General features: G+C 37.6%; 5 protein-coding genes and 1 long non-coding RNA gene across 8 annotated transcripts in view; 1 reads left to right on the forward strand and 5 right to left on the reverse strand.

Moving 5' to 3' along the window:
- LOC130737227 (FBD-associated F-box protein At5g60610-like) overlaps window positions 1-1022 on the reverse strand; it is a 1799-nt gene extending 777 nt beyond the window's left edge. The window contains exons 1-2 of the mRNA XM_057588983.1: window positions 384-1022; window positions 26-181 (exon numbers count right to left, since the gene is read on the reverse strand). Of these exons, the coding sequence (XP_057444966.1) occupies window positions 26-181; window positions 384-1022 (795 nt within the window). The remainder of the gene's footprint in view (window positions 1-25; window positions 182-383) is intronic.
- Window positions 1023-23983: 22961 nt separating this feature from the next.
- On the forward strand, window positions 23984-24541 carry LOC130737228 (uncharacterized). The gene has a single exon (XM_057588984.1). The coding sequence runs from the start codon at window positions 23984-23986 to the stop codon at window positions 24539-24541; it is 558 nt and encodes a 185-aa protein (XP_057444967.1).
- Window positions 24542-30919: 6378 nt separating this feature from the next.
- Window positions 30920-44909, reverse strand: LOC130740742 (uncharacterized). Of its 3 annotated transcripts, none has more exons than XR_009020260.1 (23): window positions 44555-44909; window positions 44052-44170; window positions 43870-43961; window positions 43702-43789; window positions 40690-41437; window positions 40519-40573; window positions 40320-40401; window positions 40098-40178; window positions 38872-38976; window positions 38741-38790; window positions 38316-38430; window positions 37826-37930; window positions 37665-37733; window positions 37524-37589; window positions 37207-37275; window positions 35952-36050; window positions 35711-35820; window positions 35568-35624; window positions 35245-35296; window positions 34143-34729; window positions 32452-32646; window positions 31248-32319; window positions 30920-31141 (listed from the first exon to the last, which is right to left on the reverse strand). XR_009020260.1 is itself a non-coding variant. In XM_057593423.1 (23 exons), exons 1-23 carry the CDS (start codon window positions 44709-44711, stop codon window positions 31067-31069), a joined length of 3225 nt encoding a protein of 1074 aa, XP_057449406.1. In that variant the 5' UTR covers window positions 44712-44909; the 3' UTR covers window positions 30920-31066. The 3 variants fall into 3 exon arrangements, 2 of the variants coding, with proteins under 2 accessions (XP_057449406.1, XP_057449405.1); XM_057593423.1 differs by having other exon boundaries at window positions 32214-32319; window positions 38929-38976; XM_057593422.1 differs by having other exon boundaries at window positions 32214-32319.
- Window positions 44910-55125: 10216 nt separating this feature from the next.
- On the reverse strand, window positions 55126-55662 carry LOC130737229 (uncharacterized). The gene has a single exon (XM_057588985.1). It carries the CDS (start codon window positions 55660-55662, stop codon window positions 55126-55128), a length of 537 nt encoding a protein of 178 aa, XP_057444968.1.
- A 1281-nt stretch (window positions 55663-56943) lies between these two features.
- Window positions 56944-61759, reverse strand: LOC130735835 (uncharacterized). Its single transcript, XR_009018575.1, has 7 exons — window positions 61597-61759; window positions 60649-61482; window positions 60435-60553; window positions 59595-59925; window positions 59391-59464; window positions 58588-58652; window positions 56944-57063 (listed from the first exon to the last, which is right to left on the reverse strand). It is a non-coding gene; the product is annotated as an uncharacterized LOC130735835 (long non-coding RNA).
- Window positions 61760-67692: 5933 nt separating this feature from the next.
- On the reverse strand, window positions 67693-70112 carry LOC130737230 (uncharacterized). The gene is made up of 6 exons (XM_057588986.1): window positions 70101-70112; window positions 69899-69976; window positions 69323-69446; window positions 68487-68602; window positions 68166-68375; window positions 67693-68088 (listed from the first exon to the last, which is right to left on the reverse strand). The coding sequence occupies exons 1-6, from the start codon at window positions 70110-70112 to the stop codon at window positions 67951-67953; spliced, it is 678 nt and encodes a 225-aa protein (XP_057444969.1). The 3' UTR covers window positions 67693-67950.
- Window positions 70113-72089: the final 1977 nt, after the last annotated feature.

The following is a 72089-nucleotide window of genomic DNA, read 5'->3' on the forward strand; positions in this document are numbered from 1 at the left end:
AAATGATCCTAAAGACTCAACAAACCTTCTTGATGACAAGATTTTGAAGCCTTGGACAATGATAAAGCATTCCTAGTACGGTAGGCCATCCAGAAAAGGGAATACAATTAAATACAAATTCAAGGTGGATTAAGTTCGGAAACTTGTGAGAGGAGAAATATTCCTTGAAGCGCCTGAAGTACTGAATGACACAATAACAATCTATAAAAATATAATACAGATTTCTAATATATAGATAGGACTAGAAAATTCTAGATAATAGACTAATTAAAATTTGGTTTACAATTCTACACATTAAAATTTTAGCACATAAAAAAGTTATAATAAACTGTTGTAAAAACATGTTCTTGCTCATAGTGTCATATTCATGATCATCTATATACCTGAGGATTAGGTATGCATGGACGTAAATGTGCTTTCACCAAGTTGGAGGTTTTGGTCCCTACAACATGGACAGATCTTGAACTGGATGTCTCTGCAACATATAAATCCTCAAGAATGGGTGCACCATTGAGAAACTTCCTGTAATCCTCTTTTTCATTATGGAAAGAAACCTCGAACAAGTGAAGACTTTTGAGCGAAGGAAGATCAACCGAGGAAATTTTACCCACCTTACTTATTCTACTCAGTTTTAAACACACAAGGGTTTGGCAGCGGAAGATGTTGGGCGACAAGGTGGCACAACTAGTTGTGTAGATTTCGAGACCCTCAACACCATGCTGCCATTTGGCGGCTTCGATGTCAACCCTAATGAGAGGTTCAAGTAAATTACATACCACTAAATTTTTTGTGGATTGATGTTGCTCGGGTGCAATGAGTGAAATTGTGTCACGAACAAAGCCACACACCTCGTGTTCGTCGTGAGGGCTGCCTTCATAGAAAACGTTGAGAGAGGCGAGTGAACGACAAAGTGAGGTCCAACGCTTTGAAAGAATGGTGGTGGTGAATGCGAGTTTAGTTGGGAGAAAAGAGAGGATGTGACATAAAAGTTCATCCGGTAGAGCACTAATCCTATCGGCCATCTTCTTTCTCACAAGTGCATTGAGTTCAGAACCTAATTTCTTATATAGGAACTAGTGACGTTTTATAAAAAAATAATGTTATATGAATTTATGATTGATTTGTTTTAAAATAAGATCAAACAAAATAAAATTTGATTTGAATTTGGATAAACTTGTCATGCGAAATCCTGTGGTTAGCTAGCGTTAGATTATCGTGTTCAAGAGAGATAGAATTTTTATATAGGAAAAAATTATATATAAGTATAAATTATATATTTTTATAACCAATATAAATATAAATATAGATTATATATTCTATAAAAATATAAATATAGATTATATATTTTTATAACCAATATAAATATAGATTTATATATAAATATAGATTATATATTATATTCCAACAGTTCACTAAATGCGAAATCCTGTGGCAAACCATTCACTGTTAGAATATAAATATAGATTATATATGTATGAATATGTCTTTTAATCTCTGTATAACATATTTTCATCATCAAATTATCATACTTATTTATAATTATTAAATTATTTATTAAAATTATGAAAAAGTATCAAAAGTATATTAGAATTTATTTTTAAATTAGTTTCGATATGAATAATTGTGAATATACTAGTTTTTAAATTAATATATTTTTAAATTTATTCTTACCGTGTCATTTAAACATAAATAATTGTGAATATACTAGTTTTTTTTCCCGTGCAACGCACGATAAATATGTCTATTATATTTTATACATAAATTAATCATGAACGTGATTATGCTAGTTCGTTTTCAGTTTTTTTTTTTTTTAATTCTAAGTTATTTATGTTTTGATTTTTTTTAAAGTTGTTCCCAACATGTGTTCAGGGAATACGTGTCAACAGAATGATGCAGTATCTTAGATAATTAGGAAAAACCTTTTAAAATTTTAAACGATTATAATCTCAGTATTACATAGATGAGAATTACTGAGAGTTTGACACGTAGGATTGATAAGCGCATAACTGATGCACTTTACGTGTGTCTTTCTAAGTTTCATTATATATATTTTGGTGCTTAATTGTTATCACTTAGCCATGTTCTAACCATTAGTGCTTAATTGGATTATTCACAGAAAAGTGTTTAATTCTACACTTTTAGTTTCTGTGACTGTTTTGCTAGAACAGGTTGAATCTGAAGATACAAAAATTCAAATAAGACGAATAATATGTCGTTGGAAAGATAACTCAATGACCTACAACTTTCATGTTAAGCTCAATTCGAGAATCAGCCTCTAACATGGTCATAATTGCGTTGCAAAGTTGATCGCTAATCCTGCGAGTCTGGAACAGTCTGCACTAAAATAATCATATCTTGGGCCACAGAACTCCGAATTAAGATCCGATTGAAGGCCCGCGAAGCTGACTTAAAGAGCTACAACTCTTATGCTTACAACAATTGAAGATTAAGACTTCTTGTGGGACCGCGGATACCTGATTGTTCATCTGCTTATTCCTTTATGTGGGCCCGATTTTATGAAGATTTAGAAAAGATTTAGATAACAAGGATTGTTACTTGGAAAAGAAGTTTATTTATTAGTATAAATAGGCTTTTGTTAGACCTCACCACCATCACACTACCTCACCTTCTCCTCCTCCTATCTCTCCCTCTTTTCTAGTATGAGTTGCTAAACTCCATAGTTAGTCTTAGGATTTTTAATATTCTTGTGTTTGCAAACTTGAGGTTCTGTTCTTAATGCAAATTTATTCTTTATTAATTCTCTTCATCTCTATTTCTGATCTAGGGTTTGTTTAATTCCGTAGTTTTAGAAATAAGAGTTGATGCATGTTCGCTTAGTTCATGTAAGTTCGTAACTGTTTCTTAATCGCTTAGTTTAGGAAATTGTGAATTGATTTCCGCTTAGTTAATTAGTTCTCACGAATTAGGGAATTGATAAGGAAGAATTAATCTTTTGTAACCAATGAAGGTTTGTTGCACTTAAATGTTATAATCCGATGACTAACACTTTCTCTTATTTGAATTAAATCTCTTTTAATTTCTGTTTGCTTACTTTACAATCAAAGCAACCAAACCCCCTTCTAATTGCTTTGTTTTACTCTATTATCAATTAATACTTCACAGAGTCCTCGTGAGATCGATCCTGGTGTTCAACACCTTGTACTGCATTCAAAGCAGAATACTTTGACACGCACCCACGGCAGTGCGTTCGTCAAATTGGCGCCCACTAACCTTTTACCTTCTGCTTATTATTCAATATAATTTCGTTTTTCAGTAATTATTAGAACTCTGCTAGGGTTTATGCTTTTATTCCCTACTTCCTCCAATTTAATTGCAGAATTCGCCCCATCCATGGAAGGCTAATTCCCTTCGAACGAATTCCTTTGCAAAGTATATCGCGCTCTTGAGGTATAGTGCTTAATAGAATTCGCCTGATTAATTTTATTCATCTCTATTTCTGACTTAGGTTTGCTTAATTCCTTATGATTAGAAATAGAAGATGATGCATGCTCACTTAGTTCATGTTAGGTCGTAACCGGTTCTTAATCGCTTAGTTTAGGAATCTGTGAATTAGTTATCGCTTATTTAATTAATTCTCACGAACTAGGAAACTAATGACAAGAACTGATCTTTAGATACCCATGATTGAACAGCGATATACTGAACAAAGGGACTCGTCCGTCTTTACTTGATTATATTAATCTGTTTTTACTTTCTGCTAGTCTTTTGAAACTGAATCACAAAACCCCCCTTGAGTGTGTGTGTGTTTGTGCTTTTTAATACTAAATCTTTGTTGAAACGATAATCCTTGGGAAACGACCTAGGAGTCACTTCCTAGTTACTACAGTTTTATTAATTAATTATTTGTATCGGGTACGGCCTCGATCAATGATTTTTTGAGTGGGAGAGTGATTCGGAGAGTAGATTAAACTTGGTAATAACACATAGCAATCTCTCTTTGATAGTCTTGTTATTTTCTAGTATATATTGTTGATATTGATTTCTTATTCTAAAGAATATTTATGTACTTTGAGAATATTTATGTTATCGACTGATCATATTTCTCATTGACAATAAAAGAAATTGAATGACTTCTGTCATTAATCTCATATGGTTATGACAATGATAATGGTATGAAAACAAAGATTTGAGAAGGAGGTAAGAAGCAAAGAACCTAACCTCTATGGATATGTTTTATAGTCAATGACGGCTTTTATCATTTTCTGTTTTAATTGAATCACGTTTTAGGAACTAAAACTGAAATAGATTCAATTTAAAAAATAGTTTATGAACCGTAGTTGACTTAATTCAAGCAGAAATGTTTTTTTTACTGCAAAATGTGTTTACAAAAGACAACATATTGATTATTTTATGTTTTTTCTTCTATTGTAAGAATTTTGATCTGTGTTTAACTGTCTTAGCTTCCATTTTGATTTGTGATAATTGCGTCTTTTTCAGAGGAGGAGGTCAAGGAAGCTGTGTGGTCGTGCGGGGGATAAAAGTCCGGGCCCAGACAGGTTTAATTTTAAATTTATTCAGAAATTTTGGAGTCTGCTGAAAAGATATTTTTGTAAAATGATGAAGGAATTTTGGAAGCGTGGAGTCTGGCCGAAGGGTAGTAACGCTTCTTTTATTGCCTTAATTCCAAAGGTAAACTCGCCTCAGAATTTGAATGATTTCAGGCCTATTTCACTTATTGGCTGTATGTACAAGGTCATCTCCAAACTACTGGCAATTAGACTTAAATCTGTTATGGGGAAATTGATTGATGAAAGATAATTTGCTTTTGTTGGGAATCGGAACATGTTGGATAGTGTTGTGATAGCAAATGAGGTTGTGCACGAGGCAAAGGTTAAGAAAAAGCCTACGTTGTTCTTCAAGGTTGATTATGAAAAGGCATACGACTCTGTGTTTTGGGATTTCCTTGAGTATATGATGACCAGGATGAAGTTTCATGCAAAATGGATCGGGTGGATTTTGGGGTGCCTGAAATCAGCTTCCATTTCAGTTCTTGTAAATGGGAGTCCAAGCGCAGAATTTGCTATGGAGAAAGGACTAAGGCAAGGCGATCCATTAGCGCCGTTCCTGTTCCTAATTGTGGCAGAAGGGTTGAATTGTTTCTTTCTTAATGCGGTAAAGTTGGGGAAATTTAACGGGTTCAGGGTTGGTGGTGAATGTGGTCTTGAAGTTTCACTTCTACAGTTTGCTGATGATACCATTTTCATTGGAGAAGCTTCAGTTCAGAATCTGATAACTAGTAAATGTGTTCTTCGATGCTTTGAACTGAAATATGGGCTCAAGGTTAATTTTAATAAAAGCATATTAGCGGCTGTTGGCATTGAGAGTGGTGTGGTCAATCACTTTGCTTCCTTCCTGCACTGCAAAGTGATGAGTATTCCATTTGTTTTTCTGGGCATCCCTGTTGGGGGCCGACCTAGCTGTCTTAAACTGTGGGAGCCAGTGATTAACAAGTTCAGGAAGAGGTTGGCTACCTGGAAACAAAAATTGGTGTCTTTTGGTGGTCGGGTTTGCTTGATTCAAAGTGTACTTTCTGCTTTACCTCTTTTTTTCCTGTCTTTTTTCCGGATGCATGTGGGGTGGTGACAATTTGCACTAGTTTGATGAGGAATTTTCTGTGGGGTGGTTCTGAGGAGTCAAGGAAAATTCTCTGGGTAAAATGGGAGGATGTCTGCAAATCAAAACCAGCGGGAGGGTTGGGGATTAAAGATATCTCCTCTTTTAATAGAGCTTTGTTAGCCAAATGGATGTGGAGGTTTCGATTTGAACCTGATAGCTTATGGTGTCGGGTAATTAAGTTGAAATATGACGGGTCAAGCAGTATGCCAGAGTCAGTTTGGTGGAGGGCGGTTCAGGAGGCTTGTGTAATTGATGGTGAGAATTGGGTTGATGAAGGGTCTCATAAGGTAATCCTTACTGGTAATGCTACATCATTTTGGTGTGAATATTGGTTAGGTGGTGGGTGCCTGCGAAATAAGTTTCCTCGGTTGTATAAATTGTCTTGCCTTAAAAAAGCGACCATTGCTGAGTGCGGAGTGTGGCAGGAGCATGTGTGGGGATGGAAGTTTCGGTGGAGGTGAACTCTTAGAGGGAGGGAAGTGGGTTGGTTACAAACACTGGTACAGGAGGTTTCAGCAGTTAATTTCACTGAAGGGGAGCGTGATAAGTGGAGTTGGAATCCTTGCCCGGAGGGCAAGTTTTCTGTTAACAGTGCCTATTTTTCCTGCAGGTACCGGCGACTTTGGAGGTGGACTTTGCCCTGAAGTTAGCCTGGCGTTCTTTTTCTCCTTCAACGGCGAAGGCATTTGTTTGGAGAAGTTTTCTGGACAGGATTCCTAGTGCAGAGAATTTATGGAAGCGCCATGTTTTGGGGTCTATGGAGGATGCAGCGTGCAAGGTTTGTTCTGCAAGTTTTGAGTCATGCTCCCATATATTGTTTTCATGTCCTTTTGCTTTGGATGTGTGGAGAAGTGTTTTTAGTTTTGCTTGGCCTGGACATTTCTCTCCCAGCTGATATACGTGCTCATTTCTTGCAATTTCTGTTTGGATGGACTCAAAGTCAGAATCAGTTACTGTGCTTGTTGTTCCTTTGTTATGTTGTCTGCATTTTAGCTAAGTTAAGTTTTTGGCCAACATGTCGGACCCGATGTCCCTGCGAAACCTGCAATGAGTTGGCTAGGTTTTTTGTGAAGCTTCGTTTTGATTACTTGGTGATCAAGATAGGATATTTCTGGAAGCTTCTATGCGCCGTGCAAGGATTATATTCTATGTGATCAAATCGGTTTCAATGATTTGATTTGAAGATGTGTGGGAGTTTTATTTTTTGAATAGGAAACTTATTATTGAAGACTTTTCTGCAGATTTGTTTCCTAGTAACTCCCTGAGTGTTGTGTGGACCTTTGCTTGTCCAAGCCCATCGAAGACAAGGCTTGGATGACTGCTATATATGAAGACTGAAAGCTAGTGTTAGGTAGAGAGCTTCTGTTGAGTAAAACTAGGGTTGACTCTTGTCTGTGTTCACACTTGTTGTTCTCTCAGCTTATTCATGTATTGATTCTTTTGCTGAGAGTTGATTTTTGCTGTTTGATCATGAGATCTGTCTTTGCTCTTGTTGTGAGCTATTGAATCACTATGGCAGTGATTGAGAGAAAGTGAGAGGGGCTCTCATACTTAGGGGGAGGACTAAGTAATAAACACTTGTAGAGATAGGTAGAAAAGGCTGTGAACTGGGACAGTTCAATTAAGACCTTTTGTGTACAATTTCTCTGAATAGTGGATTATCTTTCTCTTGGGTGAAAACCCTCCAGACGTAGGTGATTTTGCACCGAACTGGGTTAACAATCTCGTGTGCCTTGTCTTTGTTTATGTTCTCTGTATTGCATATTTTCTGGTAAGGTTTTAATGAGGCATATTCTAGTAAGCTGTGCCTCCATTGGGCGGGGGGTCTTTAGGTTCTGAGTTAGCTTTTCTCGTTATTTAGTTCCTCCTTAGGCTCTTTATTGTTGCTTCTTCTTTTTCACTCTTCCTATTTGTATTGGGTTGAAGTACCCCTTGTACTTCATTTAATATAGTTCTTTGCTTATCAAAAAAAAAGTAACTGTTTTGTATCATGTTGTATAAGATGTCTTAGACATCTGGTAGAACATCTGTCCGCGTGTGCCAGAATTTCAGTGCTCAATTTGGGTGGCTGGGGTTTGGACTTTATGGCTGTTAAGGAATGAAGCAATCTTTAGGAATGGTGAGAGGAGTGTACCTGCTGCGTTGGATTTAATTAGACTAAGATCTTAGTGGTGGATCAGGGTGAAGAAGAAGGGGTTTAGTTATTCTTGGTTTGAATGGCTCTCAAATCCCTCTGTTTGCATTACATCAGCGTGAAGGTTGGCTAGTGTACGGTTGCTGGTGATAGTGGCCTCTTAATTTCGTGGTTATTGTGGCTGCAAAGAGTTGGTGGTGTGCTATGGAATTGGGTCTTTGTTGTTGCATCGTTGGTGTCTGTACTGTGTTTCCTTTTTTGCTTGTAATTTCTTCTTTTTTGTTTTTTTGTTTTCTTCTGGTTTTTGATTGCTTTGTTTGTTATGTATTATGGGTTGGAGTACCCCTTGTACTCCAAGTTTTAATACAAATTTGGCTTATCTAAAAAAAAAAACTCAATGAATGTATAAATCGTGCTTTAAATAGTGACTTTGAATAAGAATTTTTTGACACAACATGAAAGTGGTATTGATAAAGGGTCAAGAAAAATTTAATTAGCAAACTTCTCAAATCCTTGTATTGCTTAGGCAGATACCTAAATAATGATGGCATGAGAAATTTGATCAGATTTTGATTAGTGAATGATTCTCATCCTTGAATGTTGTGCACGAACTATAGTAACAAGGCTCTAGCCAACCTAGTGGAGTAAGTGGAGGACGTTGATAGACGATTTGGTCTACTACCTCGGCTTGATCTATTAGGAATAGAATTATTATTTCGTCTCTTTCACTGATGGGACTTTCGAGTCCCCTTTTTCAATCACCTCCTACCTTATGGAAAGTCCACTGCTGAAGACCCTAAATCTAAAGGTCAAGGATTGTTCGTGATGTTCCGTATATAGATAAATGTGTTTTATGCTAAACATTGGATGATGAATGTCTTTTATGCTCTTGTTGCACATGTGATAGAATTGTAGATGGAAAACCCCTTCGTCAAAATTTGATATAAAAAAGATATGGATGATGCAAGCATGATATTGAGTGTTAAAATCATAAGGAAGGGATATAATTTCAAACTATCTCACGAGCATTGTTTTGAAAAAGCCTTTTAGAAATGTTAATGTTAGACTTTTGGATACCCTTATGATTCTAACACTCAGTTGAAGCAAAACAACAAATATCTTGTTTCTCAATCTGAGTAAGCTCAAATTATTGGTAGCGTATTACATCTGATAATTTTTCATGGCAAGATAATAGCATACTTTGTGAACAGATTGAGTAGGTATTCTATAGCACCAATAAGGATTATTGGGAAGTGCTTGCGGGAATTATAAAATGTTTTGAAGGTACCATGAACTATGTTATCATATGTTGTGGATTTTCTGATGTACTTGAAGAATACATCGATGGTAGATGAATTTTGAATTCATATGAGACAAAATCCACAAGTGGTTATGCATTTACATTTGGTGGTAGTGCGGTAAATTGAAAAACTGTCAATTAACCTATTATTTCTAAATCTACTATGGAATCACAATCTGTGGTTTTGAAATTGAGTGATAATGGGCTGAGTGGTTAAGATACTACTTAACGCAAATTCCTTTGAAATGAAATCACACCATAGGTGTTAGTGCTTTGTGATAATCAATCTCATTTTTTTTTATATGCAAAGAAATGCATTAATGAAAGTACAAGGGGTACTCAACCTATAATACATCAAAAGAAGAAGAAGAAATAAATATTACAAAATAACAAACAAGAATACCCCAGCCAGACAGTAAAACACCAAACTGCCCAATATCAATAGGTCTTCTAGCCACCCAAAACGAAGAAGCTAAACTTTATAAAAAATGTCTCATTAAAACCTTACTAGAAAAACCTTATTGGAAAAACCTAGATAAGGAAAGAAAGTACATTCTATTATAAAGCCACAACTACATCTCCAACCGGACCAAACAAACAATGCATTAGTTTTGAGCCTAAGGTGGAGGTTCACCGGAGCTCCGCCCTCCGGTGAGGACTAAAACCAAAATGCTTGCAACTGCAAGGAGATATTGAAGGTGCGAAAAACACTAGAAAGGGGGGGTTTGAATAGAGTTTTTCTATCTTGGATAAACTTTTTAGCCTTTTCAAAATTTAAGGATAAAAACTAAGTGCTGAAAGATAGGAAGTAAAGCACACGAGTATTTTATCCTGGTTCACTTGAGATAAAAGCTCAAGCTAATCCAGTCCACCTGTGAAGGTGATTTCTTCCTTCTTCTGATGAAGGCAATCCACTAAAATCAATGAGTGTCACAACTGCACTTTGCAATCTGCTAAGTGACTAACAATACACTGATTTTCTCACTAGTATCCTCTTAAGAAGCTGATCTACCGATCCTCTTAAGACTAGCTAACTACTGAATCAACCTTGATTCTGTCCTCTCAAGATCCGACCAACCTTGGTCTCTTGATGAACTTTACAATGTGATGTAAAAGGTTTCGGGTTTACAAAGAGTGCTTCTTACAAGCAAATGGTAAACTCAGAGGTTTAAGAACAGTGAAGAAATAATGCTAAGAGAATGGTTCGTATGTGTTGAATATTTTCAGCAAAGTTTCTTAGCCTCTTTCTTCTAACTTCAGCCTTTATATACTCCAAGACTTGTGATGTAGCCGTTGCTAGGGTTTTATCCGTTGGAGTGGCAATTGTGAAATATCAGACTGCAAGGCTGTACACGGTAGGTGGCGGACAGACTGAGACTTGTACGACGTTGTACTGTGATAGCGACCTGTCCTTTCACCAGTTGACTTGAGATGAAGGGAGCTTCAGATGAACGTTGATGAAGCTTCTGATCATCGTCAGATTTGAAGCTTGGATCCTTCTGACCATGCAACTTCTGCTTCTGCACAAGTTCCTCAGAACTTCTGATCATCAGAGCTAGAATAGCTTAGGTCTTCAGAACCAACTTCTTGTAAGTCTTCAGAACTTGAGTCTTCTGCTTCTGGACCGTTCCACTGGAACATCTGATCTTCAGAACTTCTGACTTGAGTTCTTCAGAACTTCTTGAGAGCTTGGATCTTCAGAGCTTCTGAAGTATGTGTCACTGTTCAGAATGAACATGATAGATTAAATAGCTCTCTTTTTAGTAACCTTTGGTTCTTCTTCTTCTGAACGAATAGGCTTGGGTCAGATTCAGAACCTGTTTGTCACAACTTAAAAAAAACAAACGTTAGGGTACCACAATTGTTCATCATCACAGACCTTAATTGTAATCATCAAAACATAGAGATGCAACCACTGATCAAACCTTGATCTTACAATCTCCCCCTTTTTGATGATGACAAAACAAGTATTTTGATGAACAATTTTTACACAATAAACTGAATACACAAGAGAGAAAAGATCAGAGATTAAACTTATCCTTGTGTAACAGTTTGCTATGTTCTTTCTGAACCTAGGACAGCACCTGTTTCTGAGCTAGGGTCTCCCCCTGACTCCCCCTGAATCTATGACTTGATGAATTGGTGAATAGTCTAGATTCGGAGTCTGGTTATGTGATCAGATTTTACGCTTGAATAGATGTATACTCATCAGAAGTGATGGTTCAGAACTTAGCGTATATCACATAATAACATAGAGTGTTGTCTAGATGTAATTGGAATAAGGCGTCAGAAGCAAGATTAGTTCACGATAAGAGCAAAATGTATTCCTTATCTGAGATGCTTGACAATATCTATGTGCTATAAGTATTGGTACTTGTTCTCCTCTACTGGTTTTATATAATATAAAAAATTTAAAAATTTATCAAAACCAATATATGTACTCCCCCTTTTTGTCATAATCAAAAAGAGTGAAAAACAAAAGCAACAATAACAAGAACAGAGAAGTGATGCAAATAAGATTGGTTATTATTACTGAATGGAGAAGAAGTACAAGGGATCAAAAGAGAAGAAGAAGACTAAGCCTAGACAAACAGGAAGGCTCGAGAATTCTTCATAGAGAGAAGTTGAAGGTGGAGAGGACGAATGTCCTTAACAATCGAGGCTAGCTGAGTAGCCAGGTCCTCCTTGAGAGCAACATTCTCCTGCACAGCCGCTTGATCCGCTTCATGGTGATCTTCCTCATATTCCAGAAGCATGCAAATGCCCTGGAGCTGAGCTTCGATGTCCTCCTGGCGATTGGTCAGACGGAGAAGATCATTCAGAACATCTTGAAGGTTCTGAAGACAGAGGGTCTGATGAGAAGTGAGCCAACAGGTCAGAAGATGCTCAATCTTCTCAAGAGCTTGAGAGATCTGAGAGGAAGAAAGATTAACACTCCATGGAAAGACTTGGTCAAATACCAAAGTCTTGAGTTCAGAAATTAAGTCGACAGAAGTCATTCTTGAACAAGGAGGAATGAAACAGAGAGATGAGAAAGTGAATTGCGTTGTGATGGAGAAGAAGGATTGCGGAGATTATAAGGAGAAAAACGTAACAGAAAATCATGCATAAAACTTATCAAAACATAAAAGCATGTGAGTTACGAAATGGACGGTGCATGAATCAGATAAGAATTGAGTAAACATAGTCAGCATAAAACTAAATGCAGTCATAACAGGGAAATGTATGCATGAGATAGAAGAGGAATTCAAGGCTTGGAGGTGGAAGGAAGATTGTCCATGAGATACTTCATGATGGCTTCCATTTTGCTTGAGGACTCTGCAATCTGCTTGCTCTGCTCAATCTGAACTTGTCCTTGTTGCTCAACCATCTGAAACAATCGCTGCTGATCATTTTGAATCCTGTCAATCCGGGCAGCTAAAACGGCAACTTCTGGAGCTGAATCAGAAGTGGGAACTTCTGATTCTGGTGGATGAGTAGCAGCTTCAGCTTCTGAAGTCATGACATCATCAGCTTGAATCGGCCCTTGTTTCTGGACTTCACCAGTATCTGCATCTTCCAGAATAACTATACCATCTGAGCTTTCTTCCTCTGCCTCTGCTGAGTGCATCTCAACATCCTCTAGGGTACATGCAGAGACAACACATGGTCTTTCAGCCATAGCTCGTCTCAGAGGCTCACACACCTTGTGCAGCACTCTCTGCCTCTGCTCATAGGCCCTCTCGGATGCATCATGAACTCTGAGTCTTTTCTCTCTGCTCAGCTGATTCTGAAATTCATAACCTTTGCCTTCTGACCAGCTCTCAAATGCAGACCATAGACTATCAACAAGAGAGGCATCAAACTGATTATCAGTTACCTGATACAACCAGTTCAGCCTTCTGATGGCTTCTGCAGAAAACTCCTGAATGAGTTGAGGAAGACTCTGAGGGAGGAAGGAGGTGGCCAGGGTCAGAACAGGCTGAGGGGTTCTGGCAGCATTGGAGCTCGAAGCATTTGATTCTTCCATGTGCTCAGAAGAAGTGAAATTCATCTCATGGTTCTTCTCGAAGCCTGAGTGATCTGATTCAGCCATGAGCTCAGCTTCAGAGATAGTATCTGGCCTTCGCCTGGAGGTGACAGCCTTCTCAGGTGAAGTGAAACTCAGATCCTTTGAGTTGACTGCTGAGTAGTTAGACAAAGACACATAGGAGGTCTCTGCATCATCTGGAATCCGATCTTCAAAGTTGGAAGCAATTTGTTGAAGAGGCTTCACATTGAAAGGCGGTTCAAGGATCTGGACATCATCATTTTCCTTTTCTGTCTCAGCAGGAATCTCACCAGTCTGGGTTATGAGGAAGGTGTGTGGAGTGGATGCAGGCTTGGGAGAGAACTGTTGAACTAAGGTTCTCAGAGTGGCCTCATGTTGAACAATACCTTGAATGAAGGAATTGAAGAGAGGTGTTGGTTCGGTTGAAATGGATGTGGTTGAAGTGTAAATTGGAGTGAAAGGAATGGCTGTGGTAGCAGTTTGGATGGGTGAAGTAGGAGCTTGAGGTGCAGCTTGTGTTTGAGGTTGTGTTTCAGGTTGAGTGGGTGCTATTTGGATTAAGGTAGGCATGGAAGTAGATATAGGCAGGGGTTGTTCAGGTATAACTACTAAAGCAGAATCGGAGTTAATGCTTTCAGTAATTACCTTACTGGGGCTTCTGATTGGTGAGGTTTTGGTGAGACTGGCAGCCCTTGCTGGATCAGAAGTGCGTTTAGATCTTCTTTCTCTTTGTACTTCTGAAGTTGGTTCAGATGCTTGTTCTGCAACTGTCTTTTGCTGCTGAAGTGGACCTCTCAGGGGCAGCTTCCTTCTCCTTACCAAGTGTACCTCATCAGAATCTGTGGCTTCTTCAGCATCTGAAGCTTCCCTTATACCCTGAATTACATTCTGGATTATCTCATGGTCATCTTGCTCATTTTCCTCTTCTTCAAGAATAATTTTGCGTCTCTTAGCCAGAGGCCTGTCTTCATCTTCAGTTTCCTCACTTAAGGAATCTTCCCATGTGTCTTCTGAGCTTTCAGACTCAGACAGTTGTTGAGGTAGAGTGGGTTTTCTCTTTAGAGGCCTTTCAGGAGATGGTTCCCTGATGATCACAGTCTTGGAAGCAGCCTTCTGCTTTGCAGGTTCCTCGATCATAATCCCTTTGCCCTTAGGATCTGAGGGCTTGCTGCTTGTTGCTCTCCTGGATTTCCTGGTAGCCAGATTAGGAGGACTTTCAGGAAGAGAGTTAACAAATTCTGTAAGGGAGATAGGATCTCCTTGTCCGTTGAGCATCCTTACATATTCCAGAATGCATGCTGGATTGTCCTTCTTGGACCAAATGGGAAAGTCATCAATGGGGTAGTTCCTCTGACGAACTTCATCAGGAGTGTCTTCTTTGGGAGCAACTTTGATCTTCTCAATGATCTGCATTTTCTTCAACTTTGTGCTATTGAGAGTATCACCAACTGTCGTGGCCAGATCTTCATGAAGTTCAAGATCTGAAAGAGTCTTGACGAGCTTGTTCTGGACGAAGATATCTGACAACAACCTTCCATACGGAATGTAATAGATGAACCTCTTATTCTCAGAACCAGTTGTGGTCCTTGATTTCTCAATGCATTCCTTCAGATAATTGAAAAGCAGGAATGACAGACATATAGGTTCACCTTTAGAAATGTAGTACATGATTACCTTTTGGGTTGCATTAAGGTAATCAGTTCCTCCAGTTCTAGGGTTAATGCAGTGCATAAAGATCTTTTGCCAAATCTTCATCTCAGACTTCAAGTCCTTAAAGCTGTACTTGGTTTTCTCCAGAGCCCAGTTGTTATAGATTGCCTTGTTGACCACGTTCCTCATCCCAGGAACATTAGCATCAACATTCTTGATCCTTTTTCCCTCCTGGAACTTCATACCCAGCAGCTTTGCAATAGATTCTTCAGATATCACAATTTTCTTGCCCAGTACATGAGAGACGACGTAGTAGTCGTTGCAAACTGCATTCTTCCAGAACTCGACAACTAATTTGTAATAGATTGGACCAACGAGCCTTTTGAAGTACCCAGACCATCCTTGCAACTCGACTTGGTTCCTGATGTCAAACCCATGTTGAGCAAGATTATCAAAATCAACTCTTGCTTCGCAGCACACATTCAGTTCTTCCACTTTCTTTGCACAGGTTACTACATTTGGTGCATTCAGAATCTTCTGAGCTTCCTCGAATCTTTGCTTTTCCTGATCTTTGGCAGTTTGTGTGGTAGAATCAGAAACATTCGCCTTAGGTTTCCTTGATTTGCCCATGATTTTCAGAGGTTGAGGTTTTAGGGTTCAGAGAGAAAGGGGAAATGTTGGAGGGAGAAGTATGAATGAATGCGATGCACACGAATAGTTTCAAAACCGTAAGTGTAAGTGAGTGGGAGATCGTGTGTGACAGTGCATATAGTGGGTTTAATGGTAACCGTTGACAGTTTTTCTAAGAAATTAAAGGCAAAATCAACGGTTATAAAATATGTAGTCTGAAAATAGCATAGTAGAGGAGAGTAGACATCATCATTATAGCAGATATACCACGCGACTCAAGGAACTATGTCACAAATGAAGTGACACGAGTATTGTTGTCTACCACAGAAGTTTAACCAGTGGGTTAAGTGCTTCTGATTGAGTAACTTCTGAAGAAGGTAACATCTGATGACTTCAGAGGTACCATGGTCAGAGGTTCTGAGGAAAACCTTACTCTGGACAAAAATCCATGTTCAGGTTTTCAAGAATAAATAAAAACCTATCTTCTGCTAAGGGCTTAGTAAAGATATCTGCCCACTGATGGTCAGTATCAACATACTCTAATGATAGAGTGCCCTTCTGAACATGATCACGAATATAATGATACTTTACCTCTATATGCTTCGCTCTTGAGTGTAGAATAGGATTCTTGCTGAGTGAGATAGCAGCTGTGTTGTCACAGTAGATAGGAACCTTCTTCATAGACAATCCATAATCTTCTAGATGATTCTTCATCCATATGGTTTGTGTACAGCAAGTGGCAGCTGAGACATATTCTGCTTCAGCAGTTGATAGAGCAATTGTGTTCTGTCTTTTGCTTGACCAGGATACCAGATTTGATCCAAGGAAATGGCAGCTTCCAGAAGTGCTTTTCCTTTCCACTCTATCTCCAGCAAAATCAGCATCACAGAAACCTGAAAGTGTATACTCTGATGTTTTTCTATACATCAAGCCAAGGTTAGTAGTTCCTTTCAGATATTTGAGGATCCTCTTAACAGCCGTTAAGTGAGTCTCTCTAGGATCTGATTGGAATCTAGCACAGAGATGCACACTAAACAATATATCAGGTCTAGATGCAGTTAAGTAAAGAAGAGAGCCTATCATTCCACGATAGAGCTTCTGACAAACCTTAGAGGAAACTTCCTCTTTCTCAAGAATGCATGTTGGATGCATTGGAGTCTTTGAGATGTTGCAGTCACTCATGTTGAACTTCTTCAGAAGTTCCAGGGTGTACTTTTTCTGATGGATGTAGGTGACTCCTGGTCGTTGATCTGTTTGAATTCCCAAAAAGTATTTGAGTTCTCCCATCATGCTCATTTCAAATTCAGTCTGCATTAACTTAGAGAATTCCTTGCACAAGGAGGGATTAGCAGAACCAAAAATGATATCATCAACATAAATCTGAACTATAAGAATGTCATTCTTATAGGTTCTGCAGAAGAGAGTATTGTCACCTTTACCCCTTACAAACTCATTTTGTAGAAGAAAGGAACTGAGCCTTTCATACCACGCTCTGGGAGCTTGCTTCAATCCATAGAGTGACTTCTTGAGCTTGTAGACATGCTCTGGGTGTTTGTCATCTTCAAAGCCGGGAGGTTGCTTGACATACACTTCTTCTGAAATGTAGCCATTGAGGAAAGCACTCTTGACGTCCATTTGATGGAGAATAATGTTGTGATTTACTGAGAAGGAAATCAATAGCCTTATAGCTTCAAGCCTTGCTATCGGAGCAAAGGTCTCAGTGTAATCAATTCCCTCTTGTTGACTGTAGCCTTGAGCCACCAGTCTTGCCTTGTTTCTTGTTACTTCTCCTCTTTCATTTAGTTTGTTTCTGAACACCCACTTTGTTCCTATGACATGAAAATCTTTGGGTTTAGGCATCAAGGTCCACACATCATTTTTGGTGAACTGATCTAGCTCTTCTTGCATTGCTTGAATCCAGCCTTTGTCTTCAAGAGCTTCATCAACAGATTTCGGCTCAATGAGAGACACAAATCCCTTCAGACTCAGAAGAGTCTCTTCCGAAGGTTTGAGCATAGACCTGGTTCTGACGGGAGCATCTTTGTTGCCAATGATCAGTTCTTCTGGATGAGAAGCAACTATTCTTTTCTTCTTCTGAAGTTGATCAGAAGTTGTTGGAACATCTTCAGATGCTTCTGCCTCTGAAGCAGCATCCTCTGTGCTTTTCATTGGTTGATTTGCTTCTGAACAATCAATGCTTAAATCTGCAAATCTTTCAAACAGCTTTGACTTTTCTGAGCCAAGCTTATCATCAAATCTAATTTGAATAGATTCCTCAACAGTTTGATGAATAATATTATAAATTCTAAAACCTTTGGATCTTTCAGAATAGCCAAGAAAATAACATTTTAAAGCTTTAGAATCGAATTTACCCAAATGCTCCTTGGTGTTGAGCATGTAGCAGCAGGTTCCAAAAGGATGGAAGTAAGAAATATCTGGTTGCCTTCCTTTGCATAGCTCATAAGGAGTTTTCTCCAGAATTGGTCTAATGGAGATTCTGTTCTGGATGTAGCATGCAGTGTTGATTGCTTCTGCCCAGAAGTGCTTGGCCATACTTGATTCTTGCATCATGGTGCGAGCCATTTCCTGAAGAGTTCTATTCTTTCTTTCAACTACTCCATTTTGTTGGGGAGTGCGAGGACAGGAGAAGTTGTGAGAGATTCCTTGTGAGTTGAATAATTCTTCAAAAGCTTTGTTCTCAAATTCTCCACCATGGTCACTTCTGACAGTAATCACAGAAGACTGAAACTCCTTCTGAACTTGGGTAATGAAGTTAGTAAACACAGTATGTGTTTCATCCTTGTGCCTTAGGAACTTTACCCATGTCCACCTGCTGTAGTCATCTACAATAACTAACCCATACTTCTTTCCTCCAATGGATTCAGTTTTCACTGGTCCAAAAAGATCAATGTGAAGTAGCTCAAGGGGCCTTGTTGTAGATACCACATTCTTTGCTTTAAACGGCTTCTTGGTGAATTTTCCTTTTTGACAAGCTTCACATAGAGCCTCTGATGAGTACTTTAGATGAGGCAATCCTCTTACGAGATTTAGCTTGCTAAGTTGGGAAATTTTTCTGAGACTTGCATGTCCTAGACGTCTGTGCCAGATCCACTGCTCATCATTAACTGACATGAGACACTTGACCTTCTGAGATAGTAGTTCAGAGGATCTGATTTTGTAAATATCATTTTTTCTCTTTCCAGAAAATAAAACAGATCCATCTGTTTGACTAACAGCTTTGCATCCGGTTTGATTGAAGATCACATCGTAACCTTTGTCAGCAATTTGGCTTATGGAGAGCAAGTTGTGAAATAATCCTTCCACCAGAAGTACATCATTTATAACTGGAATTTTTCATCTCCTATGGAACCTTTTCCAATGATTTTTCCCTTCTGGTTTCCTCCAAAGCCAACGTCTCCTCCTGATTTAAGCGGTGTCAGTTCTTGGAATATAGACCTTGTGCCCGTCATGTGTCGCGAGCATCCACTGTCCAGGTACCATGACAGGTGTCTTAACTGAGCTGCATAAGATGTCTGCAACAGGAATAATTTTTGTTTTAGGTACCCAAATTTTGGGTCCTTTCTTGTTAGTTTTCCCATAAGTTCTTGGAACTTTGGGTGCAACAGGAGGATAATGCATAGGGACCTGAGTATAGTATTTAGACATGTCAAGTTTGAACTTTCCCTTTGGTTTCACCACCTTTGGTTTAACCTTTTCTGGAATGATCGTGCCAGCGGGAACGAAATGCTTATGCAATGGTTCGCGTTTGGGCTCAGATGACTTATCTTCCATGGATTGGAAGTAGCCAAGACCACTGTTCCCATTTCTGCTCATGCCATAGATCATTGAAGCCATAAGACTTCTGTCTATGCCCTTTGCAAGGAACTTTTGAAACGCTTTCTCATATTTTGTCTCATACTTAACATCAGATGATGCAAGTTGATCTTCTAACACATCATTTTTAGCACGAAGAACAGCATTGTCATTAACAAGAATATAGTTTTCATCCATGAGTTCAGAGACTGACTTCTCATGAACTTCTATAGAACTGGTTTTAGCAGCATATTTCTTTTTGAGCTCTTTATGCTTATTTAGTAGAATATCATGTTTCTTCATTATTTCAGATAAAGCAGTTCTTAGCTCAGATAGAGAGAAGTTAGAGAATACCTCATCATCATTCTCAGAGTCTGAATCATCTTCTGAAGCTTCAGCACCTCTGCCAGTGGTAGCCATTAGAGCCTCCACAACTTCATCTTCTTCTGACTCAGCTTCATCAGAATCAGTTGCATCAAAGGTTATGAGGGCTTTCTTCTTGAAGACTTTTCTTGGTCTCTTATCCTTCTTGAGCTTGGGACAGTCACTCTTGTAGTGCCCAGATTCCTTGCACTCGAAGCAAGTGACTTCCTTTCCAGATGATTTCTTCTGACCAGATGAAGATTCATATCTTCCTGAACTTTTCTTTGGTCCTTTGCCCTTAATATTTCTGTTCTTCCAGAGTTTGCTTAACCTCTTTGTGAAAAGAGACAGCTCTTCATCATCAGACGCATCTGATAGCTCTTCAGAAGAATTTTCCTCTTCTGCCTGATAGGCTTTTGCTTTGTCAGATTTTGACTTAAGAGCAATAGACTTGTCTTTCTTCTGAGGCTTGTCTCCTTTGAGTTCAATCTCATGGCTTCTGAGATGACTCACGAGCTCTTCTAACTTCAGAGAGTTCAAATTTCTGGAGAGTTTCAGTGCAGTGACAAAAGCTCTCCACTCCTTAGGCAAACTTCTGATAATCTTCTTGACATGATCACCAGTAGAGTAGCCCTTGTTTAGCACTCTGATTCCAGCAATCAGAGTTTGAAACCTTGAGTACATCTCCTCAATGGTTTCACCAGGTTCCATCTTAAACTGCTCATATTGTTGTATGAGAGCAAGAGCCTTGGTTTCCTTGACCTCTTCATTTCCTTCATGCGTCATGACCAAGGAATCAAAGATGGATTTAGCAGTTTCTTTGTCAGAGATCTTCTCATACTCAATATATGATATTGAGCTGAATAGCATGGACTTCGCCTTGTGATGATCCTTGAAACGCTTCTTCTGAGCGTCAGTCATTTCAGAACGAGGGATCTTCACACCTGAAGCATCTACTGGATCAGTATAGCCTTCAATGACCATATCCCAGAGATCTGGGTCAGTACCAAGGAAATAACATTCTATTCTATCTTTCCAGTACTCAAACTTTTCACCATCAAAGATTGGTGCTCTGAGTTGATTGTTGTTGTTGTTGTTGTCAGCGGAAGTATTGGATTGGGCCATTGTTTGTTTTTCACACAAGGTTCTGGATCACTGAACACTGTTAGGTGTTAAAATCAGAACCGGAGCTCTGATGCCAATTGAAGGTGCGAAAAACACTAGAAAGGGGGGGTTTGAATAGAGTTTTTCTATCTTGGATAAACTTTTTAGCCTTTTCAAAATTTAAGGATAAAAACTAAGTGCTGAAAGATAGGAAGTAAAGCACACGAGTATTTTATCCTGGTTCACTTGAGATAAAAGCTCAAGCTAATCCAGTCCACCTGTGAAGGTGATTTCTTCCTTCTTCTGATGAAGGCAATCCACTAAAATCAATGAGTGTCACAACTGCACTTTGCAATCTGCTAAGTGACTAACAATACACTGATTTTCTCACTAGTATCCTCTTAAGAAGCTGATCTACCGATCCTCTTAAGACTAGCTAACTACTGAATCAACCTTGATTCAGTCCTCTCAAGATCCGACCAACCTTGGTCTCTTGATGAACTTTACAATGTGATGTAAAAGGTTTCGGGTTTACAAAGAGTGCTTCTTACAAGCAAATGGTAAACTCAGAAGTTTAAGAACAATGAAGAAATAATGCTAAGAGAATGGTTCGTATGTGTTGAATATTTTCAGCAAAGTTTCTTAGCCTCTTTCTTCTAACTTCAGCCTTTATATACTCCAAGACTTGTGATGTAGCCGTTGCTAGGGTTTTATCCGTTGGAGTGGCAATTGTGAAATATCAGACTGCAAGGCTGTACACGGTAGGTGGCGGACAGACTGAGACTTGTACGACGTTGTACTGTGATAGCGACTTGTCCTTTCACCAGTTGACTTGAGATGAAGGGAGCTTCAGATGAACGTTGATGAAGCTTCTGATCATCGTCAGATTTGAAGCTTGGATCCTTCTGACCATGCAACTTCTGCTTCTGCACAAGTTCCTCAGAACTTCTGATCATCAGAGCTAGAATAGCTTAGGTCTTCAGAACCAACTTCTTGTAAGTCTTCAGAACTTGAGTCTTCTGCTTCTGGACCGTTCCACTGGAACATCTGATCTTCAGAACTTCTGACTTGAGTTCTTCAGAACTTCTTGAGAGCTTGGATCTTCAGAGCTTCTGAAGTATGTGTCACTGTTCAGAATGAACATGATAGATTAAATAGCTCTCTTTTTAGTAACCTTTGGTTCTTCTTCTTCTGAACGAATAGGCTTGGGTCAGATTCAGAACCTGTTTGTCACAACTTAAAAAAAACAAACGTTAGGGTACCACAATTGTTCATCATCACAGACCTTAATTGTAATCATCAAAACATAGAGATGCAACCACTGATCAAACCTTGATCTTACAGATATTGAGAAGATTTTTCCGCGGAGGGACTAAAATCAAAATTCACTACAAACACAAGAACCAATTTGACCATTAAGCCTATATATTAATTAGTACGGTTTCTACAAAATTCAATTATACCGTTAGTTTAGTTTTAAAATTGTGTACTTTTTTTGGTAACAGGAGGAAGAAAAAAAAACAAGCAGAAAATAGGACTACGCGCATGCGTCTAAATACAAGGCTTCATAGAGAAAAGATGGTGGTTGTCCCCATATACGGGTCACCGATCCTTCCTCGCCAGTAGATTCGCAGTATTATTCCGATCGCGATCGATGCGGACAAAGGTTAATCTCCAATCCTTGTTTAACCAAGCTAGCATATCTGTAATGGCTTCCCTGTCCCAAAAAGTGGCAGCTTCCCCTGAGTTTTGCATAAGGCGAACAACATCTGCACAATCCGACGCACACACCAAACTACGAATTCCTAAGCTACAGGCATGAGACAATCCTAAATCCATTGCACAGACCTCTGCTTCGAAGGCTGAACCATACTCATGGCTCTCTGAGGTGGCAGATTGCCAACTCCCACCCGGTAGTCGAATAACCGCCACATATCCCATCCTTCTCTGCGATCCCTCCCTTCTATAAAAATTGTGTTTAAAATTACAGAATTGCTACATGGTATGACTGGCCAATGCATCAAAAAATAAAAAAAATAAACTACGCATCAAAATGAGGAGAGATATATTAACTCAAGTAGTAAGTTTTGTAATTGACTCCAAATCTTAACCCTCAATTTTATTTAAAAACAACGGCTGTTATTAATACCCTAAAATTTCTCATGTGACCATTTCATTCTCATCTTTCCCAGGTTTGCGAACTCACACATGGAAACACCGAACAAGTTCTGAAGAATGAATATAATGGCTCAGAGTATTATGAGAATACTTTTTTCCGTGTCTATAAGCTGTGTGTTAGAGTTGGAATCGTATTTTGTGCTCTATTGGTCTATTAAAGGTGGGCTTTAAGCTTTGTGTCACTTTTGATTCCAAAAATCAAAATAGCATCACAAAAAATTAGAATCCGAATCTTTGCAAAGAAGAATGATGGATGAACAGGGAGAATTTAAGATCACTGGCGGCAAGGAAGAAGCAGGAATGAACATGGAAATGAGGGAATGGGAAAACCAAAAAAGGATCGGTGAAGCAAAAAAACAAGGAGAGATGTCACGTGATACTTTTTAAGTATTAATCTCATCCGTTGTTTTTAAATAAAATTGAAGGGTTAAGATTTGGAGTCAATTAAAAAACTTACTCCTAGAGTTAATATATCCCTCCTCTTTTGAGGTTTAGAATATATAATTAAAGATAGAAAAAACAGTTAACCCAAAACAGAAGCATTGTGCCACTCGTGTGTTCAAATGTGTTCTGCACTTCAGCACAAATAGTAAAGTGATAATTATTAATACTAGTATTTTACTAAAGGGAAAAATGCATAAAGCCACCATAAACTTTATGTCATTTGCAAATAGACATCATCATTAACTATAATTTCTTCCTAATTGAACCTTAAATTATAATTACCATTGCAATAGACTCTTTCATTAACCATAGTCAACTTGGCCGTAATTCCGCCTAATTCCTTCAAGCATTAGGGGTGTTGAGAAATTAAACACGTGCCTTGGCTGCTGCTTAGATAGTTTAGTTTAGATTGAATGAGTCAAATAAAATATCTTTTACTAGCTATTAGTGGAGAGATCAGTTTCTGTTTTGTTTTTAATTATAAGTAACAGCCCCTAGAATTTAGCTAGAATTAAGGAGGTTATCTCTTATCAGTTATTTTCAAGATGTATTTAAATTCAAGTTTGTGATTCAATAAAGCATTATGCTTTTGCTGCCTCATATCAGAAGTTTTATACCGTTCAATTTTCTCTTATGCTACTTTTCTACATATCAAAAACAACAATTGGTATCTAGAGCTACTTCTTACGGGACCTGTGCTATGGATGTCGAATCAAGTTTTTCACATGTAGCTCTTCCTATCTTTGATGGGGAGAACTATGACCTTTGGGCTGTGAGAATGGAATCCTACTTGGAGGCTTTAGACCTCTGGGAAGCCGTGGAAGAAGATTATGAAATTGATCCGTTGCCAAACAATCCCACCGTGGCCCAGATGAAAAATCACAAGGAAAGAAAAACCAAGAAGGCAAAGGCAAAGGCTTGCTTGTTTGCTGGTGTCTCAAAAACGATTTTCACCAGAATCATGACCCTCCAAACAGCAAGTGAAATCTGGAATTATCTAAAGGAAGAGTATGCAGGAGATGCCCGAATACGAAGCATGCAAGTGTTGAACTTAATACGTGAGTTCGAGCTACAAAGAATGAAGGAGTCCGAGACAGTCAAACAATATGCTGACAAATTGCTTGGCATTGCCAACAAGGTAAGATTACTTGGCACAGAATTTCCAGATTCAAGAATTGTGCAAAAAATTCTTGTAACAATGCTTGAAAAATATGAAGCCTCTATAGCATCTTTGGAGAACACAAAGGATCTGTCATAGATCACCTTGGCAGAAGTTTTACATGCCCTACAAGCACAAGAACAAAGAAGAATGATGAGACAAGAGGTGGCAGTAGAGGATGCTTTTCTAGCAAACAACTCGCAAGGAGGAAGGAATGAGAAGTATAACAAAAGGAAACAGTACAACAAACCTGGAAGTTCCAACATACAACAGAATGAGTCTTTTCCACCTTGCACATATTGCAAAAAGACTAACCATTCTCCAAGCAGATGTTGGTGGAGGCCTGACATCAAGTGCAGAAAGTGTGGCAATCTTGGACATGCAGAGCGTATATGTAAGTCTTCAACGGAGGCAAAAGTTTCCATGGAGCAACAAGAAGATGAGCAACTCTTTGCAGCAACATGCTTTGCAACAAGCAACAGTTCTAGCGATTTGTGGTTAATAGACGGTGCCTGCTCAAATCATATGACTCCTGATGAAACTCTTTTTAAAGAGCTTGACAAAACCTTCACTTCCAAAGTAAAAGTTGGAAATGGTGTTTTTATCCCAGCCAAAGGAAAAGGAACGGTTGCTATTGAAAGCATAGCAGGTTTAAAATATATTTCTGATGTCTTATATGTGCCTAACATTGACCAGAATTTACTTAGTGTTGCACAGATGGCTGACAATGGCTTCAAAGTTATATTTGAAGGCAAATGGTGTCTGATTCAGGATGCCAAAGGCAATGATCTATTTAAAGTGAAAATGAAGGCTAGAACTTATGCTCTAAATCTGATGGAGGAAGAGCAAATAGCTTTTTCAAGCACCTGCAGCAACATTGAATTATGGCACAAAAGGCTCGGACATTTCCATCTTGCTGGACTTCAATACATGCAGAAACATGCTTTGGTGAAAGGTGTACCACGACTTGAATACAAACTTGATGATTGTGTAGCTTGTCAATATGGCAAGCAAGTCAGAACACCGTTTCCGCAAACAGCATGGAGAGCAACGCAAAAATTGCAGCTTGTGCATACGGATGTTGGAGGACCTCAGAGAACACCATCTTTAAATGGTAATATCTATTATATTACATTTATTGATGATTATACCAGGTTTTGTTGGATTTATTTCTTCAAATCCAAGGCTGAGGTTGCTGATATATTTTGGAAATATAAAGCACTGGTGGAAAATCAAAGTAATTACAGGTTGCAGACACTAAGGTCAGACAATGGGACAGAATATAAAAATAATACTTTCGACAAGTTTTGTGAAGAAGCTGGTATTGTGCACCAACTTACAACACCTTATACTCTGCAACAAAACGGAGTTAGTGAAAGAAAGAATAGAAGCATTATGGAAATGACAAGGTGTCTTCTACATGAAAAAGAGCTGCCAAAGAAATTATGGGCAGAGGCTGCAAATACTGCTGTCTTCTTGCTGAATAGGCTGCCTACAAGAGTTCTTCAGAGGAAAACTCCATTTGAAGCTTGGTTTGGTTACAAACCAGATTTCCATAACTTTAAAGTTTTCGGTTGTCTTTGTTTCTCTTTCGTGCCACAGGTTAAAAGAGACAAGCTCGATAAGAAGGCAGATCCTGGAGTTTTCATTGGATATAGTAGCACATCCAAAGCGTACAGAATTTTTCAACCTCAAAATGGGAAAATTCTTGTAAGTCGAGATGTCAAATTCATGGAGAACAAACAATGGAGCTGGGAGGAGTCAATGGAGAAGCAAATTCCAGAAATTCCACAGATCATTGATGATGATATAGATGACTTTCCTGTCAGAGGTACAAGACCTTTACATGAAATTTATGAAAGGAGTAGCTGTCTTGGAACCTGCAGAATTCATTGAAGCTGAGAAGAACAAAAAATGGATAGATGCAATGAAGGAGGAGCTAAATATGATTGAAAAAATGACACTTGGGTGCTAGTGGACAGACCTCAACACAAGCAACCTATAGGAGTCAAATGGGTTTATAGAACTAAGCTAAATGCAGATGGTTCTATAAATAAATACAAGGCAAGATTGGTTGTGAAGGGTTATGCTCAAGTGTTCGGAGTGGATTTTTCAGAAACGTTTGCTCCGGTTGCTCGCCTCGATACAATTAGAATGCTCCTAGCTTTGGCTGCACAGAAAGGTTGGAAAGTTTACCATTTAGATGTGAAATCTGCTTTCTTAAATGGTTATTTGCAGGAGGAGATATTTGTGGAGCAGCCAGAAGGATTTCATGTCAAGGGACATGAGGAGAAGGTCTACAAACTAAAAAAGGCATTGTATGGTCTTAAACAAGCCCCAAGGGCTTGGTACAGCAGAATCGATGATTATCTTCAAAAACTCGGATTTGTCAAAAGTCCCAGTGAAGCCACTTTGTATGTGAAACTGATGGATGCTAATGTAATCATAGTTTCTGTCTATGTTGATGATCTGCTTGTAACAGGGAATGAAGAGAAGTTAATCTTGGAGTTTAAAGCTGAAATGCTCCAAGTATTTGAAATGACAGACCTTGGTTTGATGTCTTTCTTTTTGGGTCTGGAGGTAAAGCAAGATCAAGATGCTGTTTTCATATGCCAAAAAAAATATGCTAGAGAAATACTCAAAAAGTTTTGCATGGAGAATTGCAGTAGCACTACCACTCCAATGAATCAAAAGGAAAAATTCAGCAAAGATGATGGAGCTGATAAGGTAGATGAGCAGAAATTCAGAAGCCTAATTGGTTGTCTAATGTATCTGACTGCAACTAGACCAGACATCATGTTTTCAGTGAGTGTGTTGTCAAGATTTATGCACTGTGCTAGTGAATTACATCTCCAAGCTGCCAAACGAATTCTAAGATATGTTAAGGGGACTGCAGACTATGGCATTAAGTACACTCACTTTCAGAGTTTTCTATTTCATGGATTTTCTGACAGTGATTGGGGTGGTTCAGTTGATGACTTGAAAAGTACAACAGGGTATTGTTTCAGTCTTGGATCAGGTGTGTTTTCATGGTGTTCAAGGAAGCAAGATGTAGTGGCTCAAAGTACAGCTGAGGCGGAATATGTAGCAGCTACAGCTGCTGTGAATCAAGCCATTTGGCTAAGAAAAATATTTTCTGATTTACACATGGAGCAAAGCGAGCCAACACAAATTTTTATTGACAATCAAGCTGCAATATCAATTTCAAACAATCCTGTTTTCCATGGGAAGACTAAGCATTTCAAGATCAAGTTCTTCTTCTTAAGGGAGATGCAAAGAGAAGGAGAAATCAAGTTGTTGTATTGCAAGACTGAAAATCAGAATGCTGATATCTTGACAAAGGCCCTTCCGAAGGCTAGATTTGAAGCTTTGAGATTCAGTTTGGGCATCTGCAACCTCCAAGGCAAGGAGGAGTGTTGAGAAATTAAACACGTGCCTTGGCTGCTGCTTAGATAGTTTAGTTTAGCTTGAATGAGTCAAATAAAATATCTTCTACTAGCTATTAGTGGAGAGATCAGTTTCTGTTTTGTTTTTAATTATAAGTAACAGCCCCTAGAATTTAGCTAGAATTAAGGAGGTTATCTCTTATCAGTTATTTTCAAGATGTATTTAAATTCAAGTTTGTGATTCAATAAAGCATTATGCTTTTGCTGCCTCATATCAGAAGTTTTATACCGTTCAATTTTCTCTTCTACTACTTTTCTATATATCAAAAACAACAATAAGGGGCCAAGGGTTGCAGGCCGCATTAAGATTTTTTTTTAGGTAAGCAAAGTATATTGAATAAGAGTATTAGGGGTACTCTAAGTCTCTAACCCAAAGAATACAAAAAATTAGTCAGAGAGAAGAAAAGTAAGAAAACAGAGCACTGGTAACAAAACAAAAGGTGAAGCTATGATTGAATTGCATTAGAGAGGGAAGTGTTTGCTTAAATGGGAGGAAATATTGTTCAGACTTCAGAGTTCAGACCATGGGGATACATTGTTGTATGTAAAATTTATGTGAATAGACAAGCCAGAAGGGGATTGGATTGGTAGGAGTAACATATCGCTGTTGCTGTGCAATTGATCGAGAGTTAAAATTTCCATATTCCTTTCCCTTTGCAATGTCTGGTGAGGGAAAAAAGAAAAAAAGAGGAAGACCTGCAATTAACAAAGAAGCGTTGATATCTGGAAAAAGAGAATTTTTAGTGGTTTCTCTTTCTCCCACGGCCTCTGTTTGCAATTTGAAAGATAAAAATTAATTTCACAATCATAAAGATTTAAGAAGGACCAATGATAAGGATTTATTAACTAACCCAGGTTAACAATTGGATTCATTATCATGATATTTAAAGTTTAGGGATTAATTAAGATGAAATTTTAGGTGGTGGTGCTTATTTGCAAAATACAAAGTTTAGGGTGGCTCTATGCATTTTTCCCTTTACTAAAATATCCTTATTTTTTATTCTACTAACAAGAAATAACAAATACTCCCGCGAAAAGAGAAGAATGTAGTAGATAGAAAAAAGTTATAGTTGGTTAATATAAAAGACGATGGATGAAATAAAATTCATTAAATATAGGTGGAAATAATTGGGAAAAAATGCATGACTTTCTAAAACTACAAATATTGTAGAAAAAATGAATGGAAACTAAAACAACAATATAAGTGAAACAGAGAGAGTATTCACTAATTTTCTTTTTTTAATATCAATCCACCTTATAAATTAATGGCTTAATTGCACTTTTGGTCCCCCAACTATTGCCTTCCTGCGAAAATCGTTCCCAAACTTCAAAATTAGCAAAACACGTCCTTCAACTATACACCCGGTTGCAAAATTGGTTTTCCGTTAACTTCCGTCTAAAAACTAACAGAATATTCCGTTAAAAATAAATTAAAAAATAAAGAAAAATTAAAATTGAGAAAAAAATAGTATTTTAATTGAAATCCAGAAATACCAACCTAACATCTCACCTTCATCGTTCTCTTCCCTTTCTCAGCCCCACTCTCTTCTTCTTCTTTTCTTCTTCTTCCCACTCAACCACCACACTACCACCACTCAACCACTGCACCACCACAACTTTCATGCCACCACACTCTGTTCTTCTTCATCCCTTCTCAACCCCACCGATCCCAACATTCAAATCAACTACGAAATCCAAATTTCTCCCAGCAAACACTCCCAAAAGAGAATCAAACCCAAAATTCACAAAGATCCCTTCCCCCTTCCATCTCCAAACCAACATTCACAGCAAAACCAGGAACTAAAATGACCAAGACTTCAAACCAGGAACCTCAAACACCAAACCCTAAACCATAGCCACAGGCCCCAAATTCCAGCTCCATGTTCTACTGCCGTGAGAAGCGGCGTCGATTTGGGTTGATGATTTCATCAAACAGAGGTGGGGGTGAGGGAAGGAGTGGGTCTCGATGATGGTTCACGGCTTGGCAGAGGCTTCAATGATGGTTCACGGTGTGGGTTTGGTTGATGATACAGGAAGTGGGTCTCTTGCACAGAAACAATGATGGAGAAAGGAAAAAGCTTGGGAAGGATGAAGAAAATAGAAGCGGTGGTTGAAAACAAGTGAGGAATGAGGAGGGGAGGAGGAGTGGTGGTTATAGATTGAGGGACTAAAAATGCAACTCACTAAATTATGCAGGAAGGGAGGTGGGTGAGGAAAGGTGAGGGAGCAAGAAGAGGATGTGGTGGAGAAGAGAGAAGGGGAAGAGGGATTTTTGAAGTGGGGGAACATGGATTTGTAGATTTTTTTATAAAAAAAAAATTATGGGTTTTGTTTTATGAAGATGAAGATTCTGGGTTTTATAAGATTTAATGATGAAGAAGTTTGAAAAAGATGAAGAACCAATCAATACTTAGGTTTTTGAATTTTTTATTTTATTTTCCAGCAATCTGTTAAGTTTTGGACGGAAGTTGGACGAAAAGCCAAAAGTGCAACGACATGCATAGTTGGAGGACGTGTTTTGCTAATTTTGAAGTTTGGGGACGATTTTCGCAGGAAGGCAATAGTTGGGGGACCAAAAGTACAATTAAGCCTAAATTAATTTAACAAAGAAGCGTGTTTGGATTGGTGGTAGAGAATGAGATGAGATTGGATGGGACAATGTTTTATTTTCCATTGTTTGGGTAAGTTATAAAATGTGAGATGAAATGGAAATGAGTGGGATAGATACCATCTCATTCCATTGAATCTCTTCATTTTAGTTCCCTCCCAATTCGGAGTATGGGATGGAATCAAAACACCGCTTCAAAATATTATAAATCTACAATTCGGTACTGAGCTTGAATTACAAACCCCAAATACCAGCTTCATCGAAACGATTGCAGAAGGGGTTAACAGAGAAAAATCTCTGAACACGTACACAATTTTTTTAACGTGTTATACACACCCAAATTATAGAAGACAAATTATAAAAAAAATATAAACCAGGAAGAACCATTTGCAATAAACGACATTAACCTAATACTCCCAGGAGTAAGAAATGAAATATCAAGATTGTGTGGAATATATGAAATATTTCCCAAAGCAGAGTATTGATTTGTTTCTCAAACACGAGCCAAATCCAACGCAGGCGAGTACAAACAATAGTTATCTAACAATTCAAAATGACTGTAATCAAGGATTAGAGCATCGGCAGGGGAGATTTCAAGACCCACCCAGAACTTTTACCTTTAAAGACACATAACTCGTGCATTACCTGAAAAGATTGTTCGTCAAAAGAAAAAAGCAAACCAATCATTAGCATGATAACATGAACGTGAGAAAATATGAATGTTTATGCAACATTAATTTTCAACACTTACTCTACTTTTTATATCAGCAATTGATCAAAGCCATGCCCGTGCAGCAACTAGTGCAGAAAGCCTTGTAGCTTGTTGCCGAAGAAGTAAATAACAATAAAAAAAATCATCCACTCTCTAATCCTAGTATTCACTACCAGCAAAAGCGAACTATAGAAGCATATCTCACTTTTTTTCTTAGGATGCATGCATATCTAGTATAATAAAAATGCAGGCTTTATACATGTCAGTAGCATTTTTTACTATTAATGTTGGATCAATAGCCCTATAACCTGATAATCAAGCACATAGGAGTTGAAAAGGAAACTTGATTAACAGGCTGTGCTAAGAATTGATTGACCAGATGCTCAGCACACAAGTATGACTTTATATTAACTTAATGAAGAATTTGATAAACAAAACATCCAATGAGAAGTCAGAGCGTAGTTTAAAACTACCAAGAGCTCAAATAATAAATTACATCTCCAGAAACAAAAAGCTCAACATCTCAAACAGAAAATCTGCAATGTATTATTAAGTAATAAATCCATTATCATAAATTTAGAAGCACTGAAAAACCCAGTACAAGTGTACAACACACGAAAGATTGCATAATTGCAACTGGATTTGCTTACAACGTCGTCTTATGAAATCAACATGTGAGCGTAGCCCAGATAAAAGAAAGTACTTCAATTAAAGGATGTTTACCATCAAGTGAAATCTTGCTTGTCCCCAAAAAGAATGAAGACAGACATAGGAGCATTGATGATAAAAGAGTTTGGACTCTAGATTGTTTAGTTATTTAATGTATTATTCTAGTTTATAAGTTATAACATATTGGACACTTACTCTCAGCTCAGCTGTATAAGATGATTGCTTATAATAAGGAACATTCAGATAGCCTTGGTTGTGGGTGTCCCAACTCTGCTAATGGTTTCTTTATAATAATAAAATAACAAATTTAGTTGTTAAAATTAGAAGAGAACTTACCTTGTAATATTCAGTCCTAGAAATCCATTTTTCAGCTTCACCTAACTCTGCCTTCTTCAGGCTGGCATCGAGTCCTTTTTGTCGAAACATTTCGATTACCAGATCTCTGTTAGGACAAATACAGTTTAGAACATTATATAATAAATGGAATGTGCTAATTGTTTTTGAAATTCTTTGACCTGCTGTAAAGTGAAATCATTTTTTTCTTTGCTATTTGGGGCGGGGAGAGAGGAAAAACCTGAATGGAAAAACATTTGATTTTAACACACAGTAATCATTGATCAACCATAAATCTTCACTCATGACAGCCTTCAGCTCATGCTCTGGACAATCAAGACTGGCAGCTGCTTCCACAACCTTATAATATGAGTGGGGCATATTGGAATCCTTGGAATCCACCATTTTTCGCAATTCGTTGCATACAGATTCAAACCTGGCAAAATAAAAAAAGCTAAAATAAAGATAGTCGCCCAAACAAGAAAATCAAAATAGGGAACACATTGCCAACTACACTTTAAGGGGAAAAAAGACAACAGTTAGACATTCCCCCCCTGATTTGACTGCCATCACCCAGATTGAGATTTATAAAGTGGTCAGAAAGATGCATATCCCTGAGAGAAGAACTTCTAGGCACTGGCATGAATAGCTAAGATTGCTGGATTGGCGTACCCACCCATCCCAAACTAAACCAGATTCAATTCAAATCATGCTGAATACCGACAGCTCCAATATCAGAGTTATGGTACCCATTGATAGAAACCAATGCTGAATACAAAAGAAACTATACATATTGATAAGAGCCTATTACACGAAGTATTTGAGAGACTTGGAACTCAATGTACTTGTAGTAAAAATCGGGATTCTAAATTTAATCAGGAAAGGGGGTATTAATCGTAAATTGCATAATCATAAGATTTAGCAAAATTCCTATACATATATGCATATAAATAGCATAAATAACATCATTTATCTTCTATGATGCGATTATATGATTAAACTTACGATTAAGCCAGAAAATGAATATAGACGCAATTTTAATCTCTCAGGACACCATAAATCACATAATCATGTGTTTAAGAGATTATAATTGCAATTTTGAGTACTATGATCTGAAATTCCTTTCCAATTGGGACATGACCATGTAACATCCCTTTTCCCGTTAATTACAACCCCACAAATCTGTCTCTAACAACCTCCTTAACTAGCTAACTATTACATAAATAGCTCTCACTAACAGTTACCTATCAATCTTCCAATCAGAGGTTACAATTCTACACTCTAAATTGTCTCCCTCACTACATAAGAGTTAAACCCATATCCTACAATAGGATATTCTAAGTTCTAAATTTAATTTTGAGTTCCAAACTAGGACAAAAGCAGAATAAAATGACAAATTTCTTTTCGATGGAAGAAAATTGAGAGTGTAAGAATACATGGAAAATATTTCATAATACCTAGAGTGTATTTAAGAGTAATTTATAATATCCTATATCTTCTCTCAGAAGTGATTTCCATATTCCATGATTTATTTTCTTACCTAACTAGGATTTATGAGTCAAGTAATTGTCATGATTAGATTTCCTTATTAATTTGAATTAAGAGTGTATGATCAATATACATAACTAACATAAGGATTACTGTTTTGTCTGTTGTAATATCATTTCAACATATCATTAACGTCATAGCAACATAGTTTCATTATCGAGTATCCATTATCATAAAGATCAAACCCTATATAGTATAGACACAAAAGAAACAAAATTTACTTTCCAATGGCTCCACAAATACAAGGTATACTGACAATAAGCAAAGTGTTGAAATCTGAAGAGCATGCAGAGCAGTAAGCTACTTATGTTTGTGCTTCCAAAAATAACTTAGGGGTCATCACTGTATGGGAAATCAACAAAATGTATGTCTCTATAATCATACCTGCAAACTTTGCGAGTCTTAAAAACAATCCCGAGAGCAAATCGCAGAGCACTTTGGGTTTCTTTTGACATGGTCATATTCCTAGGAGGAACTCCATCCAGACTTGCTACCTGTGGACCAGAATTTGCAGATTTAGGGATGTAGTCTGCCACTTTCCTAGATACGTGATCTTTCAAATCCCTGAGCTTAACTTGTTGCATTTGAACAACATCTGAGTGGGATTCTATAAATGAATAATCAGGAAGCTCTTTGAACATCCAGTAAGGCAATGGTTCAGACGTAGTTTTGTTAAGATCACATCTTTCCAGACCAAATATCTTCAAGAATTTTCCCACATTCTTACCAAGTTCGCTCTCAAAATCCACATTCACATCAGATGAGAAAACTTTCAATTTATCGCTAAACAGTGATATGACATAATCCCTGGCCAAATGTCCAGAAGGAGATTCAGCAAATAGTAATTGACTTCTTGGGGCCCAATGTCCCCACAGCAATACTGCAGTTGACTGCAGATGTTCCAGCAGTTCCAAATCAGACCATTCAGGAGCAAAGTGCTTGATAGTATTGAAACGACGAAGTGGGGGACCCTATCATAAAGATCTCTGTTAGATATGTTAAAAAAAATATTTTTTCGTGTTTTTCTTTCTCTTCTTTATATTTTAATGACATGCAAGTAATACTTCAACACTGATAGAGAGATGAATACAACAAACCTTCGAATAATTAATATCATAATATAGAATTGTTTAAAATATACAGAATATAGTGACATTTCCTATAAACCTGAGGTAGCAGCCATATAAAATACAAATACTTTTTGTATAGAAAGTTTAATTCTTGATATTTTTCTTATGAATGAGGAACTTTGTGCACACGTCAACTTTATTTGCTGAAAAAATCGTCCACCAATTGCGTAATAGTTTAAACACAAAAATATTTAAAACAGCAGAGTTGAATTAGGAATGGAGAATATCAGCTAAGTTAAAAAAATTGCAATCGACAATAAACAAGGATAGAAAATAAGCGGCAGAATGATGTTGGCTCAAAATGTCCCTCTGTCAACACAAAACAAAATCACATTCAAACAAAACATGCAACAAACCTGAATAAGCAATTTCTTAAGACGTTCCTCCAATGGCAATGATAGAAGAAACCTGAAATTACATCCAGCCGGGATAGTCAAATAACAAGTGACTGTAAAGTGCAAACAAATAAACAAAATTAAAGAAGCTTTATAAGAAAATAAACATAGCAGTGGGCAGAAACAAAGAGAGAAAGAATATAGCAAATAAGAAGAGAGATGGATGAATTAACAGGTACAGAAGAAAAGAGTGCAAGTCCAAAACACAACAGCAAGATGGCAAATTGTTAATCCCGAATGAGGGCCAAAAATTAAATAAGCTTGATACTAAAGGAAGACGGTACCTTTTGGCAGTACCCTTGGGTATTACTCCACCACAGAGTGCAGTGACGTAATCATGCCTTCAACCATTCAAAGATTCACAAACATAATAAATTTACATAATTCATACAAAAGAGACTACAAAAGGATAAAAGGACATGCTTACCCGCTCATTGTAAAGTTTATGGGAGTTTCGGATGATTGAGCCATCATTTCCTGCAAAAATCCAGAGGAGATATCACTGTTGCAGCCGTGATACTTGAGAGGAACCCAGTGCTACATAAGATATAGGCAAAAAAACTGATCAGAAACAGGAGGAGGAAAAACCACAGTTAAGAATAAAATCTTCATTAAGAAAAACCAGAATTTTCTAGGTTGCCTTATTAAAATAAAACCAATATTGATACCTGCTTCTGCTTCTTCTTTGATGTGGCAGCAGACTTTACTACACGTGACCCCTCAACATGTCGGAGCTGCACAATGGCATGAATAGGATGCAGGTGTAGCTGCAACCCAGAAAGATGCAGGAAAATTTACAAAACTTTCTCAAATATAATAAGCAGTAAGTTACTAGATGAAAGAATATCAAGCTAGCTGAGTTAATCATGTGAGAACCACAACACATAAACTGTTAATTGAATCTTTATAAGATAGTTTTCAATTATTTTTCTTTTTAAGGTTCCATGTCAATGTTTTCTCTTTTCTTGGGGGCAGGAGAGTTTGGTACAGAACAAGTATCCAAGAGTGCTCATCTAGGCGAGGTATTCTCTTGATAAACCTAAAGTGCTCCTTTGGGTGAGGAGCACTTGTTGAAAATCCTAAAATGATAAACTGAATTTCATTGAATGTAAAAACTAAAGAGTACAAGAGAGGATCTCAGTATTTATAGAGAAACCTCAAAGCTTGGAGAACAAGCTAACTCTAACTAATTCTGTTACTTGACAGCTAAGCTAACTAACTACACATAATACGGTCAGCAGTTACTTAACAGTAACTCTACTAACAGTAACTATATCAGACTATATAGTATACCCTAATAGCACTCTAGTAACTCAGACCCAAATACTCTTTGATTAAAAAACTGCATATCAATCATCAAAAGTCAACATCAAAGACCTATTTACAGACCCAATAAAGTTAAACAACCTAATAACTATTCCTATTCTAAGCCTTACTAAGATAATCCAAAATTATCAAGATAGCAATGAAATAATTCAAAAAATAAAAATAAAAAAAATCACGGAATTAAAATTCCTAAATAAATTATATAATAAGATCAATAATACAATCTACATCAGGGAGGAAGTTGATTTCAAAGCATGATTTGTATTTCTCATCTTCCTAGTTTTCCCTCCTTTTCACACCTCATTCAACTTCATACTCCTTGCTGCATTATCTTCTCAAAGAGTTTCTCATTAAGAAACACATTAATAAACTGTTCCTACTCCTCTTCAAAACTTTAACCTAATCTAAACTCATCGTCAAACAACAGAAGTATTTAGTGAAAGTCACCCATCCTAAATTCCTAATTCATTGAAGAAGTATTAAATGTTCGCTAGATAGGACAAATGTCTTCCACTTTGCAATGGCATACCTAGCACAATCCTGTTCAAAATATAAACATAATTAGACATCACAGAATAGAATGTGAGACACAAATACCTTATCACCAATAAGAATCCCAACAGCAAATCGACTCTCAGGAGGTGGCGTCGAGAGGGTGTATAAAGTCTGGAGAATTAAAAGTGTTGTGTCAAGTTTAGAAGTTACAATCTATAGTACTTTTCTGAGACAATTGCTAGCACTCATAATTTGATATAATAGAAGTTGGCCAGGTAATACAACAAGTGAATATATGTAGTATACCAAGGAATAAAAAGCAAAATTAGTAAGAAAGAATACAACAAATAAGAATGACAACAAAGCATTACCCCATTAGGTAGATCAACTTAGATGAATGAGTGTTTAAATGAACTGACCTGCTTTTCAATATCAAGTGCCTCCAAATCAAACTCCACTTCTGAACTATCAAGATTCAACCTGACCTGGGAAATCAAAGGCAGAACAGGATTCAACTTTCCGCCCCAAAAAAAAATGAACAAACAAATCAACAAATGCACCTTTTGGCATCGTTCATCTAACTCGTACGGCTTCTGAAAAGGCCTCAAAGGATACTGCAAAACATACAACTGAAAGAACAAAGAAAAATTTAGACTTTAAAAAAAATGCAGAATTGAATAAGCAATCGGGTAAGCGAAGATGGGAAGCAGTAGATAACCACCTTTGTGTTCGGGTCTGCACTTTTGAAGAAGACATCGATTTCTCGTGTGACGCCGTTTCCAGCCGTATCCATAGGATCATCAACGCCGTCTAGGTCCATGTTTACCTGTGTAATGTTAACGGAGGTAGGGTTTATAGCGAGGTTTTGAGCTTTAGCTTGCGCGACAAGGCAGTTTCTTTTTTTTTATCTTGATTTGCCTTTTTCCCATTTTTCTATTTCTTTTTTTTTTTGGTAAATAGAGATGTAACTTTTCCTTTTTAATCAACGAAAGAGGGCTGAGCCACTTTAAAGCATGATAGTTGTGTTATCCCACCCTCTGCACCTTAATTCTCACCCCCTTTAAGTGGTAATATTCTAACATGTCACATTTTTTCATTGTTTTTCTAGGTTCTAAAATCTCATATATCTCACATAATGTTTTCAAGTGATGTCATGTACTTATAAAAAGTCCGCAAATTAGGTGAAGAATAAATAGAAAAGTAATATTTACCTGAAGACCTGTGACCAGTTTGGAGGTACCGTTAACAGGTTGCTGAAAATTATGCCGTGGAGGCTGCTTCTCAGACTCCTGTTGTGGAAAGTTTATTTCAAATTGCAGAGCAGCACTGTCACAAAAACAGAAAAGATCCACTTTACCAAGCCATTTTGAATAGTTGAAGTTATAACTGAAGTTAAAGTTGAAACAAGAATAAACTATAGTTTTCATATTTGGGAAAGCTTTTCTTCGGTGACTCTTTTTCCCCAAAAGCTCTCATGAAGCAGCAAAAATAACCTTTTTTTCTCCAAAATAAGTTGACAAATAATACTGAATGCTTATCTACTGGATAAAAGTCATTTTTTTAGGGTTAGGGCCATAGGGGAAGGGAGGAGCCAAATACTATTACATATGCGCTAATTGCAAGTTCAGAACCTTACTTGATATCTAAGTTTTCCTGTATTGCACCGTCTAAGCTGGCAAGATAGTCCTGAAACATGAAAGGTTATCGTTGTCAATGAAAAATTGGTTTGTAATACTAGATATTCCCTTTATAAAAAAATATACGAACAGCAGTACTGGTAATGGCATTGTTCTCATCCCAGTTGTTATTTTCATGGCTTTCTACCTTGAATTCCTTGAAACTACTGGTCATAAACCATGAGTCACCATTGACCTGAAAGACAAAGTACATTTAAAATTTACTTCCATCAATTTAACATTACAACACTAGTGAGTTTTTTTTAAAGCCGCTCAAACATGGATATAGAAGATTAGAAAGAGCATGTCCATTTGATAGGTACCCACATCCCTTAGGTTAGCTAGTTAGTAGCAGTTTAGTTGGAGTTCTTTTAGCAGTTCTTCAATTAGAGTTTGGTTAGCTCAAGGATTTACACTGTGTTTGTTAAGTAAGAGATACCGAAGAGAGAAGTCCTGCAGAGATACATGAGAGATGTGTAATCTCCACTTGTTTGGTATGAAATACTGTAGTAGAGAGAGAGAGTTTTAAAAGGTACTCAATGACACATTTTTCAATCTCTCCAAATTGGGGAGAATTTGAACAGTAGAGACTCGGGCTATCATATTCACTTTTTGTCCTTTTATTTTGTGTCTGTAACAATAGTTTATTGCATATATTAATTGGGTTAAAATTGTCTTTCGACACAAAATATAACTTTCCACATCATTCATTCTCTTCTCTTTCTCTTTTATCTCTATCATACCAAACAACCTACTAAATTTACTATATTTCTCACATATTTCTCTCTACTCAACTTCTCTCTTCTCTAGTCTCTCTTCTCTATCTCTCTCTTCTCTACCAAACAGAGCATTAGTCAGTGTAGGGGAGGGGATATCATAAATAAGAGGGAGTTGAGAGGGATTAGCATCCTTTGGATCATTTGGGATTAGGATTTAGGATAGTGGCTGAGACTCTCGAAATTACTCAGCAACAGTGTACTTTTCTGTTTTGAATAATAACAGTTTTCTATCTACTTCTAGGCTGATTCTATCATCATAACTGAAATAAAAATTTATAAGATAGAGGTAAAAAACAGTATATGAAGATTCATTCACACAGAATTCACTAAAATCCAAGAAACCGCCTGTATGCTCTGTCCATGAATATCCTAGAAGCTCAAATCACCAAGCATGCAAACTTTCAGTTTTCATGACGTTTAATTGAAGATCTACATCCATATAATAAACTCACACCAGTATCAACATAGAAAGAACAAAGAAGAAAACAACAATTTAAGATGAGAAGGGTGAAAAAGATCTAGAGTAACTGAGATTCACCTCATTCAGTTTTTCCCAAACAAGATTAGGCTCATTTATATAACCTTGATCAGTAACTAGAAGATAAAGATCACCTTCAAACTGCGAATAACAGAGAAAATAATCTCAAGATTGCAAAGAAAAGAACCCAACAAATTTCTCTTGGTGTTAAACAGGTGCTAGGGCAGTTGATCTCAGTGACTGGAATGACCAATGAAATGAGTCTTCACGCCTTTTACTGACCTTAAACATAGTACTAAAATGATTGTTTCGGAAAAAAACACATAGCTCATGCTCTTTAAGACCATCTTGTAAAGAGGAAAGTCTGCAAAAGCATTTATACTTACATATGTAAAAAGAAATTTAGGATAAATATATGGATCAGAGGACGTAGTCACGTAGTTCAAGTTATTTATACAAACAAGAGGAGAGGTCAACATACCCAATAGAAGTCAACTGGCTGGCATTTTTAATCAAGAAACTCGTGATCAATTCCCCTAAAGCCAATAAAAAAGGACAGGTGTCTTTTACTATAAACAATAGTGTAAGTTATATAGGAAATTAATATTCCGATTAAAACCAGTCCATTTATTTAATAGATAGCACCACTGACCTTGTTTTGGTGTTATTCCATCCTTAGCTTTTAGATCGGGGGCAGCTGTAGATGCAGAAGATGCATGTTCATTACAGTCTTTACCAGAAGCAGCGCAATCATCAGATATGGACGACCCTGACTCATGAAAATCATTATTCTCAGCACGTGCGCTCTTTCCTAACTTATCTGCAGAATCCACAGTTTTAACCAGCTTGTTACCCATATCTTCATCCACACTGACAGAAACTGTTCCTCCATCACCATTTACATGACCTACAACAGGATCACTTATTGAAGCTTTAAAATAAGCCTCAGACAGTTTAAAGGCTCTCAAAACCTCTGCCGCTTCTTCAATATCACCTCTTCTTCGCAATTGGTCAGAATCCACAGTTTTAACCAGCTTGTTACACATATCTTCATCCACACTGACAGAAACTGTTCCTCCATCACCATTTACATGACCTACAACAGGATCACTTATTGAAGCTTTAAAATAAGCCTCAGACAGTTTCAAGGCTCTCAAAACCTCTGCCTCTTCACCTCTTCTTCCCAATTGGTCAGAAACAGAATGAGAAGAACCAATATCAACACAATCTTCTTCCATAGTAGAATCAGAATCAACACAATCTTCTTCCATAGTAGAATCATAATCAACACAATCTTCTTCCAGATTATTCTTATAATGGATTTCAATGTTTTTTGTAACAATCTCTACAGTAAGATCATTGTAGGACTTTGATCCAATTGCATTAGCAGTATCATAATCCTGGTTAACAATCACATGAATATTTAAATGTCAAATAAACACATCATAGAAACAAATTCCACATGGTTTCAGATAAACAAAGATAATATGTTGATATGCATTCAGAGGATTATCCAAGAAGGATCACTGAACAAATTAAGATTTACACTATACAGTGAATGGTGCAACTATTGATCGAAGCCTAAAGAAACCACTAGAGCCAGCAAAGCTAGAGGCTAGTTAAGTTTAAGATGTGGCACAAAGAGGCCACTATGAAACAAACCATATCCCAAAGTTTTTTTTTTAAAAAAAAAACAAGTCATAAAAGAGAAAGCTGCCGAATTCCCCTGCCATCCTTCCATCTTTTTCACTTGCTTTGATTACTGTTTGTCACAGTACCCATTAGTCCCCATTTCTCTTCCACTTTTCCACCACAAACAAATGAAACAATCACATTCACCTGTAAAATATAAAGTCTTGGCAAGAAAATTTAATCTTTCAAGTGTAAGTGCTTTTAAGATGAATTTTGGAATTAGGGTTAGCGCTCAAAGGAATGAGAAGTGTACCAACCCTTTAAAGGTTTTTCTTATTTGAGCTCTTTGAAGTATACCCAATGCCCAAAATTTAAAAAATTTGTTTTAGTGTACGTTAGCTTTAGGCAACATTATTTTAGGACTTGGAGTATAGATTTGGGGATTTATGGTTACCCATGTCTGAATAATTCTCTAAAACTTAATATTTGTTGGCGCTCAGATCTGTCTGCTACTAGTTCATTTGATTCTCCTATAGTTGTTGGGAGAACCTTTATTGGTTACTCATGGTTGTGAGCAGTTGACAATCATTGCGGCATGTTTTAAATATAATTATTGTTATTTTGATTTATCATTCCATATTAGAAATTGTTTATTCAATTAAAAATTGGGGATTTTATTTTTATAAAATTATGAAGTGGAAAATGAGAGATGTTGAACCTGACAAATATGGTATTGGGAAACGTTATTCTTGAAGAGGTTTTATAAGAGTTGATAATTTAATTCTTGGAAGAATTTTGATATGAATTGATGATGATTTTTAAGAAATTGTAATTTGGGGATCCATGTTAGAACCTTGAAGTCGTTACATAGCCAAGGTAACATCATAGGTACACCAGGTTAAATGATTCTAGGTGGCGCGGGTTATCCGTTAGATGGAGTATGTCGGTGCAATGAGAGGCTATCAACAAGATGCAACCTCCCCCGTTGAGATGATATGATATTCAGGGTGGAGAGAGTTATTTGTTAGGTGAAGTCACCCTAGATTGCCCTCAAGAGTAGAGGGTTATCAGCTGAAGCAACCACCTCTGATGACATGATATATGGATATGATAGTGATATATGAGAGGAAAAGGGATATCTGGTAGATGAAGCTGCCCCTAGGGAACAGTTCGCTTTTAGGAGGAGAGACTGTCAACAAGATGAAGTCACCTCAAATTTTGGTTCTTCCGGTATGATTTTTAGATATTGTATTTAAAAAATTTAGATTTCGCATACTTTACAATTGACATATGTTATTTTGCTATTTTTTATTTAACTAGTTCATGAGGGTTGCTAAGGCCTCACCAGGCCTTTATACCCATTTCCTTCTTTTGATTAGCATTATATGATTATTTGGCTTGCCGCTTGCCCTAGCGTGCAAATCTCAGAATAGTAATATTAAAATGTATGCATCCCAATATCATGGAATGACTAAAAATGGGGGTGTGGTATAGTTTCACAGATGACCGAGAAATTGCCAGGCAAAACTTCTGGATTTTACTGAAAGTGAAGGAACATTTTTAGACTAACATTTATGAGTGAAAACATATTGCATCTCATTTCACATACAACAAGATTTTTTATGGGCACATTAGACCTTGGCTTACAATCGGCAAGGAAACAATCTTGTAGAATTTCCTAATTCATATAGCAATATAGCATCATAATAGGAATACAATTCTATCATAAATATGCTAAAATTAATTTACATAAGTACATAACCTATTAATATCCCTAGATATTGACATACACACACACAAAATACGCCTTTGTCCAGAATCCAAATTCCTGTCAAAATAACTACCAAGAAGTTTCCAATTTACGGAGTGAACAATTTTTTTTGTTGAGGTTACCAGTTCCTAATAACCATAGGGTTGCACCATGGATCATTGAGGATAATATAATAAAGGATCATAACAGTTAGCAAACACATTGTCGAGGTCATACACCAACATAGAACTAATTAATTTGTATTTAGGGTAAACAAAATACCTTGGGGTCAACTATCCAGCCATGATACAAAGGAATGCCCAGCAGATCAAATATGGCACACTCTTGAGTGCGTTCAAAATCATCTATTCTGCAATTCATGTGTAACTTTTATCAGAATTTCAAAACAATGGATGTATATAACTGCGGACAACAATAAGAAAAACTGACCTGTTAAACTTTACATTTACATCAATGCCAGTCGCAAGCTTATTGAGCACATCAAATGCACCCGCAAGGTTCTGTTGTTGATTTACATCATCCTGATGATGATAAGAAAAAAATTCAAATCAACTTACATCACAAAAGAGTGAATCCACCAATGAAATAGCAAACACAACTCTTACACTCACATCACGATTTGAATTTGAGTCAATCAATCGACCAGCAACTAATGAGAGCAATGTCTTCTGGGAGACTTCAGAAGTACCTAGACTCAAATGGATCTCGTTTCTTAGCAGTAGAACATTACCTGCCGCAATGCAATACATAAACAGTATTATGCAACCAAAAAATAAATCAAAAATTCCAAGTAACCCTTTAAAGTGCATAACATTAAGCATGAGACAATGGTTAAATTATAGATGCTTTAAATTATCATCCAAGGGAGCATCAATCAATAATGGTAACTAGCAGATAAATTGATGAAGATAAAGCCAAGAGACTTCAAAGTAACAAGCCATTATTCCAAAAAAAGAAAAACGCACAAATTAAGCGTTTGGAATTGAATAAATGCGAGCAATCAATTGAATAATGGACGTGCTAGGAAATCCTAATTAAGCGTGAGTGAGGAGTGAATACAGAAAATGAAGATGAATAAACCCTAGCGCGAGGAGGATGGGGGAAATGCACTAACAGATAGCGATGAGACCGCAGGGGCCATTGTGTTCTTGGAGGACGATCGGTGTGCGGCGACCTAGAAACTGAACAGTCTTGGTTTTGAATACACGGTCTTCGAGTGGTTGCCGCGGTTCCTGTGGCGGATTCGTAGACGACGACGGCGCCGTTTCCATGAGCCTAGCTTGCACACGATGGTTTTGGTTGTGGTTGGTTTCACGATAGAGGTTAAAGAAAGGTACGAAACGAAAGCGATTGCGTATGAGCGGGCCCAATTAGGAAAAAACGAAGACAATGCTGCTATATACTCATGCTTTGCAAGAAATGGAGTAGGAGTTGTAAAGTCGTTCTTACTTTTGCTCAGCGAGGTTTTGGCGAGGTTTTGAGCTTTAGCTTGCGTGACAAGGAGGCAGTTTCATTTTTATTTCCCTTTTTACCCTCCTTCTTTGTTTTTTTTTTTTTTTTGCCCCTTTTCGTATTCCACGAAAGTGGGCCGACCACCTTAAGTGGTAATTTTCTAACATGTCACATTTTTCATTGTTTTTCTATGTTATCTTTATGTTTTTTTAATGTACGAAATTTAAAACTTAGTACGTTAAAAAATATTTTTGTTGGAAAAACATACTCTAGAAATTTAAGTTCGTGAAATATGCTTAGAAATATAAATGATTTTTAAAATTCTGGAAGCAAACATTAATTCAATAACGTGTTTGTGTAGTATTAGATTTTAGAAACTAATAACGTTTTCTTACAAATTTTACAAATATATTCTTGAAATGTTGTTTTCCAGGAATCTCACTACTGACAAAGTCGTTTCCGAGTAAAATTAAAAATGTGTTTGTTTAGTATACATTATTCTCATGTACTAAATCTGAGAATGTTACATTCTCGGAAATATTTTGAGATGTCTATCTAACAAACGCCCCTAAGGATGCGAGGGGAAGGGATGATGTGGGAATAACAATTGCCTTCAAGCATGGATATATATATATATATATAGGGTAATGTTTCATCCACACCTCTCTTTTGAGGTGGAGAGGTGGAATGATGAGAAAGATAGGAAGAAAAGAAAAAGTAAGAGAGAGAAAATATGAGATGTGATAGATGATAAGATGAGAGAGATAGAAATAAAAGAAAGTGGAAATGAAGTGTTTAAAAAATGAGGTGTGTATATATCATTATATATATATATATATATATATATATATATATATATATATGGGGAATACTAACTTACTCTCACTTAATTTTGTAAAAGAATAAGTTAGCAACCAACACTTTTACCATTGGAAAAAAAACTCAACTCTTTTTCTTTCAAGCCGGTTTTAATTTGGAGTACTTGTGTAATTTTTGTTTTTAAATTTTTTAATTCTTAAAAATCAATTTTCTATCTCCTCTCACTTCCCACTTTTCTCTGTTGCAATCAATCTTCTTTCTTTGCTTGCCGCATCCTCTCCGAGAACTTGAATTCCCACCCCAACCTTTAAAAAAAAATGCCAGAAATGCCCTTCGATATTTTTTTATCTCGGATCGAGTTCGAAAGTTGAATTTTCGAATCCCGTGATGCAAAGTTTCATGTACTACCGTCTCAAAATACGATAGTTTAACTTCTGAATTAGTTCGGAATTTAATTTCCCAAACTAATTCGGGAATTAATTTTTCGAATCACTTAATGTCAGTAAGCATTAGCTTGTAATCCAATTGAAGCAAAATAACATGAGTTTATAATCTTAAAGTGAAGCAAAATAACATATACATAATCCTAAAATAACATACATAATCATGAGGTCAAGCATTTGAAAAGTTACAAATAGTTCATAATCTTAAAATTCAATTTCCTCTGTCCTCCCACTTCCCACTTTTCTCTGCTGCAATCAATCTTCTTTCTCCCTTATCACTTTCTTTGCTTGCCGCCTCCTCTCCTTGTTCTGTTGCTTTCCCCCTCTTTTTCTCTTCTTTTCTGAAATTTTTCTATTCGTGTCGTGTGCTAGTTTTTTACTTTCTTTTGAAATCTCAGTGTTTGCTAAAAATTCCAATTTTCTATGAAATTACAGTATTTTCAATTTTCATTATTTGGGGTTGGATTTTTGCTTGATTGGTGGGCAAAATGTTTTTTTTCAAACCAACACAGAAGGATGTTAGTTTGACAATTATAAAATAAAGGGATAATCCTCTAATTGGTCCCTGTGGTTGTGTGGCCGTCTGAAATTAGTCCCTCCCGTAAAATCTAAGTCCTCGCGTTTGAAAAGTGTGTGGAAATTAGTCCCTCCGGCGAGGACCTGCTACACACACTTTTTTAAACGCGAGGACTTAGATTTTACGGGAGGGACTAATTTCAGACGGCCACACAACCACAGGGACCAATTAGAGGATTAACCCTAAAATAAACTCGCCATAAGGAATCAATGTAAGTTTGACATCCAATAGTCTACTACATAAATTAAGTTCCATCAAATCCACAATAGCTGCTAGGATGCGCGATGGCACAAGTCTATACTTCAATTTCATGACCGGATGCTATTTCTTCAGATATTATCAAACAAGGTATTGTAGCCAATTGCAGATATTTTTTGTCATATAATATTATGATAATGGTGTGGAATGAAAAAGAAGGGTGATAATGGAGGAAGACTGAAATTGCTTCACTCTATTGCAATGACAGATCTACGTTGAGCATAGTAACAAGATTTTAATTTCTAATGATAGTGTATATTGTATTATAGTAACAAGTTAAGAACATAAAGTGTTTAATTTGATCAACCAGATATTGGAAATGCCCTCACGCTTTTATAATTTTGTTCTGATCCATACTTATTTTCCAATCCGTATATAATGAAATGATTAATTGTATTGAATTGAATTGAATAACAGTACATACAAGTATATATATATATATATATATATATATATATATATATATATATATATATATATATATATATATATTACAAATGTTTGACTAGAGGAGGAGAAGGGAAAACTAGAATTAAGGTTGAACTTATGCAACAAAGAAAACTAGAATTAAGGCTGAACTTATGCAGCTGCTGCTATTACATTCCAATGCTGAGTTGTCTCCTATCAATTCTAATAATGATTGAATTATTCCTCTTAATACTAATACTGACTTCATGGAATCTTCCTTTATCATTCCTTGACCAAATCATGTTAATTTATTGCTCATGGTCCATTACGTCCCCTCAAGATAAAGGTTCCATCAAGGACCTTTATCTTGGATGTAAGTTCAGTAAATCTAGCCATGGGTAGAGGTTTGGCGAGCAGGTCTGCCAGTTGGTCCTTGGTAGACACATGTGTGACAATGAGCTTGTTGGATTGAACTTGTTCTCTGACAAAGTGATAACCCAATGAGATATGCTTCATTCTTGAGTGTAGAATAGGGTTGGAGCACAAGTAAGTAGCACCCACATTATCACACTTTAAGAGTGGGGGAGCCACCATGGGGATTTTTAACTCATGAAGTAAGTTTTGGAGCCACATTAATTCAGCTGTGGTGGTAGCAACGACACGATACTCAGCCTCAGTGGATGAACGTGCTACAGTTCGTTATTTCCGTGAGAGCCAAAAAATTGGATTAACCCCGAAGAAAATTATATAAGCAGAGGTTGAAGTGCGGTCATCGCTGTTTCCACCCCAATCAACATCAGAATATGCTAGCAAATTGTTAGTTTCAGCTTTGCGTAGCATGAGGCCATGATTGATAGTTTACTTGATGTACCTTAAGATGCGCTTCAGATGTTGAAGGTGAAGAGAGGTTGGTTTGTGCATGAATTGGGACAACTTATTGATTGAGTATGACAGATCAGGTCGAGTCAGATTAAGGTACTGAAGTCCGCCAATAATCCGACGGTACTCAGTAGCATCAGTGGATGCGGTGCCATCATTGAGCTGAAGTACAGTCGTAGAGGAAAGAGGAGTCAGAGACGGCTTTGCACCTTCCATGTCAAACCTTTCTAGGAGCTCCCGAATGTATCTGTGTCGAGAAAGAAAGATTCCAGCACTGGTAGGTATAATTTCAACACCCAAAAAAATAGGGAAAAATATGTAAATGGTCCCTAAACTTTGGTCACCGGACGTTTTTGGTCCCTCCCCGGAGGAACTTCCGGAAATAGTCCCACCGGTGAGCCAAACCGCCGTGCTAGAGTTTAAGTCCGGCAACCCTGCTCACATGGACACGCCACGTCAATTAATGAGATGACGTGGTTTTTTTATATTTTCAATTAAAAATAAATAAAATTAAAAAACGGTTAACCCATAATTTTAAACATTTTCTAATCTTATCTTCTTTTTTTTCTTTTAAAAAATCCTAATCTTATCTTCATCTAAGCATCATCGACAATTCAGATCTTCATTTTTTTTTAAATTATTATATTCATCTTATCATCATTGACAGAAACACAACACACAACAGGGATATGCGGTTGCAGCTTCATATTCTTCCCTTCCTTATACATCTTCCTTTCTAATCCTCTTTCCTTCTCGGTTCTAATTTGTGGGAGGCGGAAGTGGTTTTCATTGCAGATATGTCGTTGGGGTTCATGGGTTTGAAGAGAAAATAGTGGGTTTGGCTTCAGATCTGAACAAGAGTTGCGATGTTTGGCTGCGTTCGAGCTCCATCGCCGCTTTGGAGACCAAGTTCGCACCTCCATCACCACCACGTTTGCAGCTTCTCTTTCTCTTCCTCTTTCATCTTCTATGTTACATCTCTCCCATGCCCTTTCTGTCTCTCAATGGGTTTGGATACAAACCCATAAACATATCAATCAAACCCACCAACAGCCACACCCCCAATCGCAAACCCAACACCCAGATCCATCCAACCCCACCGCGAGCCCCACTACAAGCCCCACGAAGAAAGAGATGAAGGAGGAGGAAGATCCAGATACTGTTGTTGTTGTTGTTGCTGGGTTCGGTAGGGAAAATGATGGAGATTGTTGGTGACGGAAGGGGTGGTGGTGAAGTTGTTCTAGGGGGAGAGGGATCTGGGTTGAATCCGGTGGCACTGGAATGGGGTTAAGGATTTGGAAGAAGAAGAAGGGGGTTTCTGGATTTCTGAAATTTGGGGTTGTTGTACAAGGGTTTCTATGTTTCTAAAATTTGGGGTTTGGGTTTCTGAAATTTGACAAAAAAGAGGAAACTTGCTAGTGTGTGGGTGAAACAGAGAAAGAACAAAGCAGAGAAAACAAAATGAGAGAAAAAGAGAGGGAAGGTCGATGATTTGGGTTTGGTTTCCAGAAATCATGGCAAGGGCTTTGATTGTGAGTGTTGAAGGTGGCTCTGTTGAAGGTGGGTTTGGGGCGTTGGCTGGCTTGGAATGGTGTCTGGTGATGTTCTTAATCAAATGAGGTTTCAATCTGGAAGGTTTTGATTTGTATAAATTGGAAGGTTTAAATTGGATTAAGATTGCTGTAAAAAATAGAGTAAAAATTGAATTAAGAGTAATTAGGTTTAATTGCATTAAATTAATTAGATTTATTTTTAATAATTTACTGATTTAAACGAAAATAAAAATAAAAAAAATCCACGTCGGCTCCTTAATTGACGTGGCATAGCCACATATGCACGGTGGCCGGAGCAACTCTCCGGCGAGGACCAAGCATGGCGGTTTGGCTCACCAGAGGGACTATTTCCGGAAGTTACTCCGGGAAGGGACCAAAACCAGCGCTCGCTCAAACATCAGGGACCATTTTCATTGTTTTCCCCAAAAAATAATGAGGTTGTCCCAGATTTTTCAAAGAGAATTTGTGAGATATTGCCGCAAGGAAGCTCTGAAGGAAGGCAGGTTTGTTACCTGTAAGTAGTAGGTCATCCACTTAGACTAGAAAGTAAGCCATTGTGTCACCTGAGTGCTAAAGGAAAAGGAATGGATCACTTTTGCTGGTTGTGAATCCATAAGATATGATGAATGCCTTGAGGGAGTCATGCCAAACACGTGGGGCTTGACGAAGACCATAGATAACTTTGTGGAGTTTGCACACATAGGTGGGGTGTGTTGTGTCTTTGAGACCCGGTGGTTGAGCCATAAAGACCTCTTCTGTTAGTGCCCCTTGGAGAAATGCATTGTTGACGTCAAGTTGGTGCATGACCCACTGATTTGAGATGGCAAAAGTAAGTACAATCTTGATCGTTTGTGGGCGAACAACATGTGCAAATGTTTCCTTGAAATCAACACCAGGGCATTAGCACCAGCAGGAAAACTCAACAATATCAGAGCACTTTTGTCCAATGTTGCAAATCTTAATTGGACCTTACAACAACTAGATGCAAAGAATGCATTCCTCGGTTAAAGAATGCAGATCTAAATGAGGAAGTATATATTGACGGTGTGAATAGAAGATTATTCTATATTGAGGAACTTCCTAGTTTTGAACAAGGGTATAGCCCAAAAAGTATGCAGGCTATGTATGGACTAATGCAGTCAACTAGAGCTTGATTGAGATATTTGTGCAGTTCATGACAAAATAGGGAAATTCTCAAGGACAAACATATCAATATATCATACATTTTTGTGAGGCGCCCAGCTGAAGGAAAGGTTGCTATAATGATTGTTTATGTGGGCCAAATCATTCGTACAAGATATGGCATATCATAAATGAACAAATTGTAGAAGTCACTTTGCAAAATTTGAGATAAAAGACTTTGGGCCCTAAAGATATTTTATTGGGATGGAGGTTGCTAAGTTGAAGAAAGAAATTATTCTCTAAATATACATCCTTGACCTTCTCAATGAAACTGGCATGAGTGGTTGCAGGCCAACGAATACACCAATACTCTAATAAAAAACTGAGATGGCAACAAAGATGATTCATGGACACCCCTAGTTACTAAAGACTAGCAAGGAAACTGATTAGTTTGTCTCACACGAGGCCTGATATTCCGTTTATAGTAAGACTAAAATTTCAGTTTATACACTCACCTGAAGACCATCTTGAGCTAGTCTGTTCTGTAGGGCTTAGAGATACCTCAAGACTGTTAGAAGTTAGTTACTCTTTGTTATGATCAAAAACACATAACTGATCCTATAAATATAACCTTTGTAACTGTTTCAATACCAATAACAAAATTCTATATATATATATTGAACGAAATATTTTCCGTGTCTATTATTGATAATAGATGAGGTATTTATACAAAATACAGTTGACTAAATAATAATGACTAAACCTAATTACCTACGTAATTACAGGAAATAGAATAAATAAATTATTCCTATTGTTCTATTCTATCACACCCCCGCAGTCGAAGCGGGAGGTTCACCCACGCTGAGACTGGAACAAAAATCATCAAAGAGGACCCGAGGAAGGCCCTTAGTAAAAATGTCCGCAATCTGATGACGGGAAGGAACATGAAGGATGTGAGCCTGGCCACGCGCGACCTTTTCCCGAACAAAGTGGATATCCATCTCTATATGTTTGGTACGCTGATGGTTCACTGGATTTCCAGAGAGGTAGATGGCACTAACATTGTCACAGTAGACCAATGTTGCCTGAGAGAGAGGAAAGTGAAGCTCTAGAAGTAAATTGCGGATCCAACAAGACTCGGAGACAACATTAGCAACACCCCGGTATTCAGCTTCAGCACTAGAGCGAGATAGTGTGGGTTGCCGCTTAGATGACCAAGAAATAAGATTGTCGCCGAGGAAAACACAGTAGCCAGAAGTAGAGCGTCTGGTGTCAGGACATCCCCCCAGTCAGCATCCGTATAAGAAACAAGTTTCTCAATAGGGGAGGGATACAAGTGAAGACCATAAGTCAGAGTGCCACGAACATAGCGTAAGACACGCTTGAGAGCAAGCATATGCTCGGTGTGGGGAGCATGCATGTGCAAGCACACCTGCTGAACAGCGTAGGAAATGTCAGGACGAGTGAAGGTGAGGTACTGTAAGGCACCAGCAAGACTCCGATACAATGTGGCATCCTCACAAGGAGTCCTAGGAGAAGAACTGAGCTTCTGCTTGGTGTCAACCGGAGTAGCAGAAGGGTTGCACGACGTCATGCCGGCGCGGGCAATGATCTCACTAGCATAAGTGCTCTGACTGAGGAAAAGGCCACCGGCATGCCGAGTGACAGCGATGCCAAGGAAATAACTCAGAGGACCCAGATCCTTCATAGCAAATTCAGATGCAAGAAGTGCCATAAAGGATTTGCGGAGAGCATGAGAAGAAGCAACGAGGATGATGTCGTCAACATATAGCAGAATATAGGCAATGTCAGTACCCTGCCGGAAGATAAAAAGGGAATGATCTGAACTGCTGTGTTGGAAGCCAATAGAGGAAACATAGTCAGCAAACCGCTGATACCAAGCACGAGGCGCCTGTTTCTGACCATAAAGAGACTTCTGCAGACGACAGACATAGTCCGGGTGCTGAGAGTCGCGGAAACCCAATGGCTGATGCATGTAGACAGTCTCATGGAGATCACCATGCAGAAAAGCATTCTGGACATCCAACTGATGAATGGGCCAGGATCTGGAGAGAGCAATGCTGAGAACTGTCCGTATGGTAGCCGGTTTGACCACGGGGCTGAAAGTCTCGTCACAATCCACACCTGCAATCTAAGACCTGCCATCACCAACAAGACGAGCCTTATAACGCTCAAACAAACCATTAGACTGCTTTTTATGGCGAAAAATCCACATACATCGAATAATGTTAACATCACAAGGACGAGGAACCAACTCCCACGTATTATTGCTAATAAGAGCATTAAATTCAGACTGCATAGCGGACTTCCAATTAGGATCGGATAAGGCTTGTTTTGGGTTACGAGGCAAGGGTGAGATGGACGGGTCATCAATAGAGACCGAAAGACTAAAAGGCTTTTTAGGTTTGGAAATACCGTGCATGCTACGGGTGGTCATGGTACGAGTTGGAGGTGCAGGTGGGACCGGAGGCAAAGGTAAAGGCGCGGAAGAAGTAGGTGAGGAGGTGGGGGCCGGGGAGGGCGTCGTAGAGGCAGTGGGACTCGACGGTGGGATCGAAAGGTCAGGAGGGCGTGGGGATGTAGTTTGCCAATGATGGATCAGAGAAGGAGGTAGGTCCTCGGTGAAACAATCATAATAGGAAGGAGAGTCCAAGGGCAAATCAGCAAAAGGAAATCTAGATTCGTCAAAGATAACATGCCGCGAAATTATTAGTTTTCTGTTTGACAAATCATAACACTTATAACCTCTGCGATTCATCGGATACCCCAGGAAAACACACGGAGATGATCGTGGCTGTAGTTTGTTTATTGTAGCGGAAGGAAAAAGAGGAAAACATAGACAACCAAAGACACGTAAGTGTGAGTATGAAGGGTCACGATGATACAACAACTGAATGGGGGAATCATTTCGAAGAGTCTTGCGGGGCAGAATGTTCAGAAGGCACGTTGCCATTTGAAGGGCATGATGCCAAAAGGAAGGAGGAACAGACGAATGAGCCAAGAGGGTGCGGATCATGTTGTTAATGGTGCGGATTTTTCGTTCTGCTTTGCCGTTTTGAGAAGAAGTGTGAGGGCAAGAGAAGCGAAAAATAAGACCATTAGCATCACAATACCGACGAAAGGAATCATTGTCATATTCACGCTCATTATCACATTGAAGACATTTAATATTTGCAGAAAATTGAGTTTTAATAAGTGTAGCAATAGTAGTAAATATATCATAAACCTGAGATTTCTTGCTAATAGGAAACGTCCATAAAAAATCAGTGTGATCATCCAAAAACAAAACGTAATAACGATGACCAGCAGTGCTTAAAATAGGAGACGTCCACAAATCACTATGCAAAATATCAAATGGCCTCAAAGTAATAGTTTCAGAGGAACTGAAAGGCAACCGAACATGTTTGCCTAAAACACAAGAATCACAAACAGTACTAGAACGTGAAGGTTCACAATAAATAAGTTTATTATTCCTAAGGTGATTTAAAGCTGAGGAAGCTGGATGACCAAGACGATTGTGCCAGACACCAGAAGGAAGACCAGCAAAATGAGAGGAACGGGTGACTGGGTAGAGGTCGCTGAGGCTGTTACATCTCAGGAGAGGCATCCCCGTCTGGAAGTCAGACACCGAGAATCCAAAAGGATCAAAAGAAACATAAACATTATTGTCAGTAGTGAGTTGTCGCACAGAAATTAAGTTTTTAATAATTCGCGGAGTGTGCAAGACATGGTTGAGTGCTAAAGGTTTGTGAGGGGTGGGAATAGAAGTGTGTCCCGAACCCTGAATGGGAATGCCCTGACCATTACCAACTATCAGTTTCTGATTTAAATGACTTAAATTAGAATAAGACGTGAGAGTACCTTGAGATGTCGCAGTATGGGACGAGGCGCCGGTGTCCATGTACCACGGGGTGTCTGGAGGAGTCAAGGACATGGTGTGCATGGCAGCAGCGATATCAGTGGGTGCTGGAGAAGCAGTAGCGGTGTAGGCTTGAGGACGCTGACCCAGAACGCCGGGTTGCTGCTGAGGAGCCATGGGACGCGACCACTGAGAGGTGGGGTAAGGACAAGGAGGCATGCCCCAAGGGGAAGGGGCCCAACCAGGGGAAGGAGGCCAACCCCAGGGATTCCAGGATGCTTGTGGAGGCGGGCGTCATGGTGGAGGAGCTGCAGCAGGGGAACCAGAGGAGCCAGATGATCCAGTATAGCGGGAGCCACCTTTCTTTTTAGGTTTTCCAGAACTACCCTGATAGTTACGATGGTGCCCGGACCCAGAACGGTAGTTAGAGTGTCCCTGATTGCTGCGATTGGTGGTGCGCTGCTGAGAAGAGTCATCAGAATCCCGTGGATGGGAAGCAGCAGTGTGCAAAGCAGTCTGAGAGGCAGGGCCGGACATCTTGGCAAGACCGGATTCCTCTAGAATCAGCATGGAGCGGACCTTGAGGAAAGGAGGCAAAGGCTCACTCTGACGGATCAGGGTGGCAACACCACAGAAAGGCTCAGTGAGACCAGAGACCAACTGGAGAACAAGACGATGGTCACTAACGGGGGCACCAACATTCCGCAACTGATCAGAGATATGTTTCAGACGCTGACAATATGCCGAAACAGTAGGAAAATCCTCCATGCGAGTGGAGATGAAATCCTGGTCGAGAACGACAGCACGAGAGTTCTGATTATCCTCAAACATAGAAGCTATACGGTTTCAAGTAGCCATAGCAGTAGAACCTTTCTCCATAACAGTAAAGAGAAGGTCAAAGGAGATGGTGGAATAAATCCACTGTTTGACAGTAGAGTCAAGAGTAGCCCACCGGGCATAGGAAGCATCGGTGCGCGCAGGAGGCTCCATGTCAGCTTGAGGAATGATGTGGTGAAGCACCTGAGTGGCGTGAGCATGAGTCTCAAACAATTCAGCCCACATAGCATAATGATCCTTGTCGATCTCGAGTTTGAAAGGAATGTTGTTTTTGATATTTGTGACAGCAAGGGCCGGATGAAAATCGGGTTTAGCCGGCGGGACAGGTGGAGTGACCACAGTAGTGACAGTGGTACTTGTAGGAGTGTCGGTGATGGAGGCTGAATCTGCCATTAAAAAACAAACAGAAACAAAACAAAACAGTAAGGAAAATAAAGATTTTGTTTTTTTTTTGTTTTTTTTTTTTGTGGCTGGTTGGTTCAACCGTCTGGTCGAACCGGTCCGGTTGATCCGCTGGAGCAGCTTCTCGGGTTGGAGAAGCGGGTCGGATCTGTTTGGAGATCCTGGCCGCGGGTTGCAAAGGAAGAGGCACATCCGAGGAGCGGCGGCGCTGGTTTGTGTGGGACGAAGGGCGGCGCGCGGTGGTTCGTGCGGGACGAAGGCTGCCGGCGACGGGTCAGGCGCGGTGGATGTGGCCTGAGGTAGTCAATGGCTGCAGGGGACGGTTGGACTGCAGAGGTTCGTTGGGAACGAACGGGGAGGAGCGACGGCGCGACTGGGAGGAGCGCGGTGGCTGGCTGGGTCCGGCGGCGCGACGGAGGAGGCGCGGGTGGACGTCAGCGGCGGCGGCTGCACTATGTGTGGGAGGCGGCTGCGGCTTGTGTAGAGAGAAGGAGAAGAAAATAATATTTAAAAAATAAAATAAAAGTAGGTCAGATAGGGATGGATCTGAACCTGCTCAATGATACCATGAAAGAAATATTTTCCGTGTCTATTATTGATAATAGATGAGGTATTTATACAAAATACAGTTGACTAAATAATAATGACTAAACCTAATTACCTACGTAATTACAGGAAATAGAATAAATAAATTATTCCTATTGTTCTATTCTATCATATATATATATATATATCAAATAGAAGTTAGTGTTGACTGATTGCTTTTGCTACCTTATTCAATACCAGATTGGTTTCTAAAGTTAAACCAATCATGTCTAAATCGAATCATTCAAATTAAATCAGAAGAGATAGAAAATTGTTTTTCTTGTTTACTTTTATATTTAAATATAACTATCATTATAACGATAAAACAGCTATATGTAAATTGCATTGTTGCTTTAACAATCTTTATACCTCATCACCATCACTCCTTTGCTCGATTGAAGGCTCCATCTGCTTTTTCTCCAACAAACAAAAGAATTGAATTAGCTAAGTGGAAATAACCAAATACGCCTTGATAGAATGCAGATAGCAAAAACAAATAAAAAACAAAACTTAAACATGGAATATAGTGATCCTGCAACAAAACTTCGTTGTGAACTAGTCCTCTGGTAAGATAACAAAAATTTGTCTCCAATGTTAATCAAAGTTGGCATAAATGGAACCAAAATGCCAATGCCAATGCAAAATATAAAATTCATGTAAAACAGCAAAGCCAATGTTCCTATAGGCAGGCAACAACAATCAAACATTTTTTGTCTTTATTTTATATTTTGACCAGGAGGGGTAGTACAATCAGCAAGCATGCATGCATATAACTATAAGGGGCTTGTTAAATGTACATTTCTTTTAGATTTGGATATCTGTAAAGCTACATAAACTTTTATACAAATCAAACATAACATTTAATCATTTTAAAAAGTTGGGAAATTATTTCAAGATTGTTGAGACACTAGTATCTAAACCCGTGCTTTGCACGGTGAGTATGTTACCAGATTTTTTTTCAAACAACATGTTTCCTATATATAGAATATCACAACTCATTATTGTGAAATTATGGACAACAAACCAGATGATAAAGGAAATTGTCCAACACATGCCATCGCAACTTAATTAAAATAGCAACACTTGTCCAATACATGATAGAAAGCAAGAAATACAATGCAGGTCTTGAAAGAAAAACATGCATGCTATTCTATCACGGCTTAAGGTGGATTAAAACATTAATAACAACAAATTTTTCACTGGTAAAGAAAAAGTCAACACATCCCCTGCCTTCAATCCATCTGACGTGCAGAAGGCCCTCCAACCCCTACCAATCCCGAGAGCCTGAAAGATGACTTAATGTCCTGTCATGAATCAAGTCCAATGATACTTCATTTAAATATAAATCTCTCTTAATGGTTTGACTTCTAGTTTTCCCTATCTCTCTCTACCTCCAAATATTGGATATCCATTTAGTCTACCATCTTTATTGGTGCTTCTATAAACCATATAGATCTTCTCAACACATGTCCAGACCATCTTCTCTCTAAGAAACATCATATGAAGAGGACATACTCCTAAAGCAGCAACATTGGTTGAGTATATTAGCTTTCCGGGCCAAAATGGTCAGACTAACCTTGACATTACTATTTATTTCTTCATGAACATCTGTAGAGACCTCATCTTCATTATTAGAATCATGCCTACCACTGTAGTCTTCAGCACATTCAGGTCCAATGTGCTCTCTAACATTTCCAGAATAATTTTCTTTACAATATACTAAGTCTCCTAAAACTACTTGTTCAGTTCCTGCACGTGGTAGAATCAAATTCAACTGAATAAATGAATATTTTGGCTTCAACTACCATAATAATAATTCAAGGTAAGGAGAGTGTATTGAATGAAGTAAGGATGTAAGGAGATGTAAGTTCATTAGAAGTTAATTGCAACACGAAGCAAGCAGATCTAGAAAACTATTGAAGATCACATTACCATATTTTTGCACCCTTGTACTTGCTGCATGGTTCCACAAATAGCTTTGGTAACTATGTACATACCTAAAAATACAGAAGCAATGGAATTATAAGATGAAGAAGATCAATATTATCCTTCAAATATCCCATCTCAAATAACATCTCTATTTGTTTTCATAGCACACTTGTCTTTGCACATCACAGTAAAAGATCACCAGATAGACAGCCTATATAGCCCACTAAGAAACTTCATAAGAATTTCTTTCGTATTTTCCTAGCTTTCAGATTTTATTTATTCATTTGTGTGTTGACTTCACTGTTTTGTATTAACACACTAAAACATTTTATCATAAAGCAAAATAACCTAATGTAAGCAAGCTCAATGAATTTACTGTGAACTCAGATGTCTACCAAGATTTCAAATTTCAAATAAAATTATGTCAAATTCAAACTCAGCATGGTGGGGTATGGGTAGGGCCGCCTCCTCAGCCACAACATTCAATTATATCTTTAGTTTGAAATGGAAAGAAAAAAAAAAGATCAATATAAAAGAGAAGTTAAATATGCGAAAGAAAACATTTGTGATTCTTTAAGTAAGAAACAACTGAAATATAAGCACATAATTCAGTACCCAAATAAAAGATATTCATTACACAACAACAGATGATGCTAGAAACTGATGAGAGAAATGAACTTTGGCATCACAACTTACAAATATAATTACTCCAACTAAGAAAAATTACTACCAGTCACAATATAAACCCACTTTACCCAAATATTTACTACACAACATATTAACCTCTTCAGATAATTATAACTCACATCATTCTCAAACTCCGTGGAATAGCTTTCAGAGCCTGCAAGCAGTTTCCAAGACACTTTTTTAAACTTTGCAGCTGCAGAGGATGTCAATAAAAAACTTGGTTATGCATCATACATGGATGAATGGTAAACAATATATTAACATCACTCTCACATCAACTGAAAGGAAACACAATGCAGAAATAATTTTCATTTGAAACTCACCACAGCCCTTTCAGCAACTAAGTAGCCAAGCAAGCAACATAGTCTTTCTGCAGCCTCCATTTCTCAATACTTTCTTCGCTATTAGACGCTGCATTGATGCTAAGCCTAACAAATCTGCTTTCGCAGTTCATCGTCTTCTGGCTTCAAGCTCTTTTCTCTCTGTTGTTCTGATCTCTGTAGTTGGAGATAGAATAGAATAATTGGAATTATATCTGTCTGTCTACAAACCACTTATTATTGTCAATTTGTCATGCATGATGTGTAGTTCAAGAGCTTTGCTTGATATGAATCACACTGTATGCTTCCTCTTCCCACATCTTCTTGAAGGAAACTATAAAAAAAATTCTTCTTCATTATCCTGATTGAGGTAAAAAGTCCACACAATACCAAACTGAAGAAGCACGAGGCAGTTTTTTAGGAAATTTTGCGGGTATTTGCCTAGATTTGATGAGTTAGATGAGGTTCAAAAGAATCTGTATGACCTCAAATAAATCTTCCAAGGTCCTCTTAGATCATTAAATGCTCAAGTCCTAAACTACTTGTAATGCATTGTCAACTTGAAATCTTTCCAATATCTATGCAAAATTCTCAACCTGTTTTATCTTGATACATACATATATACTTTTTTATTCCTGCATTTTATGCGGAGCAAGATCTTTTAATAGATCTTTTTCATCTGACACCAAATGGATTTGCTCATGATCCTAACTAAAATGTCTTAAATCTCAAGATATACGTCATGAGTGACTCTTTTTGGAACAAAATCTTATCTAATCCTACCAAAAAAAAATCATCTTCAAGATAAGTGATGAGAAAATGGATGTGAAGAAGGTCACCCACCTGGATTCTTCAGTGTGGATATCCTTCCAATATCTCCGATCATCAATCCCGGTTATGGATAGTCCCTTGAAGGATATGCACATACAAATTTTCCCCGTGCTTTTATCCAACCAAACTTTCTGCAATAAAAAAAACCCATATATTCAAACATTAATTCTTCCTCTAAAAAATGATTTAATCAAATAATTAATCAACCAAACCATTAACTAATTACCTTGGATTAAGAGCGGTGTAAGTGGCTATTTTGCTCGAATCGGAGGGAAAATCGGTGAAGATTTCCCTGACAATCGCACGGTAATTGGCGGGGAGCTTGGATTCCCAGAAAAAATCGGCGGAGGAAGCAGTGATTCAAGGTCGCTAGCTGGCAGATCTGAGGAGGATCAAAGCGACGCAGCTCCCCGGCAATTCACCAAATGACGGCGAGACTTGGTGTGCGTGGCGGCGAGAGAAGACGATACCCATGACCATCAAACGGAGATCGAAAACGCGATTCAGTGTGACAACTATCCATTTTTCTGCTCGATTTATAGACTCAGAATTCCCAATTACAACAGATTATTGTTAGCAGTTCTGTGATTCTTGCCACACTGAATCGGAGAAAACGGGGAAGGACTTTATAAACCAGAAATGGGTTGTTTGTGGATGGTTGTGGTTGATATGCATGTTTGGTGTTCAATTTATAGACCGGAAATTCGAACATTCATCCCGCCAAAGGATCCAGCGAATACGGGGATGGACAGCCATCAATTATGTGGTTCAGCCAGTGCAAAATTATCAGAAACATGGGCTGATAACACATTGCGTTAAAAATTGACACTGGAGCAATGCTTACAGAGTGACAGAAGCAACTATGTGCCCTCCCCAAGAGAAAATGATACCGACCTATCTACCCTACTGAAGAGATAACGGGTCCAGCTATTTGATCTTTTAAACTTACCACCTATAACGTCTGCCCAAGATAGTTCCCTGAAACCTTGACACGTGGAGAGTTGCTCTAAGCAAGACACGTCGGATTTTTATCTTCCAATTACCGGCTTCTGTTTTGTATCTAGTATAGATAGATAGATATCAGTTGCATCCCGCAGAAATTATAAGGCCTACAACTTGTACTTGTGCAGAGTTTTCTAGATTGCTACATTAAAATAAAACCAAATATTGATACCTGCTCCTTTGATGTAGCAGCAGACTTTTCTTCACTTGACCCCTCAACTTTGAGATGTTTTAGTGATGGTTGGAGCTTCACTTCGGCATGAAGAGGATACAGGTGTAACTGCAACCCAGAAAGATGCAGGAAAATTTACAAAACTTTCTCAAATAAAACAATCAACTTGAGTATCACAATGAAACAATTCATAAATCTCTCAAGCTATCGGACAAGACAATAAGACATATAAATCACAAGTTGAAGGTAATAGACAAATGATGGGTCTGAGCTATGAAATATTTTAAACAAATAACTTGAGTATCATCGCCCGTCAAAAAAAAATAACTTGAGTATCACTAGTTCAGTTCATCGCACAAATTATACAATGATTAGATTCCATAAGTCCACACTCAATATGAATATTTCTAAAATTAAAAACCTTAATTTCATATCATCGAGAAATTAACCAATTAAGGGTTCTGATACCATAATAATTGAAACTATAAATCGGTATCTATTGAAGATCTTTTTAATCGCGAAGTACGCACACAACTGTATGCGACAGAACATGATCTTCCACTTAATCTCTCATCTCTTGCAAAATGACTCTTCAATGAAACACGAGTCGTTAAAGAACGTCATAGACAAGTGGAGATCCTACCCTCTATCAATAATGGAAAATCTTATTGTTCATCCATAATTGATATTAGGTCCATTGAACCCTACACAAAAGCTCACACACTTATCTATTGGGCTCAACCCAATAAACTTACATCCACATGATGATTCCATAAACTTGTCTATTGTGAGGAAAGGGAGTAAGGGACCTCCTCAGCGGAGGTGGCGGCTCAAAGAAACGAGAAGAAGTGCCCTAACATAGTAGAGAAGAGGACACGGAAAAAGGTGGTTTTAGAGCTTAAATGAAATTAAACTAAAGCATTTTTTTGGGTCAAAGACTAAGGGATAAAAGTATACTAAAATGCACCCAAAAAAAATTAAAAAACATTCTTAACACTACGTACTATTTTCTTTTGTCCAAGTTCAAACATCCTTCATTAAAACAGTGGTCGTAAAAAGAGAACGCACAAAGACAAGGCCTTGTTGACCAAAAAAAATGACAAGGCCTTACAACCCAAAACACAGTCACACGCAGATCATATTATGTGCTTAATTTCTCAACCCCCTGCTATATATTCTGCACAAAAAGGGCTCGTTTGGCACGCCGTATTAGGCATGATAGCATAAGCTTATACAATACATTATGAGTTTATCCATTGTTTGGTGATGACATTGTATTGTATAAGCTTATCCATCAAAGTCCCCTTATACGTTAAAATAATGTATTATTTAATCCATCATGTGAGTGATGGATAAGACATGATAAGGTTGTGACGTGTAAGTCACCATCACCACCGCCCTCCATTGCTGCCAACTTACACTACCATTAGCACCACCACCGTCGCCGCCACCACCACCACCACTGCCGCCCTACCGCCACCACCACCATAATCACCGCCACCACAACCTTATCGCCACCACCACCATAATCGCCGCCACCACTCTATCGCCACCACCACCACCACCCTATCGCCACCACCACCACCATTGCCTCCACCCTCAACCGTCGCCGCCACCCTACTAAGCCGCCACCGCCTTACCACCACCACCCTATCGTCGCACCACAACCACCATCGCTGCCACCACTCGATCACCACCACCGCCACCACCACCGATGTTGCCACCACCACCGGTGTTGCCGCCACCGCCACCACCACCACCACCACCGCCCTAACGCCACCACCGACACCACAACCACCACCCTATCGCCACCACCACCATAATCGTCGTCACCAATCTATTGCCACCACCGCCACCACCGACACCACAACCACCACCCTATCGCCACCACCACCACCACCACCATTGGCTCCACCCTCCACCGTAGCCGCCACCGCCTTACCACCACTACCACCACCGTATCATCGTCACCACCACAACCACCATCGTTGCCACCACCACCACCAACCTATCTCCACTGTCACCACCACCGCCACCAACACCAACCTACCACCATCGCCGCCACCACCACCAACCTACCACCACTTCCATCACCACCGTCACCACCTTTATAATCATCTCCATATTTGATTTTTATTATATATCATTATTCAATACTTCATTAAACATAAAATTGCATTAATTTAAACGATATGATAAATTATACTGAGTCTGGCCAAACGCTGGATAGTATAAGAAAGTTATCAGGGCTTATACTATCAGGCCTAATACTATCAGGTCTTATACTATCAGGCCTTATACTATACGTCGCACCAAACGGAAAAAGGTGGTTTTAGAGCTTAAATGAAATTAAACTAAAGCATTTTTTTGGGTCAAAGACTAAGGGATAAAAGTATACTAAAATGCACCCAAAAAAAATTAAAAAACATTCTTAACACTACGTACTATTTTCTTTTGTCCAAGTTCAAACATCCTTCATTAAAACAGTGGTCGTAAAAAGAGAACGCACAAAGACAAGGCCTTGTTGACCAAAAAAAATGACAAGGCCTTACAACCCAAAACACAGTCACACGCAGATCATATTATGTGCTTAATTTCTCAACCCCCTGCTATATATTCTGCACAAAAAATATTATCGGCTGATGGATTTCACAACAATAATATTGTAGATATTAATAAGTAATAACCCATACATGTTTGTAGTACAATAGTTTTTTAAAGGATTTAATACTTTTAATTTTCACCACATTCGAGTTAGAATCTTGAAAGCAATTCAATAAGAAAAAAAGAGAGGATTTATTTTTCTTACACAGAAGCGCAATCGTCACTTCCTTATCATTTTGCAAAAAGCCGAATTGATTTTCACACACCGTAATTTTAATAAGTACACGCTCAATATTTTATTTTAGGTGTTGTCTAAAAGACCCAAGATAAAAATTGGGTTAAATCACCCTTGATGAAGTGTTTCAATAATATTGTAACATGTGTCTTCATAAATTCCATCTAATTTCCTTATTCTTTTTAATTTTAATTTTTATAATACTCACTTTATTAAATGGTTAAATATGCTTTTAGTCCATGAACTTTTACCGAAATTTGATTTTCATTTCTCGCCGATGTAAATTTCGAAAAGCATCCTCAAAATTAAAAAAATTGATGATTTTACTCTTATGGAATTGAAAGTGCATAAGTGAAAAAATGCTCTTTAAAACTTGAATATTTAGAAGCAAAAAATTATACACTTACGGAATTGAAAGTGCATAATTGAAAAATGCTCTTAAAACTTGAATATTTAGAAGCAAAAAATTATACACTTACGGAATTGAAAGTGCATAAGTGAAAAATGCTCTTAAAACTTGAATATTTAGAAGCAAAAATTTATACACTTACGGAATTTAAAATTCCTTAAGTGAAAAATTAGCTTCTAAAACTTGAAGTTCCAAAAGGTTAAAAATTTCCAAAAAGTTTTTTTTTGAAAGAATTATATAGGGATATTTAAGGAAAAATAAATTTGGGCGTGCAAATATTAAATTTGTGGGTGTTCAAAAATTAAACCCCAATATAAGAGGAAGCAAATTAATAACTAAACTGTAGAGGCAACATAACTTAACAAGTATGTTGCACGGATACGGGTACGGTACCGGTACGGGTATGGGGTACGGTATTTTCAGAAAAAATAGGGTACGGGTACGCCAGTTATATATAATATTTACTTAAATAAATATATATATATATATAAATATAAATATAAATAAAATGTTTTATACCACAATATTATGAAGTGAAAGTTAGGTTTTTCTTCGAATGTTAGCCGAAGTGATAATACTAATTTGACGCAGGGGATCAGAAGGGTTAAGTTTGAATGATACAGGATTCGAAACTTATGGATGAATTATGTAATAACATTATTTGATAACTAGGATATTTCTAAAAAAAAAAAAACAAGATAGTTGTTTTTACTTCAATGTTGTGATGGTCACTTATTTCATGTGAATTGAATGGGGCATGGTTTTTTTTCATTTGTCCTAATTGTGTAGAGTCCGTTTTATGAAACTTATGTTATTTTTCTTTTTTTTGAGTAAGTATGTTAATTTTTTTTTGGTTAACTAGAAATTAGCTTTGTAGGCCAATTAATTTTCTGAAACTCTGGGCGCCCCAATATTTTTTGTTGAATGAGGAAATTTAATTTTTGTTAACTGTTAGGGCATGTCTATGATATTTGTTTTTCTTTTCCCAGAGACGTGAATTTGTCAAATAAAATTGATTTTCTTATTCTCTCCTTCCATTTTCAGCCTTCTATTGTTTGTGATCTGAGTTTTGTTTCATTTCTTGTTCAACAATGGACAAACTTGTGTTCGTCCCACTTTGTGCAGTAGTTAGGGTTCGCGTCAGCGTCGTTGTTCTAATTACCGAACATGGAGAAGAGACGTTCAACTCTATCTCTTTGTATATCTTTTATCATGTGACAAGTAGGTATTTGACATATTTTATTTTCTAATCTCTTCTTCTTTGTGCATCCAGGTAAGATACTTATTTGACTTATCAATACATATAATGTACTCATTAGTAGTACAAAAGTAACAGTAATCATGATTTTCATGTACCCACCCTCAATTATTCTAGCGGTAATCATACTTTGAAGTAGATTAAAATACTATTTTCACTTGATCATTATTTGTTTACATGACTAGCGTGGAACAATTTTCTTGTGTAAGTAGGTCAATTGTTTGAGTCAGTTTGTACAATAAGGCTTCATATATTTACAACAGAAACTTTAACATTGTAATTGCATTCAAGTTATTTTGACAAAGAAAAATGAAAATACAACTTTTGTTATACATATTAATGTTTATAATTAGTCGTTGATGTCTATGTTTCGGTTAAGCCATATTTTGTGTTGTGATTAGTAAATGTTATAATAATTGGTATATGACTTAAATAGAATGAGTTAAATAAATTGATTGAATAAATATGATAAATTAAATAACTGCTCAAACGGAGACGGGCTAAAATCCTAGTTAATCATCTACGCAAGCAGTGCAAGCAAATTTCTTCTATATAAGGGAAACCAATCATCTTAAATGCCCCACCTAACACACATGGTTAAATAAGCAAGAAACAATCTTCGAATTACACACTTCTGTCCACTTTCATCCCTACTTGTGGTTCTTCATTTTCAGCTACAACCATGCATCTCATTTAGACTAAGTTCGATGATAATAAAACTACAAAGGAAAATAAAAGAACTGATGTGGTGTTTGATAGGATATTCAATATTGTAGACCTTTTAAAGAGCAAGAATCAATTTATATGCATGTAGTATTACGCTGTGGTAAAGTCAATTATTAACTTTTTCAAACTCAGAACAGAGCTCACACCCCTAGTGGCTTTCTTGAGCCATTCATTTTCAGCCGCATCATGCATCCAAATATGGTCGCATAATGTCTTACGGGGATAAAATTTCACATAAGTGGGACTTACTCACACTTGAAAATTCCGAACAATCTCCCCCTCAACTGTGAATCTCTCAATCACATCACCCATGGTCAAACAACCATCTACTCTGATACCAGAGTTGGGCCAAAGAAAGACCCAAACAAAGGAGATGGTTTGAAACTCCACATTGGGCTTTAAAGAGCAAATTATAAGTGGACCAGACACCACATCTTTCACCCAAAACCTTAAGGCTATGGGTGTATGGGTCCTCACATTTATAAACCACTCGAACTTATCCTTAGCTTCCAATGTAGGACTTACTCACACTTGAAAATTCCAAACACCTACATCAATTGGTGTCCTCCACCATCATCAATTAATGAAAGAAGAAAAATCCATCTAACCCCAACAATTGAGCTTGCATTATTTAGAGAATATTGCGATACTCTCCTGAATTAGACCAACAACGCCACCATCTAGAAGTATTATTATTGAGCCGGGCAAGAGCACATAGTCATGGTTTGTAAAACCTTTGCATTCTTCATAATATATGCAGCAAACCGGAAATCATCTTCAAGGTTTAAAATAGAACCAATAAAACATGTTTTGAGATGTGATGAAACACATTCTGGAACGGATTCTAAATATTCCTGTGAGATGTGCGACAAGGTTAATCCAGAATAGTACATATAGGAATAGAAACAGTACATATCATTAGAGTTCATGGTTTAACTCCCTAAGAAGTGAAATCCCATGTTTCAGGTGACTTAGTCCTCACTCCATAAAAAGAGAAAATCATCGTGCGCTAAGGTTAATCCAGAATAGTACACATACGAATAGAAACAGTACATATAATTAGAGTTCATGGTTTAAGATGTCCCTAAGAAGTGAAATATCATGATTCAGGAGACTTAATCCTCACTCTTGAGGATCATCTTCAATCGTGACAATAGCTGCCCTCCGGCCAATTTGGTGGCTTACATTTAGGCACTCTTTTTCACCAATCTTCATTGCTGCCAAATCTTGAGGGAACATACAATCCATACCAGCAGTGACCTGTGGGAAATAAAATCATATTATATATGTAATAATTAAATGTAATAATTGACAATTTTAAAACAACAAGTACTTACATCCAAAACTGTTGATCCGAGATTCAATTTTACATCTCCGTTTTCACGCAACTGCAGCTTACCCATTTTTCCACTTGGTAAATCATTCAAATCCACTACTTCAATCTTGGAGAGATACCCTCTTTTCTCTTTCCCTTTCAGATTTTCCTTCTTAATTGGTAGAGATGAAGGAAACTTAAATAAAAGCAGCTTAGGTTCCTCACTGCTCTCCTGTTAAAATTTTTAGGTGTTATATATAACAGCATAATAATTAAGAACATATATTTAGAAGACATTCAACAATAAAAATAGAAAAAAGAAGGCATTCAGGAAACTAAGTACCGTTAACCCGAGTCGGGTTGCAGGTAGCACTTCTTCTTCATCTTCAATCTTCCAATCTTCCTCGTCTGACCACGCTGGGTATATCTCTGGGTATATCTCCTCGCCTAACTTTAAACCTTTCACCATGTATAATAAAGGGTGAGTTTAATTAATTACTACACCGCATAAAAGCTTTACACAATCATCTAATTAAAATTTATCAATTCACCATGTCATGATTAAAATTTAATTTAAAAATTTTTATTACGAAATCTAGAAAGACTTAATTTTGATGTATGTGGAAAAAATTACGTCGTCCGTACATAAAAATTAAACTAAAATAAAACATGAAAAGTATTATCATCATTAAGCTTATGATTTTCAATAAAAAAACACCGATCTCTAGAAATTTAAAAATGTGTTTTTTACACCTACATCCAATTATTGGTCACTGCATTATAAAATAAGTTTTTAATTTAGTTAAAATAAATAATAAATATAACTACTTTTGAATATATGTTGTGTTTACACTAACCTTGCATTAGAGTTAAACAAATATATATATATAATTGAAAAAACATTTCTTCTTGCTAAAAAAGTATCTCAATTTATATGCATCAGTGTATTTGAAAAATATATTTATATAAATTATCCAAAATAAATAATCACTATTACTTTAACACCGTCAACTAGTTGAGGAGTGACCCACTTTTCCTCTTGTAAAAAAAAAAGTTGAGGAGTTACGTGTTCAAGAAATATATTATTGAAACAGGTATACAACCCAATTTTGCCCATATATATACTCATCACAATCAAAATGCTCACGTGGTATTTCCATAAAAAAAATGAAAAATTACCTGCTAGAGGATCGACGAGGAGGTCGTCAACAGATTCAGTTGATTCCTCGTCGTCATAAGATTCAGTTGATTCCTCGTCAGTTTGAATTTGTTCCTGCAATATAGATTCAGTTTGAGTTTGTTCCTGCAATATAGATAATAAACAGCAAATTAAATAATTGTCACTTTAGCCATAAGGGAAAGAAAAAGCAAAAGCAGCGTCATTACTATATGTATTTTCTTTATCATTTTATTTTCATATATTTTCTCATTTATTTATTTTTTCTTTTCCTATTACATTGTCTGCCATGCATCCTCTCAATTTTCTCTTTTAATTTCCGTTCTTATCTTTCTTTGATAAGTGTAAGAGGAAGAATATGAACAAAACATTTTGTAAGTTCAATACCGTGTTAAATTCCAATTAATATTGGGAACTTCACAAATGACAAAGGATCAAACGTAATTACACCGTAATAACAAGAAGAAGAAGCCATGCAAGAATTCTGTAAATGCTAATTAAGTCATGACTAAGAGATTAATTAAAATAAAAGTGGCTAATTTAAAAATATCACCAAAGAAGAAATAAGAAGAGGTTACAGTGGGAGTGGGAGTAGGAGCAGCAGCACTCGAAGTCGAACCAAGCTTCCTTTTAGGTAAAGTTGGCTTGAATTTGTGCTGCAGAAATTAAGTCACACATTAACGCAAAAAACCACGTTTCAGTGTAAAGTGAAATGAATTATGCAATATAATGACACATTTTTTTATTGGATGAAAAGAAATGAAAGGAAATAGCACAGACCTTCCTTTCCATGGTGGTTGCTCTGGCTCTTGAAGGCAAAGAAACTCTTGAGAAAGAGAGAGAGGGACTCGGAGAAATTTGCTCTGGCTCTTGCTTTGTTTGTTACCACCGATAAAAGAGGTTTCGTCCGATGCAAATTAATTAAAGATGTTATTTCGTCTGTGATATGTCTCAATGTCCTAGGCTCCTAGCTGAAAGTACTCGAACGACTAGGAGGAACAGTGACATTTAATACAGGTTCAGTAAAGACACTGGAGTATATTAACAGATGAAGCGGGCCAAGGTTCAAAGGTCAAATCAAATCTCTCTGTCTCGCATGTTGAAAGAGGCACAATACAGAAGTTAATTGTATTTTGTACTCACTTTTAGCCAATGTCAAATCAGAACATAACTACGTACGTCAGAAGGGTACGTAACAAGCGTTAACTGCAAATCTGATCCAGTCGTTGGAAAGGTCAAGGCTTCATCAAGGCCTCGATTCACAAGCCTCAACCAAAATATATATCTTCAAGTGGACTTAGTCGCTTTATGACTTTAAGAAGTGAAGGTTAGACATAAGTTATTAGTTCTAATTAGAAAATAAATAGTGTTGGATATTACAAAAGATAAAATGTTATGAGTTACTAGGATTATATCTATTTAATATTTTACTTAAGTAGTTATATAGTGGTTATAGGTTACTCTATTATAAATACATATTCATTTCATGTAATAGGTGTGATAAATAGTAGAATTATCATTTTTTCTATATTTTATTTTCCAATAAAGCCATCAGAGCTTAGGTGCTGAGAGGGAAGAGCAACACTAAGTGAGTGAAGAGAAATACTTGGTGGGTTGAGAGATGGCAAGGAATGGCTTGAGTATATTCCAATTCTCCCGCTTATCAAATGGAATTATGACAGTTGGACAGTTGGTACGGTTACATAAACGCGTTGTTATGTTCTCAAGATGTTTGGGAGGTGGTGGGGAAATGTTATACGCAACGCAACCTGAAAATGATGTTATTTTGTCACCGAATGAGAATGAGAATTTGTTGAAGATGAAGAAGAAGGATCAACAAGCACTTACTTTCATCCACCAAGGTTTAGATGAAAATATGCATGTTTCAGATGGTGTCCAATGCATCAACCTCCAAAGACATGAGAGATTTTAAAGGTCTCACTTTAAGTTGTCGTCGACAAAGTGGGGAAAGTGCGTCTACCCGCAGTTGTTACTACTCCTCCCGAAATCGTCAAGTAGGAAACAACTCATGAGACACTAAAGCCCTTTTCCATTGACGTAGTCAACGGCCGCACCGGGGGACTATATTCTAGGAATGGACTAGCTAGTAGTAGCCTTGCCCAGGGGATAAAACGTTCGCGACGACTAGTCACATTCCTCGTAAAGGACTAGTAACACCCTTTCATGGAATCACGGTCCTAGGAATGAACTCACTGTTAAGTTCAAATGTTCAGTCATATCGTTCACCATGTTTTGTACGATAACAATTTTAAGGGCATAGGTGGTGTACTAAAACTTTCATTTTTCAGAAATACTTGTATCTATCGTCTACGCCTACGAAGTGTCGTTGAAGTCTAAACGATCTACATAAACGATTGATCAAGATCGTCTAACAAAATAAGACCGTCTGAAGAACGAGTGCCGATTGTGAAACACATAAAGGTCTTAGACAAATTTGGAGAAGAAGTTTCAAGTGAAGAAGAGCACGTGATTTGACAAAGCTCAAAGTACAACGTTGTCACAACAGAAGCTCTCATATTTGCTCCTCAAGGGATAGAAGTCAAGACCAAAGCTACCTACCAAGTGACATGCTACTCCCTCAAATCCACAATATAAGCAAAAAAAATTGGTGTTTTGGAGGTCCACTATGTAAGAAATAAGCATTATTTTTAGAGTGTGTTAAATATCTATTTCGAATTTTACCTAAATTGCTTCATATTCGTTCATGTCATCACCAAAATTGCTTCATATTTGTTCATGTCATCACCA

Source organism: Lotus japonicus, chromosome 2, assembly GCF_012489685.1.
Source record: "Lotus japonicus ecotype B-129 chromosome 2, LjGifu_v1.2".
Classification (NCBI taxonomy): domain Eukaryota; kingdom Viridiplantae; phylum Streptophyta; class Magnoliopsida; order Fabales; family Fabaceae; genus Lotus; species Lotus japonicus.

What these genes read in the sequence shown, in the direction of transcription:
- LOC130737228 (XM_057588984.1), top strand. Translation starts at nt 23,984, where the DNA reads ATGGATGTCGAATCAAGTTTTTCACATGTAGCTCTTCCTATCTTTGAT.
- LOC130740742 (XM_057593422.1), bottom strand. Translation starts at nt 44,711, where the DNA reads ATGGAAACGGCGCCGTCGTCGTCTACGAATCCGCCACAGGAACCGCGG. An exon ending in GTAAATGTAAAGTTTAACAG is followed by an intron (nt 43,790 to 43,869) that starts GTCAGTTTTTCT and finishes CATGAATTGCAG; the next exon opens with AATAGATGATTTTGAACGCA. An exon ending in GCTGGATAGTTGACCCCAAG is followed by an intron (nt 41,438 to 43,701) that starts GTATTTTGTTTA and finishes ATTGTTAACCAG; the next exon opens with GATTATGATACTGCTAATGC.
- LOC130737229 (XM_057588985.1), bottom strand. Translation starts at nt 55,662, where the DNA reads ATGTTTGAGGATAATCAGAACTCTCGTGCTGTCGTTCTCGACCAGGAT.
- LOC130737230 (XM_057588986.1), bottom strand. An exon ending in CCTCGTCGATCCTCTAGCAG is followed by an intron (nt 68,603 to 69,322) that starts GTAATTTTTCAT and finishes ACATGGTGAAAG; the next exon opens with GTTTAAAGTTAGGCGAGGAG. An exon ending in TCGGATCAACAGTTTTGGAT is followed by an intron (nt 68,089 to 68,165) that starts GTAAGTACTTGT and finishes TATTTCCCACAG; the next exon opens with GTCACTGCTGGTATGGATTG.